The sequence below is a fragment of the Balaenoptera acutorostrata genome, chromosome 12, assembly GCF_949987535.1.
Source record: "Balaenoptera acutorostrata chromosome 12, mBalAcu1.1, whole genome shotgun sequence".
In the NCBI taxonomy this organism is placed as follows: domain Eukaryota; kingdom Metazoa; phylum Chordata; class Mammalia; order Artiodactyla; family Balaenopteridae; genus Balaenoptera; species Balaenoptera acutorostrata.
In genome coordinates this window covers 62,854,161-62,926,249 of record NC_080075.1, presented here as the reverse complement: position 1 = coordinate 62,926,249, position 72,089 = coordinate 62,854,161, and the positions used below count along the sequence as shown (strand labels likewise).

The window sequence follows — 72,089 nt, the reverse complement described above, 5'->3', positions numbered from 1 at the left end:
CTTCCAACAGAGGAATGGTGACAACCAGCAAAGAATAAGTATACTACAGTGAGATAGTTACATCCCTTGGCCCAGGTGCTGTGCGTGCTATTAATGCAAGCAAACTTGGCATTTACCTTCTTAACCAGTTTCCCTGTTGGCTCATATCAGAACCATGGAAGACAAGGAAAAATGTTTTCCTAAATAAAACTTAAACCTAGATCCTGCAAGGTTTAGCATCAGAAGGAGAAGTCAAAGAGGAAGGGATGGTTATCTAAGGAGCCCCAACTCCATCACTAAACTCTGGGTGCTCTCACTTCAGTTACCAAGTCAGTACTGCACTGGTACCCAGGGGCTACAGCCTTCTGTCCCAGCTCTAGTCTAAGAGTAGAACCACACCTTCCCTCGTCTGTTGGTTTTCCCTTGACTCTGCTAAGAACAAGTGGCATTGCCAGTAGGGGGGTTGGTTCCAACGTATCTAATTTGTCCCCAGACTTCACAGCACTAAACCCCAATTCACTCAGTATCTGAGAGACCTACACATTTGCCCAAGGGGTCTGAAACAAGGCTTCCCTAATCCCTCTTGGGTCGCTCATTTCTACACCATTCTCCAGCCCTGCCCCCATGAGTCCCCTCATTGGCAATCTTGACATCCTGTATCTCTATACAAAGTGAGATCACTGGCTCTGCAGCCCACCCAAGTGTGCCCTGCTCAGATCTCAGGATCAGATCTGAGAAATGTTCCTCCTCCTTAATAGAGTGACGTAATAAATGACTCCACCCTTCGGATAGGACCCTGCCTTTTCATGGAGAGGGGTGCCCTTAAGCACAATAACACGGTGTTCACAAAGTAAACTAGATGGCCAGTCTAGCCTTGGGCCAGGAAAGGCTCCATACACGTGGGCCTTCCCTGAAGTATCTCCGGGCAGGTCTGGATGAGGGGCCACCTTGGAGGGGCTGCCTTCCCTCTGTGGCACCCAGGACCTGCGTCAAGTAACAGGAGGTGCCAAGCAGCACGTGGCCTGCGGCCTGCGAGCTGAAGAGGACCCAGGAAAGAGCTTCCTTCAGGATGTGCTTAGCCCCAAGGCAGTGCAAACCATAGGAAAGGGAGCATGTGCCGTAGAGGGTTGCCTTCAGGTTCAGGTAGCCAATGAAGTCCTGGGAATTCACCTTGTGCAGGTAGAAAGTTACGCGGGTCTCACTGATCTTCTTGCCAGGCTAATGGAAGAGGGAGAATTGGTACCTAGGCCCCTGCTCTGATGGGGGCTGCACCTTCTGGAGCACTGTGCCCTCTGCCAGGGCCCTAAAGTACTCTTCTGCCTCTCCGGTTGTGTCATTTTCCTCCAGCGCCGGGGGGAAGGGCTGTGCTGCCGGTCAAGGAGGTGCTCAATTCTGCGGCCAGATGCCCTTCCACACAGTCTGGTCGGCATTGCTTAGTCCATAGGTCAGGGCTCTGGGGGTCATCACACTTGCTCTTCACAAGCCTAAAAGGACTGTTGTGAGGGAAAAAAATTGTAGGACATAATTCCAGCTTTAATACCCTTTCTGGAAAGAGGTGAGGATACAAAGAAATGAGCATGTGCCTATATGCAAAAATACATGAGTTTTAAGTGCTTGGAAATGTTTAAGGGCTCATTTTCAGAGTCCTTAGGCAAAACCACCCCCTCTTAAATGAATTCCCACTTCTCGAAGGCGGAGCAGGTTCTGAGGGGAGCCCTGCCTCCGGCTGAGCAGGCGGCTTGGAGGGAGGGCTCACCCAGTTTCCCTGGCCGGGCCCAGATCGCCCTCCGGAGGCCTGCTCCACTCAGACAAGAGTTAAAGGGCAGCCCATCTGCCCTGGGTTTGTAACTGCGAGGACTCGCTCACCCCTCCGCTTCGTCCCCCGGAGGACCGCGCGCCCCGCCCCGCGGAGGCGCCGCTGCCGGGCTTCTGGCCACCAGGTGGCGCCACGCGGCGGCCCGCGCGCCGCTCCAGCTGCGGGGGCGGGTCCGGGAACGGAGGACCCGGGGTAACTGGCCTCCTGAGCCAACCCGCCCGACCGCACCCCGGGAGCTGGGTCCCGCCAAACCCGCGCCTGGGGCCAAGGAGCACAGGCGGCTTCAGCAGAATTGCTGAACACTCTTGTAAAAAAATTTTCCAGCCCATCCACCACTCCCAAATCAATTTAAAAATTAAAAATAAATTGATACGGGAAGTTGCCGGCGAAAATGTACAGAACAGCTTGGATACAGGCAACAGCAGAGGTGCTGTTTAAGAAGGAGCGTGAGTTCTGGAGTCTTGACTGCGTTCAAATCCGCTTAACGACCTTGGGCACGTTATTTAACCTGCATATCACCTCATTGCCTCATCTGCAAATGCCGGTAATTTACACAGAGCTTACGTCATGGGGTTGTTGACAGGAATTAAACGAATTGATACACTACATACACGTGTGTGTATTTAATATATGTACAGATTAAATTATGTATACAAATTAAAATAACATGTATATCTATACATTACATAAAATACATAATTACATATGTACATAATATAGTTATATGCCAAGCACACAGCACTGATAATGTTAGCTATATTTTATATTTTAGTAAGCAATTTCTATGAATTATTTATTTATTTATTTATTATTTTAAAATTTTGTTTATTTATTATGTATTTTTGGCTGTGTTGGGTCTTCGTTGCTGAGTGCGGGCTTTCTGTAGTTACGGTGAGCAGGGGCTACTCTTCCTTGCGGTGCGCGGGCTTCTCATTGCAGTGGCTTCTCTTGTTGCGGAGCACGGGCTCTAGGCGCGCGGGCATCAGTAGCTGTGGCTCGAGGGCTCAGTAGTTGTGGCACGCGGGCTCTAGAGCGCAGGCTCAGTAGTTGTGGCGCACGGGCTTAGTTGCTCTGCGGCATGTGGGGTCTTCCCGGATCAGGGCTCGAACCCGTGTCCCCTGCATTGGCAGGCAGATTCTTAACCACTGAGCCACCAGAGAAGTCCCGAATTATTTATTTTTAAAAACATCTTTCATTCAAACAAGACAAAGTCATACTTTCGGGGTTTTTTGTTAACTTTTTATATGGAAATTTTCAAATGTTTACAACAGTAGAGAAAATAGTGTAATGAACCCCCATGGACCTATCACCTAGTTTCAATAATTATCAACACATGGCCAGTTCTGTTTCATCTGTACCCCACATCCTTTCCTCCAGTAAGTTGCAAATCCCAAATTTCATCTCATATCACTTCATTTGTAAATACTTGACTACTCACAGTACTTTTAAAACTCAACGTTTATTTAATATTGTCTCTGTGCACAATCTGTTGTAGTCATCAGTCCAGAGACTCCCCATAACACAAGAATTTTTTCCACACCAGCATTTGACACAGAAATTGGAACTGAATATTGAATCAGCAGCAGTTTCTTTGCTGGAAAAGTATTTCCTCTTCTCAAGAGATGTGTTCTCTCTACGGAAGGAACATTGCTTTCAGCCCCTGGCTCCCTCCCAGTGAGAATCCAAAGACTGCTCTGTGATCCATGGTGACCCACCCCAGGCTGAATTATCGCAGTCGGGGAAGGAGATTTCTCCTAATTAGTCAGATTCCTGCACTCAGAGCAGGATATGATCCATTTTAAGAAGGAAACCACTTTTCCAGATACTTGAAGATTTTAGGATATACACCCAATACTTCTGGGTGGCACGGGGTGGGGACCATTGGAACTACTGTCTCCTGGAGTGTTCTTTACACAATGCCAATGTCACTTTCACACTGAAGATTTAACCAAATTTTTCCCTTCAAGGCACCTTGGAACTGTGTTAACATTTTAAATTATTGACTTAAGGCACACGCACGTGCACACACACACACACACACACACACACTTTAATTAGTAGTTTAAACAGGCTAATTGGATTCCCTCACCGAATCAACAGTGTTATAAAAACCTTAGTGCTGGCAGGGGGCGGGGGGTTGTTTTTTGGTTTTGGCGTGCCACATGGCTTGTGGGATCTTGGGATCTTATTTCCCCAACCAGGGATCGAACCTGGGCCCTCGGCAGTGAAACCACAGAGTACTAACCACTGGACCGCCAGGAAATTCCCTCTAGTGCTGTGTTTTTATATTTATAAAGTAGGCATCTGTCTGCCTCTCATTCTCAAAACAGGAAAAAAATGTGACCATGTTAAATCAAGCAGGGAGACTGTCTAGACGTAGGGACATAATTCCCAATTCCTCCACTCCCTTTTAGCAAGCTGAATGAGTTATCATAATTACGCTTTTGACACTAGTGACCCCTTTTTCTGATCATTATTCTCCGGTCTCTGAGAGTCTTATAATGATCAGTTTCCAATGCCTACGGCCTCTGCACCTTGGGGATGAGACTCCTTAGGGATCAAGAGAGCTGAGCAGCAGTTGACTCTCTCCTGAGTCTGTCCTTCTATCAGGCTACCGGCATGCAAGGCAGAGACATGGAGGGCCAGAGAGGATGTCTTTTAGGGACCAGGACCCTCACACACTTCCAGGAGAGGGGCAAGGAGGTGACCATTATGTCCATGGCTGTCGGCCAATGAACTGAAGCCCGGATCAAGAACTCCTCACGATCATTTTCTAATTTTAAAATCCAAACTTTACAACCTTGATCCTTCCAGTAGATGTAATCATCCCCTTCTTCCCATTACCATGGTGATCTGGGTACATTCCCTATGCCTTTGCATTAGATTTTTTGATATACTTTCAGCCTCCCCACTAGATGACAAAGATCAGCTCAGTTATCTTTTAATTCCTCAGCGGCCAGCCTCGTAGAAAGTAGGTGCCCAATAAACATTAGTTAATTTGATGATTCAAAGCACAGGGGCAACTTGCTATTGACTTGACTTTCCTCTCTTGAACACCACCTGCAGCATGGTACATGTTGGATTTTTTTTTTTTAATGTCATTCAAAATCACCCTGGGTTTTGTTTGTTTTTAAATACAGATGCTCCAGATCCAAAAGTTCCTTGCTAAGGGAGGGATGTGCTAGCTTGAAGGTCTGCTGGGGTACTATCAACTATAAAATCCAGGAACTACCAGAGGTAGCGCTGGTGAGAAAAGAGTGGTTGCAAAATGTAGCTCTTGACATCTGTCATCTATTTTCTCCTCCTTGGAGTCAGTTGCCCTCGGGCCAAAGTGGAATGGCCTGCCTTGGTCACTCACGTACAGTAAAAGGCGGAAGAAAGCCAGAACTGACCTTCAGAGCTCAGCGGTGTCCTTCCGGTTAGAAGCAGCCCTTCTCTGTGTGATGGCAAAGCCCTGGCAACAATGCACGAGTGGAAGGTGTTGTAGCCCATGGAGTTAAGGGTTAAAAGTAGGCATCCCTCCGGTGACTGCTGCACTCTGAGGGGACCTGTTTCTCTTGCTGTCCCCACCAGCCCAGAGTTTGACTGCCTTTCTGGAAGTGTCCCTAACTATATCATTTCTTCTTCCACCCTAACCCACTAAGGCTTGCTGCATGGGACACGCTGTGTGGCATGCCCCCATCATTCATTTTCTCCAGCTGTGACCATTGCACTTCTTTTGAGAAGACTGCATACCCTCAGTAAGACGGTGTTAAAAAAGGGCTTAGGATAGGGTTTGGGCTTGTGTTCAGTGATTCTGGGGAGGGTTCAAGGAAGTGGGGCTCTGCTCTGGATTGGATGTTGTCAGGAAGCAGGAATGATCCTAGGATTGGTACCCTACTCCTTATGTAGAAGGCAGGAGGAACAAGGCAAGCCCACAGCTGTAACTGCTAAAGAAGACAAAGTTACTCATGTTACCCAGGATAGGGGAATGTTTGGTGGCCATTTTTGTGGTCTGGACAATTTCTTGGTTTTGATTACGGTCAGACATGATTCCAGAGGGGTCCTGTTTTTGTCTCGATCCATCAGGGTCACAGAGTGGTCTTCTCTGATACAGATGTTCAGTGAGACTGCTTGTGTTTAAGCAGAGTGCACCCCAGACTGGCCAACAGTGGTGGGCCGGCTGCCCTTCACTTTCTCACTCTCGCTCCACCCTCGATACGGCCAGTGTTATGGTTCACAGTGTGATGTCCCCGATCTCCATCCCTCCTTCCAGCCCCGTCTGGACCCTGGGCCTTTCCCTTCACTGAATTTCTGCCTTCCACACACAACTTAGCATTCATGGTGTGTGGGCCTGCCCCCGGAGGCGGATCCCACATAGAGGGCCCAGGCATTTCTGAGGAGTGGGACCAGCCTGGGAGGGCTGATGTGCTCGCAGAGCCCAGGCGGGCCCCCATGGTGACCACCCAGCAAAGGGTGATGGGGAAGGGGGAGGAAAGGCATTCCTTCTTCCCCAACAAAGGCGCTGCTGGGATTTCGGGAATCCGAGGGAACAGGGTGCCACCTTGCAGCTCTGGCAGAGGGCTGAGCATGGACAGCGCCCCCTCAGGGCAGGCATCTGCCTCGGAGCTGTGCTAAGGCCCCTTCCCAAATAGGAGAAGTCACCCGGTGAGTTTTAGTGCAGAGCTGGGGGTACCGCAGAGTGAAAGATGGAACCATACGAGCCAACATATGTCCACACACTGGTGAGGCCTGAGGAAACAAAGGTTATGCTTTTTGTTTGCTTGTTTTACAAAAGCACTTTTAAAAATTATAATACACACTTATTGTAACAATTTAAACAAACTGAATTACAGAAAGATAAAAAAATAAAAGTAATTCCCTCTTCCTCCTCTGTCCAACCCCACCCTCTTAAAGTAACTGGTGGCAGGATGTTGGTGTGTATCATTCCACACTTTTATTATACAAACACAGAATTGCCTATTTAGAGTCTCAGTTTTGCTTTTTTAAAAACATGATCATTCCCTTCATATTGTTCAATGCTTGCTTATTTTCACTTGACAATATGTCTCTACACCTTTCCAAGTCAATACATATAAATGTGATTCGTTCTATTTGATGATTACATAGTTTTCCATAGAATGGATGCACCATGATTTACTAAATCAGCCCATTATCAATTCTGGCTCATGGTTATGTCTTATCAGCTTTGTTTGACGATTGTTTCCCCTGTCTTATTTGAGTTGTAGTCTCCCAAATAACACAGAGCACATCTTAAATACAAATTTCCTTCCTAGAACCTAACACATCACTGCCTACACCCATCTCACATTTGACATGACATGAATATTTTTTTAATTTTGGAAATGCTCATAATGTCTTCTTCTGATTTGCTAAAAGAAAAACAGTTCTTAGGATGAGAGGCTCATATTTGGCACATTTACTGAGCAGGAGGAGATAATTTTTAATTTCCTAATCCCATATGGTACAATTTTTCTCCATATGTCAACCTCCCTCCCAACACGTGCCTCCTATTTTCCCATGGAAATATCCTTGTATCACTATAGAAAACATTTAACTTCTACTTGCATACCATAAAATTATTCACGTTTCAGAATGAGGCTGCCTAGTCCAACACCCTCATTTTAAAGATGAATGAAGTGAGGCTTGGAGGGATTAATAATTTGGCCAAAGTCACATACTTAGCAAAGTAGTTGGGGCTAGGAGTAGCCACTGGAGGGTTCTCTCCGCTGCAGGAGACAACCCTTCCAGGGCTTGCGGTGGTTGAGGCACAGCACATAGGCAATGGTATTTTTATATGTGGAGGATTTAAAGGTAGATCACTCATTTTTCTCAAAGACTTTTAGACAAATGACTGATTACTGCCACTTAACCACCCATCCCTCTGAAGAAAGAACCCTTTGCACCGGACCAGAGTCTATAACTTCTTTTGTCCTCAGGAGGTATGCTCTTGCTTCAGCTTGCAGTTTTCTCTGCATTCCAGTAGCTAATTGAGTGACGAACACACCTCTGTTCTTGCATTCCCCCTCGATCCTTGGCATTCCAGCATGTCCTGGCCTGCAATTGAAGCTGCTTACCATCTGGTTATGTAAAGGTGTGGCCAGAAAGGAAATCCTTGTCAGGAGTGGATCCAGATTCATAGGACCTAAAGCTTATAAAATTTTTGAAATCATCTTTAATAGAAAACAATACAAAATATCTTATGTTTGCTGTTTATACACAAACATATGAACACATCACTAGGCCTCCTCCCAGTGCCTTAGAAAGAACAAGGCCCTGGCAAGTGAGGGGTGCAGAAGCTTAATTTCTTAAAGCTTAGGGGTAAAATTGCCCCTGAGCCTTATATGAAGTAACGTAGGACATCTGGGGCACCCTTTTTTTTTTTTTTAATTAATTAATTTATTTATTTTTGGCTACATTGGGTCTTCATTGCTGTGCGCGGGCTTTCTCTAGTTGCGGCAAGCAGGGGCTACTCTTCGTTGCAGTGCACGGGCTTCTCATGGCGGTGGTTTCTCTTGTTGCGGAGCACAGGCTCTAGGCGCGCGGGCTTCAGTAGTTGTGTCTCGCAGGCTCTAGAGCGCAGGCTCAGTAGTTGTGGCGCACGGGCTTAGTTGCTCCACAGCATGTGGGATCTTCCCGGACCAGGGCTCGAACCCGTGTCCCCTGCATTGGCTGGCGGATTCTTTTTTTTTTTTTTTTTTTTTTTAATTTTATAGCTACTGTATTTATTTATTTATTTATTTTTGGCTGTGTTGGGTCTTCGGTTCGTGCGAGGGCTTTCTCCAGTTGCGGCAAGTGGGGGCCACTCTTCATCGCGGTGCGGGGACCGCTCTTCATCGCGGTGCGCGGGCCTTTCACTATCGCGGCCCCTCCCGTTGCGGGGCACAGGCTCCAGACGCGCAGGCTCAGCAGTTGTGGCTCACGGGCCCAGCTGCTCCGTGGCATGTGGGATCTTCCCAGACCAGGGCTCGAACCCGTGTCCCCTGCATTAGCAGGCAGATTCTCAACCACTGCGCCACCAGGGAAGCCCGGCTGGCGGATTCTTAACCACTGCACCACCAGGGAAGCCCGGGGCACCCTTTCTAATCCTTCACATGGGCCTGGACAGAGCTGCCCAGACCCCTCCAGGAGTAGTACTCACAGCAACCAGAAACCCCAGAGTTTTCAGGACAGTTTCAGTTTCAAATATTTTATCAGGCCATGTGTCAAAGGATGCATCTTGACTTTTCAAAAAATATAGGTGATAATGTTACAGGATGGAAGCATAAAAGACAAAGAAAACAAAGCGAAAAAAACCCCTCAAAAACCAGTGTCCCCCACCACCACCAATAAGTACAAATAGGGACAGAACTACCAATTGTTTCCTCTGGATGTTTTGTTTCCTGTCTCAGAATGGAAGGAATGAACCCAGGAAGGACACTAACAGCACACAGCCTCTGCAGCGCACAGAAGTTTCCACCTGCTAAGGAAAGAGCAGGAATCTTTCAGGAAATCATCTTCCCTTATTGGGTAAGCAATCATTATGTTGCCATGAAAATCTTGCCTTCTTAGACTTACGTTGGATAAGAAATAAAACATACCCAGAAAGGACAAGTTGAGTTCGAAAGGCTGGGGAATTTCCCTCTAGTTCCTGTGCTCAGCTTTTTATTCCACAGTAACCAGAACCGAGATTTCAGAACACAATATTGAAGCAGCTGTGCTGTGTAGGACTCCCATGCCAAAGACTCAGGAAACTGTTCCACAGACTTCTCAGAGGCTGTCAGGGAACAGATGTGCAGTGTAAAGCTGTTCACCAAGCATTTATGAATCATCTGCGCGGATCAGGAAAGAGGAGTTCATTTTGTTTTCCAGGGGACACCCTACATTTGAGAGACAGTGACACACATCGCGCACTTCCAGGGTCAGCCCAGTGCAATGCCTGCCTGTTCAGTAATAGTAACAGTGATCATAATAACAGTCATAACTACTGTTTATTGAGACTTACTATAAATGTATATGTATTACCTCATTTAATTCTCATAACTTTATCAATGTTCCTATTTTGCCTAAAAGAAAACAAACCTAGAGATGTTAAGAAACATACCCAGTGTCATACAGCTAATAAGTGCTAAAGCTGGTGCTCAAACCAGTTCTATCAGACTGCAGAGGCCATTCATTTAACCACTGTACTTTCCTGTCTCTTTTAATAGGCAACAGATAGATTGCTGAGTCATTAACTCAAGAAGGAAAAAAAAAGCAGAATTCAGTTAAATATATCCACAAAGATTAGCCAATCCCTGCTTAGTGTTGACATCAGCAGAAAAACTGCTTTAGGACAAGCTCCATTCTCTCACCGGTCCCAGCATCAGAATCACCTGGGCACTTGTGAAAAAGGCCAATTCCTGGGGCACCCTGGAGCTACTGAGTCAGAATCTCTGGGAATGGGGCCTCGGAAACTTCATTTTACACACCCAACACCCACCTACTCCCAGGCAACTCTACAGAACGATGAGGTTTGAGAACACCTGCTTCTAGGATGGCCATTCTCCTGGCTCACCTGCAAGAACCAATTTATATCTGTTGTCCTGGCATAAGTATCAATAGTGCCCCCTTTATTCTCCTAAGTGTTCCAGTTTAGACAATCAATTTGCATAAACAGTTGGCCCTCTGTATCCCTGGGTTCCACATTCATGGATTCAACCGACTGCAGATCAAAAATATTAGGGAAAAAAAATTCCAGAAAATTTCAAAAAGCAAAACTTGAATTTGCTGTGCTGGCAACAATATATTAATACATAGCATTTACATTGTATTTGCAACTATTTACATAGCATTTACACATTAGCTATTACAAGTAATCTAGAGACAATTTTTTAAATACTTATTTATTTTTGGCTGCATTGGGTCTTCGCTGCTGCACGCGGGCTTTCTCTAGTTGCAGCAAGTGGGGGCTACTGTTCGTTGCGGTGCACTGGCTTCTCATTGCGGTGGCTTCTTTTGCTGCGGAGCACAGGCTCTAGGCACTTGGGCTTCAGTAGTTGCGGCACGTGGGCTCAGTAGTTGTGGGTCGCGGGCTCTAGAGTGCAGGCGCGGTAGTTGTGGTGCACGGGCTTAGTTGCTCCGCGGCATGTGGGATCTTCCCGGACCAGGGATCGAACCTGCATTGGCAGGCAGATTCTTAACCACTGCACCACCAGGGAAGTCCCTAGAGACAATTTAAAGTATACAGAAGGAAGTGCATAGGTTACATGCAAACACTACATCACTTTATATGAGGGACTTGAGCATCCTTGGATTTTGGTATCCACAAGGGGTCCTGGAACCAATCCCTCTGGGATACCAAGAGATGACTATATATTTCTGTATTTTTTGTACCAAAGTCAGACCATATTATATATGCTATTTTATAACCTGGATTTTTATTTAATGATTACTACTGTTCCATATAAATAAAATTTAATCTTTTCTAATACCAATCCATATTCAGATTTCCTCAGTCATCCCTAAAATGCCCTATAAATCTGGCTTAAACAGTCCACACATTGCATCATAATAATTTTCTCTTCTGAAATAGTAACAGTTTCTCTCTTCATAACACTGATTTATTAAACAGACCAAGCCAGATGTGCTATGGTCTGTGCCACCTTTTGGATTTTTCTGGATACTTCTTTACAGTGTTGATTAGTTTCTCCTGTTTTCTGTATTGCTTATCAACTGGAGATTAAAGTTTGGTGGAGTAAAGTTTGGCTATACATCATAGGTAGTGTTGTTTACCTCATCTGTGTAGCACATCAGAAAACATGTAACATTTGGTTGACCTACCATTAGTGGTGCTAAGATCAGCCACTGGATGAAGGTGATCCTATGATGGGACAGTTACATTTTCTCCCCTGCAACTGGGAAGTAATCTGTATGGTATCGCTTCGGCTCTATATGAAAAGTTTCCCATCAACCTGATGCTTTCAACACCGTTGATAATTGTTGCCTGACTTTAAGGGTGTTGTAGAATGTTGATTTGCTATCAACCCTGCTACATTATTGGGAGATATTGTTTGGTAAAAAGAGATTTTTCCTCATCATCTGGGGCCATTTGGTTACCACAAAATTTTTTTTTTTCAAATTAAGGAGCTAGTTTAATAGCTGCCTGGGTGCAATTTCTTCTTTTATGTTTATTTATTTATTTACTTATTTGGCTGTGTTGGGTCTTAGTTGCAGCATGTGGGATCTTCGTTGCAGCATGAGGGATCTTTTTTTTTAGTTGTGGCATGCAAACTCTTAGTTGCGGCAAGTGGGATCTATTTCCCTGACCAGGGATCGAACCCGGGCCCCCTGCATTAGGAGGGCAGAGTCTTAGCCACTGGGCCACCAGGGAAGTCCCTTGGGTCTAATTTCAAGAGAGTGAGCATCTTCTAGAAAAGTCTAGAGGTTGGAGAACTGAACAATGCCAAAAAGTTTGGCCACACCATGCACAGACATGATTGGCAACCAGAAATATGCCACTGAAAACAGCAGCCACGATAAGTGTTGACCTAAGCTAATTACAGTTTTCACATCTGACCCTCAAGCCACAATCCTGTACTGCATTTCTTTGAGCTCAGACAATTCTTGAAGAGCACTTAGTGTATGATAGGACACACTCTGTTGCCTCTCAGAAACGAGCTTTCATTAACCAGAGGCAGAGCTGTTCTGGTTAATGGGCTCTCAACAAACAGGAGCACTGTACTATGTTATGGGACAATGGTTCTTTGTGTTCTGAGCTTGATATGTGATGAAGGGCTTTAAAAAGGGTTAGTATGTCTAAGGACACCGTGGCATGTTCAACAATATCTCTCATCCCACATGCTCTTCTCACACTGGGACTTTGACACTACTGCCAGTGAGAGGTGGAGTCTGTGTACCCTTCCCTTGAATCTGGTTGGTCTTGCGGCAGGGCAGAACTGACACTACATATGGACATACCACCATTTGTTTATTCATTCACTTGTGGATGGACATCTGGGGCTGTTTCCAATTTGGGGCTCTTATAAGTAAAGCTATTGATGCTATGAACATCTGTGTACAAGTCATCGTATGAACATATACTTTCTTTTCTCTAGGAGTGAATGGCTGGATCACACGACAGGTGCATGGTTTAACTTTTAGGAAACTGCTAAATTATTTTTGCAAAGTGTTGTACCATTTATGTTCCCACCAGAAATATATGATAGCTCCAGTTCCTCTATAAACCTCACCAACATTTAGTATGGTCAGACTTCTTAATTTTAGCCATTCTAATAGCTATGGAGTGGTATCTCACTGAAGTTTTAATTTCCATTACCCTATTGACTAATGATGTTAAGCATCTTTGTATGTGCTTATTGATCATTCATGTATCTTCTTTTTTTTTTTTTTTAATTTATTGATTGATTGATTGATTGCTATGTTGGTCTTCGTTTCTGTGCGAGGACTTTCTCTAGTTGTGGCGAGCGGGGGCCACTCTTCATTGCGATGCGCGGGCCTCTCACTATCGCGGCCTCTCTTGCTGCGGAGCACAGGCTCCAGACGCGCAGGCTCAGTAGTTGTGGCTCACGGGTCTAGTTGCCCCGCGGCATGTGGGATCTTCCCAGACCAGGGCTCGAACCCGCGTCCCCTGCATTGGCAGGCAGACTCTCAACCACTGCGCCACCAGGGAAGCCCCCATGTATCTTCTTTGATGAAACGTTTTAATAGGGTTGCTTTCTTATTGTTGATTTTTGAGAGTTCTTTATATTTTCCAGGTACAAGTCCTTTATCATATATACACATTACAAATATTTTCTCCTTGTCTTCTCATTCTCTAAGAGCAGAGGTTTTAATATGATGAAGTCCAATTTATGAGTTTGTTCTTTATAGACCATGCTTTTGGTGTCATAACTAAGAAATCTTTACCGAAATGAAGGTCGCAAAGATTTTTCTCCTATGTTTCTGTCTACAAGATTTATAGTTTTAGTTCTTACATTTAGGTCTTTGACTTATCTTGAATTAATTTTGTATATGGTACAAGATATGAAGTTACGGGGAGTTTTTTGTTTTGTTTTTTGGGGTTTTTGGCATAAGTATATCTAATTGTTCCAGCAACATTTGTTGAAAAGACTATCATTTTGCCACTGAATTATCTTTTCATCTTTGTCAGAAATCAGTCAGCAATGTGTGGATCTATTTCTACACTCTATTCTGTTCTACTGATCTACCTGTCTTACACCACCATCCACTGTGTTGCTTACTGTAGCTGTATCATAATATTTGAAACCAGGTCGTTTTAGTCCTCCAACTTTGTACTTCTTCTTCCAAGTTGTTTTGACTAGTCTGGGTCCTTCACAGTTCATGTGAATTTTTAGAATGAGGTTATTTAAAAAAAAAAAGCCTGCTGGGATTTTGATAGGGATTGCATTAAATCTATAGGTCAATTTTGGGAGAATTGACATTTAAACTGTATTCAGTCTTCTAACCCATGAACAAAATACACCTCTCAATTTATTTATCCTCTTCAATTTCTCTCAGCAACATTTCATAGTTTTCAGTGTACAGGTCTTGCACATCTTTTTTCCGGTTTATTCCCTAAACAGTTCATATTTTTTATGCTACTGTAAAGTGGTATTATAAATATTTTCAATTTCTGATTATTCATTGCTAGTGTTCATTGACTTTAATTTTGACTTTAATTTTTAAAATTTCTTAGAGCTCTTTATGGTTCTGTTCTTTTTTGTTGTTGTTTAAAAGCATTCCATACTTGTTTCACTCATGCAAAACTTTCTCATTTCCCTAAGAATGTAAAAGATTTTGTTTTTAATTTTCTTCTGCTCCTTAATAGTCTGTGTTCTCTGGACTTCGTTTTTTCTATTTGGGTCTCTGTCTTTCACGTTAAAGGACTATATTTTTGGCAGTCTATTCATGTTTAAGAGGGAGATACAAAAGAGCTGATTTTTAAAAAAATTTTAGGCATTTATTGGAAATTTGTACATGCCATATGGACTAGACTCCTTAAGCTGGTACAATGTTTCCACAAACTGTCTGCTATATAGAGAGGTCTGGCAGCCTCTGGACTGCCTGCAGCCTGACCACATTCTCTGCCATTGCCCATGAGGGATTGTTTAAGAGGGAGATACTAAAAAGCTCTGTATGCATGGGCAAGGATGGTTCACTAATAGCCATCTCTGTAGGGTAACTGCCCATTTCCCAAGAAACCCTAAACTGTCAGAAGCTGTGGTATTTTTGCCTTGGGCCAGACAGGTTCTCCAGAGAATTCTTCAATCTTTTGCCCAGAGAGCCTAGTTTGAAGAAGGAAAAGGAGGCAGGATAAGGACCAAGTGTAGGGAGTCTCATCCTTCCATATGTAGATTTTCTCTTAATTTTCATTTTCAGGATGGTGCCTCAACACTCATCCTCTCTGCCTTTGTTCCCAAGTCTGATGCTTCTCTGTAGATCTTCCTCGACTTGCAGTAAGGTTACATCCCAATAAACCCATTGTAAATTGAAAATACTGTAAGTCAAAAATGCACTTAATACACCTAACCTACCAAACATTATAGCTTAGCCTAGCCTACCTTAAACGTGCTCGGAACACTTACATTAGCCTACAGTCAGGCAAAATCATCTAACACAAAGCCTATTTTATAATAAAGTGTTGAATATCTCATGTAATTTACTGAATACATTCAATAAATAACTGTATTCAATACAGTTACTGAAAGTGAAAAACAGAATGTCTGTATGGGAACAGAATCACTGCAAGTGTTATCAGTTGTTTACCCTCTTGATGGAGTGGCTGACTGAGAGCTACTGCTCGCTGCCACTGCCCAGCATCAGGAGAGAGTATTGTAGGGTATATTTATAGCCTGGAAAAAGACCAAAATTCAGAATTTGAAGTACAGTTTCTACTGAGTGAGTTTTGCCTTTGCACCACTGTAAAGTTGAAAAATCGTTAAGTCAAACGATCATAAGTGGGGCTTCCCTGGTGGCACAGTGGTTAAGAATCCGCTTGCCAATGCAGGGGATACAGGTTCGAACCCTGGTCCAGGAAGATCCCACATGCCGCGGAGCAACTAAGCTCGTGCGCCACAACTACTGAGCCTGAGCTCTAGAGCCCGCGAGCCACAACTACTGAAGCCCATGCACCTAGAGCCCATGCTCCACAAGAAGAGAAGCCACTGCAATAAGAAGCCCGCGCACCGCAGTGAAGAGTAGCCCCCCGCTCCGCGGTGAAGAGTAGCCCCCCGCTCACCACAACTAGAGAAAGCCCACGTGCAGCAACGAAGACCCAACGCAGCCAAAAATAAAGAAATTTTAAATAAATAAATAAAAGCATGACAAATAAGATGAATGAGGGTAGCATACTCTGCCAGATATCTAAACAAAAGCACAGCACTGGCTCAGGAATAGATGACCAGTGGAACAGATTAGAGAATACAAAACCAGACACAAGCACTATGGGGATTTAGAATATGGTAAAGGTCACCACCTGGGTGGGATTATTCAGCAAATTCTGTTAAGACCATTAGTTATGCATACAGAAAAAATTTTAATTAGATCAGTATATTACATAGTACACAAAAATAAATTCTCAAGTAGACCAAAAAATCTAAATTAAAAAAAAAAAAGCCATTAAAGTGTAGGAAAATATTTGTAGAATCTTGGAATAGGTTTTGTCTTTCAAGATTCATAATCTATAAACCTTGTGATGCTTTTTACTCAAAAATATAAACACATATATAGATAGGTTAATAGACATATAAACAAAAAGAGTAAGATCCTGCAAGACTATGAGAGTGGGGAGGAGTAGGGATTAGAGTGGACTTCTGTCATCTATTTTATATTTTGGAGATGTTTGAATTTTGTCTGATAATCTTTGAAATCAGAAAAAAAAATAGCAAAAAAATCTATGTTATATACCTTGATGAAATACATCAGTACTCCCAGAAGATACTGGAATAGGACAAAGCTAGGTGTGTACAAAATGCATCAATTTCCAAAGTTTTAAAATTTTGTGACTCCGAGGCTCATCACTCTTATGCTTGATTCACTTTTAATTTGCTGATGACTTTCAAAATACGGCTTTCAGAATTGACCCAATATTCCCGAAATAGTCTGGCCAATCTAGAAAATAGTAAGACATGACCTGAGAACTAATGCTTCTCTATCCTTATTTTGTTAGTTTTGTTTTAGCCTCATCGTAGTGTGGTTTAATATTTAGACTATGGTTTCTGTTGGGAAATGAATGCAACAGTATTAGTTTTCTATTCCTGCCATAACAAATTACCATTAACTTAACTGCCACAGCAGTTAAGTGTGTGTGCTTTAGAACTCCTCATAGGTTGGAATCCTGGTTCTACCACTTAATGGCTGAGCTACCTTGGATAGGTTACCTTAAATTTCCCCATCTTTATAATAATGATACCTAACTCATCTGACTGTCATAAGAATTACATAACACGTATATTTAACAGGATGCCTAGCATAAATGCTCAATAAATATTAGCTATTATTATTAAATTTTAAACTTAAATGAGGAACCTTTTCTTATCACAGTTTAATTTCACCTTATTGTTTCCAACCCAGGGCCACAGCCTGTCAAGATAGTTTTTAATCTTGACTCTGTGGTCTTCAGTATTATAACTTCTTTTTAGATTTGTTATCTTCCCCTTGATAAGCATGCTTGCTTTTTCCTCCCAGACACAAAGTTAGGCAAGGTCAAGCTGTGGCTTTGGCACCAATGGAGACAGCACTCAACTGTGAAGATAATTTCATGTGGGAGACTGACTCTATGGGTGAGGTACTGAGAGGAAGGGGAAAGAAAATACAAAGGTTCCTGCCCTATGGAGTTCAAAGTCCAATGAACCCTTCACAAACAAAAGAAAAAAAAAATAGGGTCACTGTAACAGTACCCAACGCCCACTCTATGACAATTTAATTTTGAATGGATAAATGAGACACATAGATGTTAACTTCTCCATTTTATAGATTAATAAACAACCGAGGCTCAGGACATTTTTAAAGGACTTTCTCAGGCTCATATAGCTAATAAAGGACAGAGTGAGGCCATGAACCTAGGATGTCTGACTCCAAATCCTACACTCCTTCTGCCTCAGCACTCTTCCTTCTAAGGGTAAGGAAACAAAAACGGAAAACAGCCTCCTATGAACTGGAGTGATTACACAGCTGACATACAGTTCTGCTTGACGCATCTCAGAACCTGAGAAAAAGGACAACTAAATGATGGAAATTTGGGGCCTTTGGTGAAAGCAGAGCTACTTCATTAGAATAAACTAAACTAGGGAAAAAGAAAGAAAGGAAGAAAGGAAGGAAGGGAGGGAGGGAGGGAGGGAGGAAGGAAGGAAGGGAGGGAGAAAGAAAGAAAAGTGGAACTCTTCAGCCTAGAAATATTAACAGCTGAGAAAAAAAGAAAAATTCTATCAAATCCAGACAGACAGAACTAAAACTGACAGGTACTGTTTGCTATAACCTAGTTGGAACCTTTCAAAGTCCTGTAAAAGTACTTCACAGAGTAGAAAAGAAATGTAACAACCTCTGTACTTTCATGAAGTAGCCAGAAATATTCAGGCAGGCAGTCTTCATACCACTGAGTTTCTGGAAAATATTATAAATTGGTCATTAGGAATTAAACTGTTTTCGCATTGTTTCCCATTTCCCAGAAGAATGATGAAGAGTTTTGACCAAGGGAATATTTGTCAGATAAATCAGATATGGCCAACACAGTGTTAAAATCCAGCATTACGACTTCCAAACTCCCTATTCACTAAAAATAAAAGGGTCTATGTGCACCACATCCTGGTTGTATAAGAGATCTCCATTTATTATAAGATAGGTATACAAATATACATAATTTGTATATATCCAATATTAAAAGTAAAGTTCTATCATATACTTCTTTTAAACTAATAGTTAAATTTAACTTCGCCTGCCTCTAGAATTTAGGAGGGCTTTTATTGATCTGGACATGGATTGTTCAACACAAGGGAGGGGACGGGCCGATGGAGAAGGCAGCTTCCACCTCTCGCTCTGGTGTCATGAGCAGGTCACGGGAAAGATTTCCATGGGCAGCTTAGCTGTGTTTGAGGGTTCTCACCAGATTTCTGTCCCTGCCATACTCTTTGTTAGTTAGTATATCATCAGGGCTGCCTGCACTTATGGGGAAAGTGCCCCATGCTGCCCTTGGGTCTGTGCTAAACTCTTTCTCTCCCATTTAGAAGAGAAGCCAGATGTGAGCCAAGTCTTTTTTAAAACAAACAAACAAAAAAAAACTGTCCAGATAGGTTGAAATAATTTGAATCATCAACTTGATGGATCTTCTATTACCTGAGCTATAAAATTCATTTGTATTGCTGAAAAATTCTCAAAGGAGTAGCTGAACACAGATTTAAAATGGCAATGATTGAGTTGTGGCAGCCTGTATTTCCTTCCCAAGTGTCAATCCCATGACAGTGTAGAGGCCCTCTCAAATGGAAGTGCCCCATCTCTCCTGAAGATTTATAATGAGTATCACCAAAAGTGCTTTTTTATATGTATTTTTTCATTGTCAATAAGTAGGTCAGATATTATTGTTCTCATTTGACACAAAAGGAATCTAAGGTTTAAAAGTTCCTTTAAATGACTTGCTCAAGGTCACACAGCTTGTTAGTGGCACAGCTGGGATAAGTCAGTCCTTACAAGTTCTAACCCAGTGCTCTATTACACAATACTACCTTCAAAGTTATTAGGAATTATTTTTGACTCATCCAAAACAACCAGAATGTAGTAAGAGTTCTGTTTCCGTCCCTTCTTAATTCCAGTGTATTATCTTGGGATGTGTATAAACTGTGCCTTAATTGAAAAATACCACTCTTTCTTGCAGTTTATTCAGCCACCTGTCTGCCAGCACAGACATTTCTTTCAAGAAGCTTTGGGAGCTGGCAATATGTATACACAGTCAAAGCAGGAGTTTTGGTTGATATGGTATGACTCTAGTCCAGATAGACTATAATCCAGGTTCTCACAGTAAAGTCTCTCCCACTTAACGGAGCTGTTTTTTTAAATCAAAAAAACAATCCCTCTCACCTCTAGATAGCCAATGGCACAGTGAGATTTTCTTGTGACCACAAATGTCTAGATTTTTCTCAAAGCCACATAGAATTTTTTTTTTTTCCTTGAAGCTTAACTACCGTGCTCCTTTTCTCCAAGTCTCGAAAGTTAGGATCTGTGTACCCAGATATTTCTTCAAGCTCAGACAGGCTGATCTTTGAAGAGCAGTTTTCAAGATATCCAAACCTAACACCTAGGTGTGCCAACACAGTCACTCCCTGCCCGCCACCATGGCAACCCAACCCACATCCTGGGCCCATCCACCTTACCCGCAACCTAAGCGACAGGCGGCTGGTGGCATTTGGGAACCCATGGAATGGAACCCCTACTGTTAGCAACCGCCTCCTCAGCTAGCTTTATGTTGGGATGGGACATTCCTACCCTAATCCAAGCTACCTGACCTAAACCATTTTTAAGGTTCGTCACATAGGGGGTGAGGGAAAGGGAAATGGATTAAGGTAGTCAAAAGGTCAGGAAGGAAGTCAAACTTCCAGGTATAAGATACATAAGTACTAGGGGTATAATGTACAACATAACACTGCTGTACATTATATATGACAGTTAAGACAGTAAACCCTGAGTTCTCATCACAAGGAAAAAGGGTTTTTTTTACATCTTATTTTCTATCTATATGAGATGATTGATGTTCACTACACTTACTGTGGTAATCATTTCATGATGTCTGTAAGTCAAATCATTATGCTGTACACCTTAAACTTATATAGTGCTGCATGTCAATTGTATCCCAAAACTGGAAGAGAAAAAATGATAATTATGTGAAGTGACAGAGGTGTTAGCTAACACGATGGTGGTGATAATCATACTGCAATTTATAAATGTATCAAATCAACTCATTGTGTACCTTCTATACGTCAATTATAATTAAAAACTTTTTTTAAAAAGGATCATCACATGAGCATTCATGGTGCAAGATACTGGGTAGCCTAATCCTTTCCCTTATTCACTAAGACTGCTACAAAAGCAAAATCACTAGGGAATAAGAATAACTAACCTGATCAATTTAAGAAACCTATCTGAATAATTCAGGAAAAAATAAAACTGTTACTCAATAACAATTTTACCTATTGATCTTTTTTTTCTGAGGATGGGAATGGGGGGGGGGGGTTGCCCTGAGAACAGTTGGATAGAACTGCTCACTTGGTTCCCAAGTGAGGCTATAGGATGGGCCTCACTGTTGCCTGGATTTTCTGGTCAGGCTTACTAGATGGTTGGGACCGGATACTATATTTGGTAGTACATGGGGCTATGAATTAGCTTCCCTGTGCTGGCAGAGCAGCAGGATAGCAGCCAGGGCCTGCATGGCTTGTTGTTTGGGGACCTGAGTCAGGCAAGCGTGCACTGAATTCCCTGGTCAGGTGAGGCCACAAGTTTTGCCCTGCAGATGGGGAAAGCCATCGGCTGTGCTCTCTGTTCAAGTCCCACTGTATGTAGAGCTACTGGACGGGCTACACAGCTTCCCATATCCTCAGGTTAGGTTCCCTGGTCCGGCAGGTTGAAGGCTGTATTCAGCAATCACCAGGGCTATAAATTAGTTTCCCTGCCTGTGTGCAGTGGGAGAAGCAGCTCTAAAGCTAGTAAAGCTCTTTGTTTGTTGTCTTTTTTTTTTTTTAATTGAACTATAGTTGATGTACAGTGTTATGTCCCTACTGATTACAACAGCCCCTTTCCACAAGTGGTAACTGCTGGGTCAAAAAAGAATCAGAAAAAATATCACCGTTGAATAAAACTGTATTCTTTAGCAAACTATGTCATCTAACCTAAACTCTACATTGTATCAATGTGGAATTAGACTAGGAACCATCACTGTAATACAGGTCTCTCCTACCTCAGTCTCTGCCCTTTCCCTTATACACAATCACATGCTTACCTGCTGCTCACTGGAAGAGCGTCATGGCCCATGATACAGCTCTAGGTTACAGATCAATCCAGTATGTCACACCTGGTGGCGAGGAGGTTGAGGCTGAGGCTCCAAGATGTTATCCCTGTACGTTCTCTAGAATTTATAAACCACGTGGTCCTCAGTCACACGTGATGGAAATAACTCCCCAAAGCAGTCCCGCCTTCCTCAGAAACATAAATAAACTAAGGAAAATAACAGGTTTTACTGATTCGGAGACTAGTGTTTTGAGCAGAAACCGTAGGGAGCAAAGATTACACAGCAGGAAGGAGTACAAGAGGTGGTAGAACTATTTTAGTCTCTCTGGTCAAGGGTGGAAATTTCAGCAGATATCAGCACTTTGCTGATAGGTATCATGGCATATGAGGCCTTTGTAGGACAAGTCTGAATTTGTGCTAGCAACAGTACTGTGGATGTTACTTGTAACAGTCTAATAAGAAAAGCTCTACCATGATTGCGGTCATTGACATTTGCATCAGTCCTATCATTTTGTATTAGGCAGAAAAGTTCAGGTTTTATCATGTATCACACAAGGGCCTAAAACAAAACGCATTTTTTTTTTAATTTTATAGCTACTTTATTTATTTATTCATTTTTGGCTGTGTTGGGTCTTCGGTTCGTGCGAGGGCTTTCTCTAGTTGCGGCAAGCGGGGGCCACTCTTCATCGCGGTGCGGGGACCGCTCTTCATCGCAGTGCGCGGGCCTTTCACTATCGCGGCCCCTCCCGTTGCGGGGCACAGGCTCCAGACGCGCAGGCTCAGTAGTTGTGGCTCACGGGCCCAGTTGCTCTGCGGCATGTGGGATCTTCCCAGACCAGGACTCGAACCCGTGTCCCCTGCATTAGCAGGCAGACTCTCAACCACTGCGCCACCAGGGAAGCCCAACAAAACGCATTTGCATTCTCCTTTTGTAACCAAGCAGGACCATTCTGGAACAGACCACCCCAGCCCCCACCCCTCACCCCTCACCCCCCACCCGTCTTCTGCCTTTTTTTTTTTTTGGCTGAATTGCTTGCATCTTTGTTGCAGCAAGCGGGGCTACTCTCCGTTGCAGTGCGCGGGCTTCTCATTGCGGTGGCTTCTCTTGTTGCGGAGCACGGGCTCTAGGCACGCAAGCTTCAGTAGTTGTGGCTCGCGGGCTCCACAGCACAGGCTCAGTAGTTGTGGCGCACGGGCTTAGTTGCTCTGCGGCATGTGGGATCTTCCCAGACCAGGGATCGAACCCATGTCCCCTTGCCTTGGCAGGTGGATTCTTAATCTCTGCACCACTAGGGAAGTCCCCTGCCTGCCTCCTGTCTGCAGAAAAACTTTAGCCTCCTAGGCCTTTCCCAAGTTCCAAAGAATAAATTTAATCAGAGAAGTGAGAAAATGCAGAAATAAAGGAAAACAGTCAAGCAAGACAAAATAATATTAGTTTAGCCATTAAACAAAGTCAAGGACCTTTAGTTCCTCCTCAAGAGCTATAGATAATATTCTGAGCCATAACCTTTGAGCTCTTTTGCGGATAATGAAACCCTCACCAGGTGGAAAAAGTTACTGTATGCTGCCCACAAGCATGTAGACCCCAGATGGGTTGGAACCAGAAGGTTGATGATGTTGACCCCCGATTATCTCACCACCAACCAATCAGAAGAATGTCCATGAGCTGATCACACACCCTGCAACCCTCTCCCTCACCTTGTCTTTAGAAACCTTTGCCTGAAAGCCATTGTGGAGTTTCGGTCTTTTGAGCATTAGCTGCCTGGACTCCTTGCTTGGCACCCTGCAGTAAACACTGCACTTTCCTTCACCACAGTCTGGTGTCAGTAGATTGGCTTTAGAGTGTGCGGGCGAGTGGATTCAAATTTGGTTCGGTAACAATTTTAGATAAAAGGCTCCTAAAGCCCTCTGAAGAACTTACATATATTATATATAAATGTTTTTGTTTCTATGTATTGTTTTCTATGTAAATCAATCTCTTATTGAATTCCTCTTCAAGACTTTGAAGCAGCTATACATGTTAGCACACAGGTGAAAGTCTAAATAAAACTGGGTAGAGTGGGTAAAATAGTCTCTTAATCTTCAAGGAAATTTTAGACATATTCACGAATATGTCTTCCTGCAGGCTGAGACTCATTAAGTCAGGGTAGCTCAAAACATAGTAGAGTCCCAGCAGAACCTGAACTGTGCAGCCAGTGCATTACTTTGGCTTAGGAACACAGAGAAGTTCTAGTTTCTACTCATGGAATCATCCCCTCCCCGTCTCAAATCCTTTCCTAACTGCTCACTGTGCACATGACCCCAGTCTCTCCTCTGGCCCCAACTCCCCTGATAAACAGTCCAGGGTGACTGGAGAACAGAAGCTGTCAGCCACCACAGCAATATAACCATAAGCCAGACCGGGAATTACGTCCCCACACCCCTCTCTCAACATATCTAGCCAGCTTAAAGAGAAGCACTGTATTGGCCCTTGTTTGAATGGAAGGATTTCTGGGCCAGACTTTTTTTCATTGTAGTAAAATACACATAACATAATATTACCATTTTAACAATTTTAAAGTGTACAATTCTGTGGCACTTAGTACATTTACAATGTGGTTAACAATTACCACTATCTAGTTCCAGAACAGTTTCATCACCCCGGAAGGAACTCCTACACCCATTAGCAGTCACTCCCTATTCTCCCCACTCCCAGTCTCTGGTAACCACTAACCATTTACCAGAGCAATTAGTTTGGGTTAATACAGCTAATACTGTATGATCAAAGTAGCCTATGTTCACAGTGGTTTCCTTATGCTGTCTAAATTAGGGTGACTTTAGTTCTACCCTCCTCTGTGTATCATCTTTTCTCTTCCAGCTAGTTTCTCTCAAGAGAGCAAAATGGCTAGAGCAAAGCCAGGCTTACCTCACACATGCAAACCATGTCCCTTTGGGAGAGCATCTCCTCACCGACTCTACCACAAATCCTAGGCTTCACTGTTTTTGGATTAACCTAGATTCACTTCCTCAACCCAGAACAAGATTACTGTGGTGGTTTTTTTTAAGATTTTTTTTTTTATGTGGACCATTTTTAAAGTCTTTATTGAATTTGTTACCATATTGCTTCTGTTTCCTGTTTTAGTTTTTTGGCCCCGAAGCATGTGGGATCTTTGCTCCCCGACCAGGGATCGAACACGTACCCCGTGCATTGGAAGGCGAAGTCTTAACCACTGGACCGCCAGGGAAGTCCCCAGATTACTGTGCTTAAAGCAACGGTTCCCAACCTAGACAATCTGACACCTTTTTATTATGCTGAAATAAAATTCTTGGATAATACCTACCTAACTACCTACACACGCACACACACACCATTTAATGAAAAAACAAAACCAAACCCTAACTGTAATATAAGGGAGAAATAAAATTATAATAAAATGCATATTGTAATACATAAATGCTCAGGAATGGCTACCACAGAAGACAAAACGAGATGAATTTGACCACTACAGATGAAAACTGACCCTGATATGTTGCAATGTCAACTCAAATAGCACTTGGATGATGTAATTTTCCAAAGTGGTGAACAACTCTTGGAAATATTCCAAATAAAACAATCCTCTTTCCTTGATTTATTAGGTAGTTGCATTCCTAGAAAATTCAGTGTACTGTATACAAAAATATTTTGTGTTTACAAATATAAAAGAGAGTTACTTTCTAGGATAATATCTGACGGGATACTGGAAAATCATTGTAGGGCAAGGGACAATTTTTCCTGATCTCTGCCAATCAAATATTTATAGTATCCCCCATGCTGTGAAAAAGGACCCCTACAAACTGTCAAAATGTCCTCCAAGGGGGTGGTACCTTTGTTATTAAGAACCACTGGGCTAGAGGGACAAGACTCAGTCAGGCTCACTCAAACTTTGATTACTCTACATAACGGGGAAGGGCGGAGGTGCAGCAATACCTACCATTTCTAACTTCCTCATTCATAAATTAAACCTAAGAGAATTTCAAGTGTTCCCTCAGATAAGGGGCTTTATATTGAAGAAACTTTTTACTAGTAAAGCAAAATCCACTGTATTTGTTCAAGTTCAAAGCATGTTAAAATTGAGGTGGCAAGGAAAATGACAAGCTTACTAAAATAAAATAGATCATTTTAATTAACACTTGAATCCATTTGGTGGAAATGCTAGGTTTTAGGAAAAAGCAATGACATCACAGGTTAAACAGCCACTAGATTTAAAATCCCCACCAACTTTTTTTTGGCTTAAACAAGAATCATGTCTGCACACTCACTTACTTTTTGGTTGACACTGGAAATCATTATAGTAAAAAAAAAAAAAAAAAAAAAAAAACTGAATAAAACATGCTGAGAGACAGAACCTATGAACCCTACATTTTCATTTCATCAAATGGCATTGTTTTCTTAAGGCTTAACTCTATGAGCCCAACCAGCAGTACTATGAATAAGAAGGCTCTCTTTACATGGCCCCTCAAATGGACTGAAAGTCTCTTGAGCCAGACAGCCATATGGAGACAGGAAGGTTACTGTAAGTTACCTTTCGTACAAGGACCTTTGTCACCTGAACTTTTTAAGTAAAGCAAATCTTGTGCTTTAGATTCCTAACTATGGAAGAATGTTCTGCACTCAAAATTTCTTTATTCTAGAAAGAGAATATCACTGATAACTACTAAGAAGCATTTACCTAGCAACTTATCTATTCTTCCAGATAGCAATGTAAAGAAAACATGAAACATAACTGACCCCATTTAGTCATTCTTGTCCTCATCTCTCAGTTCAGTCCTAGAAAACATACTGTTTAGATAATCAAATCACTAAGCTGCTGCTAAGTCTCATGTCAGCTGCAACTGCAAATATTTTTTATTTGGTAGGGTAATACCCTCGGCAGGAAAGTAGGAATTTTAAAAGGCAGCTTATATTCCGTAAATCACTTCTGTAGATTTATTATCAAATATTTCATGGGATTTGGATATGGAATCGAATTTCAGTATTAAAAAAATAAATTCAAAACTACTATTTCTTTACAGCTATAAGACCTAATCTTTAATGTTCTCTTAAAATCAGAAAGATAACAAAGGGAAGAATGTTGCTGGTGTTGCCAAAGCAAACTCCATTACAGTGGTGATACCCTTGGGCTTCCCTGGTGGCCCAGTGGTTAAGAATCTGCCTGCCAGTGCAGGGGACACAGGTTCGAGCCGTGGTACGGGAAGATCCCACATGCCGCGGAGCAACTGAGCCTGTGCGCCACAACTACTGAGCCTGCACTCTAGAGCCCATGAGCCACAACTACTGAGCCTGCGCTCTAGAGCCCACGAGGCACAACTACTGAAGCCCACACGCCTAGAGCCCGTTGCTCTGCAACAAGAGAAGCCACCGCAATGAGAAGCCCGCACACCGCTCGCCGTAACTAGAGAAAGCCCATGCCCAGCAACAAAGACCCAATATGCAGCCGAAAAGTAAAATTAATTAATTAATTTTTTTTAAAAAGTGAAAGATTAAAAACAGTGGCGATACCCAAGTAAACTGTCAAAGACATTACTGACAGCAACAGAGTAGGACTGACACACCAGTGCATAAATCAGCAAGGCCCAACCTACCAACTCACTTACACCTGAAGAATTTACTTGTCACTTTGGTGGGGAGAAAGCATTAAGATAGAATTTATATCTAAAAGTCAATACTACTTAAAGCAAATATAAATTAAGTAAGCCCTGTCACCATCCACAGGTTTGTCTCCTAAAATTTTAGGCACAAAATAATCTATAACACTGACATCCACCTTAATTTTCAGAGAAGGGCAAGGGAAGGAGACAACTATTGCATAAACTCACAAGTTACCTTTTAAAATTAAGACATACCAATTTTGCAACAAATGTAGAAAAGTACTTATAGAAGAGGGAAAAAAGCTTCATTTATTGTAAAGTCAGGTAAACTTAGGTACACAGCCCAGTATCATACATTTATAGTTCATTCACAGGTTACCTTTGGCGTAACTTACTGGGTTCCATGATAAGGGTCTAAAATGCTTCTAGATTGAATTTAAGATTTTCTAGATCTAGAGGGCTAAAGGGACATTGGTCCACTGCTGTCAAAATTCAATGAGAAATAAATGTTAACGTGTGTGTTTAATTTCCATCTAAACTTTCTATTCAATAGCTCTTAAAATTTTTTTAAACCCCTGCATCATTTCTAAAGGATTAAGGCAAACTGCTTTTTTTTGAATTTTGTTAAAATTCAAAATAAAGCTTTTTCAAAAGATCTAAGTGAAACTTCTGTATACAAATTTGTTTAAAACTCTAAGGATCACAAAACTGCTATTGCCAACTATAGACTTCACAGTTACTCTAGGTAGATAAAACATATTCTCCCTTCTTTTAAAGATGAAAATAAAATAGCTAGATCAGTTTTCTATTACTAAAAAGCTGTGAACCTGATAACATGTGTGTTACAGTATAGTCTCTCAATACGATGCTTAGTCCTTATATCTTACTTGCCTAGGTATGCGTTATGTTGTTTTCCCAAAAAGGGCAAAAAAAAAAAAAAAAAAAAAAAGCAGATCCAGTGGGAGAAAGAATGTTTAATAAACGGTATTGAAACAAATAGCTATCTGTTTGGAATAAAAATAAAATTAGATCCTTATACCTTGTACCATGTAGAAAAATACATATATTACTGATGGATTTAAGAGTAAAAAATAAAAATGCAAGTACCCAAAATTCTACATACAATTTTAGGGAGTTCACAGACTCCCTAAAGCCCATCCGTGGACCTCAGATTACCTAGAAGAGGAACTGTTAATCATAACTTCTATTAAAATTTCAATGCCAAATACCAGGTGTGTTTTCAAGATCAAGTCACATGCAACAAATGAAGATGAACACATTAACTCATTGTTGTAACTTTATAAAATCTCCAAACTGTAACTAGAAACAGAGGCATGTCAATACAAATGGACAATGACCTAAAAAAAAAAATACCAGTTTAAATAAGTTTGAGTGCATATTGTACAAGTGTATCCATATGTCTGTTAGCCTTTCAGAAATATAAAATCAGCTAAATCTGTAGTACTTAAAATTTCATATATGCAATGTTATTCTCAAACTTGATTAAAATACTTAATAAATACAAGTTATGTTTAATACGAATAACTGCAACATACTTAAACATCTAAACATATAATTGGAATTCTATAATATTAAAATGCAATACTTTCACCTGCATTAATCTCATACACAATGGAAAAATACTTGCAGATAATTAGCATTAAGAATGCAAATATATTTTCACTGTGGAAGAAAAATAAGATTAGAAATCATATATTTGTGTAATCTACAAGAAAGCTGTAGATAGTCTACATTATGATATTCTATTTAAAATGAAAGCAATTCAATATTTAAGTTTACAACAAATTTACTCAAGGCAAAATATTTATTACAGAACAGGATATTGAATCAAAGTAAGCAAGGCAACATTAGATGAACCATTTTAGTTCTTTTTTAAAATGAAGTGTAGCTTTGAAGTTGTAATAAAGGTAAACGTAAATTCTAACATGCTCTTCTCTTCTTATAAATGGGATGATGTAGAAAAGCAAAGCTTCAATGTATAGGGATTGGAACCATCTGTAAAAATTAAAAAACAAAGTTAATAGTTCCCTTAAACTTTCATGATTACCTTGAGCTAGCAGAGTAAATTATTGGGTTGGCCAAAAAGTTCATTCGGGTTTTTCTGTAACATCTTACAGAAAAACCCGAATGAACTTTTTAACCGACCCAATATTTCACCTTTTTATAGTATTGGAAGAAGGAAAATTTTTATGTAAGGGAAGGGCAAGATTACTTTCGTTCATACCTACTAGCAGGTAAGCTCCATGAAGGCCGGAACTTTGTCCATTTTTACATTCCTATTGTTCTAAACATTATTTGACACATAGGAGGCTCCCGTAATTTTTTTTAGTGAATTAGTCATTACAGATAAATAGTATCAGGATCAGGCTTATCTAAGTCCATCAGCAAAACTACTTTGCAGAAAATATTACCAATGGTAATTACTCTATAAAAGTTAATTCAAATATAGCTTGGGAAATGGTATAAGACTGGAATGTATAAGAAGGTATCAATGAGCTGAAAAAGTTCCAGGAGAGCAAGTATTAAATCTCTGATCATCAACAGGGCACATGAATTTTAAAATTGCTAAAAAAAAAAAATAATAATAAGGTATAATCCACAAAAATACTTCCATTTTACACATTCCTCTTTAACTTTTCAGAACAGGCAGAAATAATTCTGGTATCTTAATGTACCAGAATTTTAGTATTAAAAGTTATCACTCCTTAAGGAAAAAAAAATTCCTATAAAAGAAAAAGCATATACATCAACAAATATTTGCAAGACATGCAGAGGATAAAAAAAGAAATAATTGTACCTGTTTCCAAGGAGTTTACAATTCATACACTATTTTGAATATATCTCAAATATGCATATAAAGTCTTTTAAAATTTTCCACCAAAAATTAAGCGTGACTCACTATTTAAAATTTACTTTTGTGACTAAAGGTGAAATGAAAAGAGGTATTCCTACTTATTTTTTAACTTTTTACTAAGAAAATTTTCAAACATAAAAAGAATATATGGATCAGTATAATAAACATCCACATAGCTTCAATAATTGTCAACATTTGGCAGTCTTACTTCATCCACCTACTCTCCACACACTCTTGAGGGGCTGGAATATTTTAAAGCAAATCCTAGATATGTTATTCCACCCATAAATCCTTCAGTGTGCATTCATTTCTTCCCCCTCCACAATCATTCATCATCACACCTAATAAAATTAATAATAATTTTTCTCCTATCATTTAGAAAAATAAAGTTTCAACGCTCTTTAGATGCAAGATCAAAGTAAATTACACAGCACAAACTTCAAAAGTTAAATACTTGAGTGTTCTTTGCACTGTAAAAAAGAGGCCATTTACCATTATAGAGAGAATAAACAAAGAGAGTGACAGTTTCATTTGACACAAATTAAAATAATGTGGAATACCATTTTTCATCTATCATATTGCTAAAATTGAAAGTCTGACAACACTCGGTGTTGGTAAGAGTGTTGGGCAGTTGGCACTTTCATATACCACAGGTGGTAAAGTTGTGTAACCTTTTTAAAGGGCAATCTAGCAACATTTACCAAAATATAAAACTTTATGCTCTCCACTATGAGGCAACTGCCCTACAAACACAAAACGTGCAACTATAAGGATGTTTACTGCACTAATAGAAAAACACAATTGGGAACAACCAGTGTTCATCAGTGGGGAAGTGGATAAATTGAATAAACTGTGGTACATCTCTACTAAAAATAGCTACTCTGTGGGGGAAAAAAAAACAGGGTAGCTTTGCACTTGCTGATAGAGAAACAGCTCCAAGATATATTAAGTGAAAACAGCAAGGTACACAATAGTATGTATAGAAGAACCATTTTGTGTAAGTTTTTAAAATGTAGATATATACATTGGGGAGGAGGAATAAAAGGAAAAAGACAGAAAGGTTAGAGGTTATAGAAAGCTTTAACTTTCATTTGTACCAGTATGTACTGCTTGAGTTTTTTAACCATATATATTTATCGCTTTCTTCTAAAAAGATCAACAGGAATTATGGAAGTCAGCCTCCAAGATGGCCCCAATGTTCCCTGCCTCCTACACCGGACCATGGTTGGTCAGTGTGACCACAAGATTACAGCATAAGTGATGGTATGTTACTTCCGGTATTAGGTTATGAAAGACACTGTGGCTTTTGTTTTGTTGGCCTTTTGCTTTCATCTTTCTTGAATCACTCATTTGGAAAGAAAAGAGCTACCATGAAATGGCCAATGTGGCTTACTGTCCCTACAAAGAACCACATGAGTGAGCGTGGAAGTGGATTTTCCAGCCCCCAGTCATAAGACTTGAAATGACCGCAGATTATAGCTGACGGCAGGCAGCCTCATGAGAGGCTGAACTACCAGCCAAAACTACCCAGCGAAACTGTACACAGATTACTGATCCTCAGAAACAGTAAGATAATAAATGTTTTGCTGTTTTAAGCTGCTAAATATTGCAAAAATTTGTTACACAGCAATAGGTAACTTATATAAGAATTATGAGGGCTGTGGGATTTATATGCCTTTTTAAAATTCGAACTTCTCTGTATTAAAAACAACCAATAAATATTACTTTTAAATTATCAACAATGTTTCTGATGGTAACTCCCATTGAATAATTATGACACGATTTTACTTACTTGGAACTCTTATCTGGTAGTGATTTAGTGCTGTGAGGGCTTCTACTGCATCAGTTTTGCATTCCCATTCTAACAGCCCAGAAAGTGTTTTGGCAGAAGCTAAAACAAAACAAAGAAACACAAATCCAGTTGTTATCTGCTTATCATCAAATTAACCAGGAAACTTAAAAAGAGAAAATGTGCACTTACGTTTTGCATCAAACACTTTATATTTGATGAATGTAAGAACTTCATGGTCATTACACAACTGTCAAAGAAATGTAAAACTCCATTAAAAATACAGCCAAAATAAGATTCCTACCCTTTTTTCCCCCCAGAAAGTAAACTTTGTGGTAGCATTTTAAGTTTTGAGTATGGCATGATTGAATTAAATCAAATATGTTTTTAGATTAACAAGGTGCATGAGAAAATCAATTAAAATAGTGATATCCTATAAACTATGTATATAATTTTAGTGTTGTACAATAAAAACAAGATTTGTAACTGAAATATATATTCTCAAAGCTGACCAGGGTTTATCGAGTACCTAAGGTAGGGAGTAGTGTTCCAGAAAAATCAATTCTTTTCTGAAGCATTTCCTACAGTTAGGGAAAAATGCACGGATACATAAAATTTTGTTATGGGTGAGATCTAAGGACATGGTAAAAGAACTTTCTGAATGCAGGTCTAAGGTTACCTCATTCTAATTCCAACTCTCAAAACGACTGAGCCACAAAACAACAAAGAGACCAGTGAAGGATGGAGGCCAGAAAAGTGTAATGGTCAAAGGATGTACTATATTAAGTACCAAATAAGTAACAATACCAATAATATCAAAAGCAGAAGATGAACAGAGCAAGACTTTAAAATGATGCTAAAACATGATATATTTTAAAATAGGAAATAGGAACATTCTACACAATTTGTATTCCAGTGCCTACCTTTGTGAAGGTCTCTTCTGTGACACACAATGGAACATTATAATAATGCAGCACACACGAGGGTGGCTGGATTATATTCTTAGATGCTTGGCCAGCACTTGTAAAGCGATTATTTTTGCTCATTGCAAAATCCTTGTAGCTACTTGTACCATCCTCCAGCTCAAATATTTGACTTGGAACAACTGAATGCTGTTTAGACACACTAAAGATCAGAAAGGAAAGAGGTACAGAACATACCTTTGTTAGATAAAAAGCAGCAAGTAGGCAGTCTCAAAACGTTAACATATAGGCCTATATCAACCTTAACAAAAAAGGCATATGTAGCAATTTACAGTTTCAATATTTACTAATATTTAAATTTAGTTTGAGTTATAATCACTCTTACAGTTTAGACATCACTGAGAAAGAAAAATCTATTGAATATATTTTTATATTAGAAAACTTTAATAAAAAAAACTTGCTCATTTTAGCATGTTATTTTATGACCATAAAACTAAAACTAGGTATAAGTAATATGGAAAATCTAAATTATACGACCCTAAGTGTCTAAAATGACATCACTATAGCTGCTAGTTTCAGATATTCTGAAATGGAAATTAATGTCTCTAATAAAAAGGATAAATATTTTTAAAATTTACCACTTAAGATAAATAATTACCAAACGTTAAGTCTTTTCCCAAATAATTTGACATTGTTAAGATGTGTGACAGCTCTTTCTACAGCATACTCATCACCCATTTCTACCAGTGCTGTGCCAGGAATGGTCTTCATAAATTTTACCTGTAAATACAAAATCCCAAAAAGGTGAACATTTAATTCCCTTTCACAGTAACAGAATTTCTAAAAGGTACTATAAGTGGTTGATGTCACATAAAGAAGATCACTTGGAATCTTAACTTTATTCTGCTCTGTTATTAGACATTCTTATGAAAATTCAATGAAGTGGGGCTTCCCTGGTGGCGCAGTGGTTAAGAATCCGCCTGGCAATGCAGGGGACACGGGCTCGAGCCCTGGTCTGGGAAGATCCCACATGCCGCGGAGCAACTAAGCCCGTGCGCCACAACTACTGAGTCTGCGCTCTAGAGCCCGCGAGCCACAACTACTGAAGCCCGTGAGCCTAGAGCCCGTGCTCCGCAACAAGAGAAGCCACCGCAATGAGAAGCCCACACACCACAACGAAGAGTAGTCCCCGCTCGCCGCAACTAGAGAAAGCCCGCGTGCAGCAACGAAGACCCAACGCAGCCAAAAATAAATAAATAAATTAATTAATTTAAAAAAAATTCAATGAAGTTTAAAAGCAAGACTACAATTCTATTGTACAGCACACACACTAAAGAAGAGCATAGGCTTGCCCTGACTCTGCTGTTTATTAATTGTGTGATTTGGGGCAATTTACTTCACTTCTTTGAGCCACAGACTTCCTTTTAAAATGGAGATAATGATAACATTTGGCAGGACTCATCAATATTTATTCATTCAATAAGTATTTATTAAGTGCCTAACATGTTCTAATAAACATACTGTGCTAAGTACTGGGGGTTTAATGGCAAACATAATAGACATAGTCTTTTTTTTTTTTTTTTTTTTATTTATTTATTTATTTATTTATTTTTGGCTGTGTTGGGTCTTCGTTTCTGTGCGAGGGCTTTCTCTAGTTGCGGCAAGCGGGGGCCACTCTTCATCGCGGTGCACGGGCCTCTCACTATCGCGGCCTCTCTTGTTGCAGAGCACAGGCTCCAGACGCGCAGGCTCAGTAGTTGTGGCTCACGGACCTAGTTGCTCCACGGCATGTGGGATCTTCCCAGACCAGGGCTCGAACCCATGTCCCCTGCATTGGCAGGCAGATTCTCAACCACTGCATCATCAGGGAAGCCCCATAGTCTTCTTAAAGCTTATATTCCAGTATGTAGGTCAGAAATTTTAAAGTAAATAATAATTACCAACTATTCAGAGTGCTGTTTATTGCTTTAAGCAGTAAACAAGATACTATATAATAACACAAGATGGCCTTGAGATAGCACTGCCAGTAAGAAGGCTTAGGCAAGGAAGGGGCAGTTTAAAAAATAGGAAATACTTCAAAAGTTTTCATGACATCTTTGACAGAGCCATACTTATCCTCTTATATTATTCCAATTTTAGTATATAATGCTGTGAGGGTTAGATGGAATAAAGTATGACTATCTTTCAGCATAGTGCCTACGCCTTGGAAAATCCCTAAATAGCTATTAAGTACCACTAACATTAATAACACATTGAACAGGACTTCCCTGGTGGCGCAGTGCTTAAGATTCTGCCTGCCAATGCAGGGGACACGGGCTCGAACCCTGGTCTAGGAAGATCCCACATGCTGCAGAGCAACTAAGCCCGTGTGCCACAACTACTGAGCCTGCGTTCTAGAGCCTGTGAGCCACAACTACTGAGCCCGTGCACCACAACTACCGAAGCCCACACGCCTAGAGCCCGTGCTCTGCAACAAGAGAAGCCACCGCAATGAGAAGCCCACACACCACACAGGAAGAGTAGACCCACTCACTGCAACTAGAGAAAGCCCGTGTGCAGCAACAAAGACCCAACGCAGCCAAAAATAAATAAAGACCTCTTTGAAAAAAATAATAAATAAAAAAATAAAACATCACAGATCTGGGGAAACCACAGAGTTATCTGGTGAAAATAAAGTTACAATTTTAAAGATCTTCAAAATGTGTGAAATTTAAATGTTTTGCTACATTTTGAGTGTAAGCCTCCAGACAGAAAGTTTTGGACACATTCTATCAAAGTGGATCAACTTCAAATACTGATTGAGGTTAAAGTATGTTGTTCCTCAGAAGATACTAGAACTCTAGTATTTGGGAGGCAAATATATGAATCTGGAACTCTCCTAAAATTCATAGCTATGGCCAAACTCTGAGACATGTTTATATATACCTAGCTCCAAGAAAGTAACTGCTTTTTCAAAATTCCACAGTTCAACATGTTAAATGTTAGAATATCTTTGAAATGATTAAAAAATATACAGGCTTTATACCTATAATATGCTAGTAATTGATTAAACTACTTGCTGTTTTGGACTTCTACTTATATTAGTAATTTAAAAAGTATTTTTAGTACCAACATCCTATTCTGATCACTTACCTACAAAAAACAATTTCTAGAATTCCTACCTAATGAATTTTTAGCTTATGTGGATAACTACTGAAAGAACTTGCAGTTCCTAAATATGAGAAGACACACATATTTGCAGCCTTTTCAGATTTTCCTACTACATATCCTAGCAAAAGAAGCTAATATAAAATGAAACTTAAAAATAATAATAATTTTTTTAAATGAAACTCACCTTTTCAATATTTCCATATAAGCAGAATAGGTTGAAGACTCTTGAACAATTCATTTTTAGTTGATGTAATCCACTAACCATTACAACTGAACCAGAGGGATTTCCTCCATGCATGTAAGAGGAAGATGCCTGCGGTAACGGATAGGCAACAAGCTCCGGTGTATCTCGAGAACCCATTCTGTAACGACTTGGTAAAGGTAATAATGGACCATGGGATCCTATTAAAAAAAACAAAACAAAACAAAACACAACTTTAGCAGACACACTTCACTGCACACAAAAACAAACTCTTAATATTAGCTAGGTTGATGTATATCCAACGAACACTCAAATATATGAGTATGAATATTCAAATATAACCTGTGGGAATTAACAAAAATCTGTATTTATTTGCACCAGATCCAATAAATTTGACCTGCACACACCTGCATATACCAGGCTTTAAGTCCTTATTTTTAAAAAACAGTAGTTTAACAAAAAAGTATACAAGATCAGGCTACAGATAGAGGAGGAATCAGTGTAAAACTTTGGGCCACTATATATAAATTATACTTCAAAATTAAAAAAAAAACTTCTGCCAACATCTTTTGGAAGATAATATAATAAAATCTACAGTGAAATCTAGTAAACTATATACAGATATAACAAAAAGAACATCTTTAGTTCCACTGAAAAGCTGTCCCCTTGAATATATTTTACTATTAATGTACTTGCAGGTTAGTATTTTATTCCCCTGATTATAATTTAGGAAACTAAAACCCTAGATTTAGTTAATAACCCCCACACACACATACTCAGAGGCGTCATTATTCAGCAACTTCCATTTTTTGAAACAACATCAAGAATCCAGAAGAAAAAAATGCTTGAGTGTCTGAAACTGCTGTCACAGAAACACAAACAAATCCATCTCTTATACTAAGAATCTTTATTAAGAATCAACTTGCTAACTCTAGAGTAGTTCAAAACAACTTTAATTTATCCTGTTTTCCCATCCATAATAGATTAGAAGTAACAGGAAAAACACAGCTAGGGTGAATGGAATAGACGGGAATGAGGGAGTCTGGAGAAACTGTGATACTAAAAGTCTGCACAGGGCACATTTACAGCAGCAAGAAGAGAGGTGTAAGAACTCAGAAGAAGCAACTAAGATGAGATACGTAACTCAAAAATATAAACCAACATCTTAGGCACTCCTGAGTCAGTGATTATAGAAGCATACTCTGGGGCTTCCCTGGTGGCGCAGTGGTTGAGAGTCTGCCTGCCAATGCAGGGGACACGGGTTCGCGCCCTGGTCTGGGAGGATCCCACATGCCGCGGAGCGACTGGGCCCGTGAGCCACAATTACTGAGCCTGTGCGTCTGGAGCCTGTGCTCTGCAACAAGAGAGGCCGCGATAGTGAGAGGCCCGCGCACCGCGATGAAGAATGGCCCCCACTTGCCGCAACTGGAGAAAGCCCTCGCACAGAAACGAAAACCCAACACAGCTATAAATAAATAAATAAATAAAATATTAAAAAAAAAAAAAAAGAAGCATATTCTGGGGCGCATGCAACAATTCTCCTGGTGTGCAAGAAACCAATCCAAAAACCCAAGTTCTTTCCTCATTTCTCAAGAAGTAAAGAATATGTAATGTTACTGGCTTTGATTTTTATGTTAGACTAAGGGACACTTGTCATCTACTAGGTGAGTTACTAAGAACTACTATATTTTGGTATCATAGCACATTATTACAGCTTATGTGGACTCCAAATCAATATTCTAATTATAGCTGCCATTCATAACAACAAAGCAACACTACCACCGAGCACACGCAAATATAGTGTAAATTCCTGCAATTTTATGGAGGCATACTTTATCAATACATCATCATCAGTGTTGCCTTAAATTGGTCATGGTTTTCAACTGTTCTTATTGCTGGTAATCTAGTTTATCAAGACAATCAATATAGCTCATGGTGAGTTACTTGTAATTATTATGTATTTTGGCCTCTAATTTAGACTATTATACATATACTGGGGTCAAATATCAATCATTCTTACCCTTATTGCAAAAATACACATGCATATTATACTCCACCCAGCCCTACCCCCACTACTACCATTTGTTAGTACAGTAATGACACTACACTATTATCAGTAAATTTTTTCACAGTAAGTGGAAAAATGTACAGTAGATGGGCAGTGGAAACTCACACTCTGCTTAAGTTGACCAAGGTCTAAAAACTCTTGCAATCTACTGCCATAGGTAACAATTAACTTCAGTGCAAAAGAATACCTGATGTTTGTAATTATGACACTGGGCCATCAGGATTAAATTATGTTACTTACACTATTCAAATTGTTACCTATATTAAGAAGATAAGAAAAAAAAGTCTCTTAAAAGCTTCCTATACTAAATAGCTCATGCAAAATGTTTTGGTGCTTCAGGTTTTAAAAAATTCACTTACATGGAAAAATGCTACGTAAACAGCATCTTGAACATTTTGAAGGCCTTTCCCATCTTTGATACTTTAAATATCTTTGGTCCAGGAACCATATCCAAAGATGCTAACAATTAATATAGAAATTCTTCTTGTGCTCAGAGCAAACAAATCTGTACATTATTTTTTGCCACTTTTCAAATATGAGGGCTTCTATCAGTTCATCTCACATGGCTGGGCTTACCAAATTAAAAGATCTAAAGAATTCTGAAAGCACAAATTTATACTGCTATAATAAACTATGTGAATAAATTTAATCTATTAAATAAACCTTTTCTATTCCTTCTTTCTCACATACCATCATAAAGGAAAAGCTACCTATGATACGACACTAAAATGCAAATAAACCTGTTTTGTTGAACTGCTGATCTGAAGGGACACAGCTGTGATTTGAAGCATTTGTAAAAAGGCTAATATCACAAGCACCCACTGTCACCTTTGCTTTTTCCCCAATTTCCTCATCTTACTTCTCTCCTCAATCAATCTTTATTTATCACTATCTCCTATATCCTATTCTGCTTACTTCCCTAGCAAAGTAGAACAGATTTTCCTTAGTTAAATGTTTCAATGGACATAGCTCAGAATGGACGCCCCTACACAACCCCACCATAACCATTCCTCCTCAGCAGGACTCTCCAGAACCTGAATGATCCCTATTTAACAAACGTCATTCCAAAGAATTTTGCACCTCTCTTTAAGTAAGCTTACATTTTAATATTTATACATACACACACACAAACACTCTAAATAAATAAGGGCATGAAACTGACAAAGAACTTCACAATAGGCTTTTAGAAAATATAAAGTTCTTCTAGGGCATATAACACATTCTTGCTTATGCAATTTTTCTTGTATTTTATTAAGTGAAGACAAACCTGAAAAGCCATACTGAGAAAACGGTCTGTGTCAACATTACTACAGTAGAGTTCTTTGTCCTTCATTTATATGCTCACAGATTTTTCTAACCCCCTTTAACAGAACATTTAACCAATTTCTGGCCTTAAGCTAACTGCCATGACACATTTTTATACTCTACAACTATACTACAAACTTTGATTAGCCATTCTTTTGAAATCCTCCATTATACAATGCACAGTAGATTCCTAATAACTTTCTTCATTGCAGGATCAGAAAACTACTCGTATGACCATATTTAATATTTAATCTGTTAAAGAAACAACTAAGAAAAATGATCAAGCAACACACGGAAACGACTGTAGTGAGATTTTCCTTCTATACCACACTTACTGTTTTGACATAACATAGAGATTGTTTCATAATCTCTTCTGCAATATAGACTACCACAGAAACTTGAACAAATACACATACACACAAAAACACATGCACAGGGGTAATAAATTCCTGGAGTTCAAATAAAGACACTAGGGAATAAGCTAAAACTCACAGCTAAGAATGGTCATCAAACATGTACACAATTTGAAAATATTTCAGACAACAGGAAACACTGGTGGCTTTTCCATAATAACTCCCAAGAGTACAACATAGCAATTTCTATTTTCTACCACTTCTAACAGTACCTCTAATTGTACTTCAACTTTAACCACAGAATAGGTGGGTCAATAACTACTGCTAAAAACTAAAAAAATATTTAAAAACACAGAACTTATAACTAGTTTAAACTTTTAGCAATAACAATTCTCAACTACTTAACAAAGACAACAGTCTGATACCGAACTTCTTCCTGGGGAAGATTATTATTCTAGCTTTCATAATCTTAATTTATCAACATAGCAAACATTAAAACTGAGAAGTTTTTAAAAAAGAATTAAATACAAATTTAACCAAAGCTGAAGTACCAACTGTAGAACTAAAAGAATTAAGGATCTAACCAAAAACATGTTTCCTTTCAACAAATACCCCATTCTCTCTGCCTCTTATTACTCTAAATTCCTCTTTACTCATAACTGCTAGAATGGAAGAAAATACACTTACTGAGCTATATACTTCTTTCTGGTCCTCTGACAGACTAGAGCCCCTTACTAATCAAAGCCAAAACAAAACAAAACAAAATATAATGGTAAAAAAGCTTTCAATCCCAAACAATAGCTCTCATTTATCTCAAAGATTATGTGATATAACAATAGCCTAAGAAAACAAAGGATTTGGGACAACTCCTTTGGAGTACATTTATAAGGGACTGATCCCATAAACCAAGTCAGGTGAGCAGGAAAAATAGAGACAAGAATTGTGCCATTCTTCATCAGAAATGCAAAAATTCTAATAGTTTGTCTATACTACCTTCCTTCTGCCTTGACAAACTTACCATAGCCATCATGTCTAAACGAAGAAGGGTGTTCTCCCAAAATGGCTTGTCTCTGGCGACCCTTTCCTCTATCTGACACAAAAGTAGAAACATGGTTTTAACAATTTTGACCCAAGTACTTAACAGAGTTCTCACATGGGAAACACCCATTCAAAACATCCATTACAATTCATAAGAGAAATGTGATTCCTGGTTAACGTTAAACATCCATTCATATCCAATTTAAATACAAACACCAAAAGTTTAAGAAAATAATTCTATCTAACAAATTCCACTTAACTTGAGAATATCTTTTTGGCAAATGCCAAATACAATCACACTTTCAAATTAAAGGAAAGAATGGATACTTTTCAGAAAGTGATGTACACAATGCTAGAGTTTGACACTGTACAGAAGTTTTTACCAATACATGTCTTTAAAACAAGCTTTAAGTGCAGTACTTTTGAAAGACAGTACCTGATGCATACTATTAGCTTCAACAGCAACACATTTTCAAAGTGGGCTTCTTTCAAGAAGTTCAGCATAAGCCAACAACAACCTGTATTACATGGTTTCACAATCAGTAAACACAGAGTATTTTGTATGTATATACACATATTTACAAACACCTACTGACTGGAGAGCTGGAAATTTTCACATCACTGGTCCATATTGTGTCATGGACTGGCCATTGTCTATAGACCTTAACACCAGGCAGAACTAGAAGCACTCCCCAAAGTTTAAATATGCCAAGTTAAAGCTAACCAAGGGGGCTACATTACTGGACGAGAGTACTACAATACTCCTAAAGGATAATTTTTATGCTAACTACATTTTTAGGGAAGGCATGCCAATTTTCCCAAATCTGAGACATCAATAAAAAAATTACTTCTAAGTTTCTAAAATAGCACATCCTATGTTAGTAAATTTTAAAAATCATTGTATAATACTTTGGGAAGTTCTGCTGATCAAATTTTGGTGTTCAGTAAGATTTTTTTAAAATGTATCTTAAGAGTCTGATCATTCTCATCTTTGAAAATTCAAAGAGAAAGGCTTTCTACATATCCTTAGTCACCTAAACAAATGAGGTTTATGGGAGATGAGAAATACTTTAATTTTCACTTCAGTCTACAGAAGTATTGTTTTAATTACCTATTCCAAGTTATCATAGCACTGAAAGGGACCTAGGAGGTCATCTAGTTCAACTTTTACTCAGTGTTAAATTCTCTTTACATCATCCCTGAGACCATCAGTTGGGACCATCTAGCCTCTGCTTACCCAACACTGGTAACAAGGTACTTACTACTTTCCCTTACATTTTCAGTTAGTTCTAAATCATGAGAAAATTAATTTCTATATTGTACAGAAATTTGTCCTCTACATATATTCTACTCCATTTAGGGCCTCACAGCCTTACTCATTACTTAGTCTTTCTCCAAGAACCCTTTCAAATGCTTAGGAGTTATTATGATCCTCCATTTCCCCAAAGTCATTTCTTCTCCAGTCTAAATATTCACAGTTCCTTCTTTCCATTACACGGCTTCCAGCATCATCATTTAAGTCTCACTCCTCTTCAATCAATCCAGTCTGCTATTCCATTCTGCTAACATTCCTCTGCTTAAGCATGCCACCAAATGCTAAATATAAGTCCTTATCTGATCTAAGAATCTTAAAGCAAAACCACCATAAAGTCTTCATGGCATAGTTTTACTGATATAGTTAACTGTGTGCTATAAAGGAAAGAGCACTGAATCGGGAATCATAAAATTTCAACTTAACCAGTAATTTGCTATATAATCATAGAAACAATCTTCATTCATGAAATGAAGAAGTTAGAGTAGATGATCTCCAAGGTATCTTTCAGCCAAACATTGTCATTACTTCTCTTTAATAATTTCTCTTCATAATATATTTCTCACAGTAATTTCTCTTCAATAATTCTCTTTATTGGAAGCATTTACTACCTAATATAAGGTCACATAAAGAAGGGTGAGGAAGAGTCAAACACTGAATATATCGGTCTATAAATAGTGGTGTGTAACCTTTCATGGATTCAGTCTGAAATCTGTTGGAAGCTGTGGACCTTTTCTCCCCCAAAAGATGCACACATACACAAGTGTTGCTTAACATTTCTGGAGGGATTCTCTGGAGTGTAGGCTATGAATTCTTTGCACTAAAATGTAATTTGAGTTGAAAAGAACTTTTTGAAATGAGGTTATATTTATAAAATCACTCTTTTTTTGGTAGAAAAAGTTACAATTCAGTATCAACTTGAGTGGAAGCTAAAGTCACTACAAAAACAAAAACATAAACTGCCATATGATATTTGCTATACAGACAAGTATCTATCTGTAAGGAATTAGAAAACAAGAATTCTTCTCCCTTGAAAGCATAAATAACTAAAACTCTGTTTTACCTCCTTTAATTATATTTCCCTATTTAAATATCTACCTTACACATTTCTAAACTTTCTGACTGTAATTCCTTGTATAAAAATCTAAGCTGGCTTTTGTAAAATTCAGACCTTTTAAAAGAATAAACACTATTACAATAAGAAGCATATCTATAAATATTTTAAGAGACATTAAGAGAAATGTAACCAAAACTCACTATTTCAAATGAGTTAAAAAAAAACAAAAAACTGAATATTCAGTAACTGTAACTCAACAGAAGTGAGAGATTTCTCATCAACCACTTGTTCTGTTGTTTGAGTACTAAGGCTTTGTCTTTCAATACTGTATTCAACTGTACCAAGACTCTGCCAAGCAGATTTCTGTGAGTAGTGAAAAATGTGGGGTCCAGCCAAAGCTGCATTACCAAACAAACCTGTTTGCAACCCCATGCATAAGGCAAGATGATTTCCTGAGAACTAAGAATTAAAGGGGCCAATCATCCAAAAGTCCTAAATATTCGAACATGCAAAGGATCACCGCATTGTCTCATTTTTTTCTTTTGGCAAGAGTACATGCACTATGGAGTCCCGACTGCCCAAGATATTTTGGATGCCATAAAAGTTTTTCCTAGTTTACTGACTTCTACAGACATACTCATCCTGATGAGTTTTTCCAACACGTGGTTCAGACACTGATATTGTAGTTGAGATGTAGCCAATACTGCAGCCCCCTTGTTTTTACAAGATCCACATTTTGATTCGTATATTCCAGAATTGCCACACAGTTAGTTGAACAATTTTATCAGTCAAATCTATGCTCATGAAATCTAGCATTTATAAGTTATAGGTGAAAATGCATCTCAAATGAAATGCTCCTATTTTCAGCTTTATCAAGTTTAAATATATTCTGCCTTGAACAGACATGGTACTTTCACCTACATTTGAAATGCCAAAATTTCTAGTTACACAAATTAACATGAGTGATAACCTTAAATTGTTACAAAAAGTGACAACTTATAAACAGCCACTTTACAAAAATCAAACCACACAGAAAATCGTCTTTTACATATAATGCACCTTTTCATTATTATGTTATTCTATTCAATGTCCACAATTGAGGGAAAAAAAAAAAAGGTAAACTTAAGTGCAGCAAGTATGCACCTTTCTAATCCTTTTATCTTTAATATCTGTGTGGATTGGTTGAGCATTATAATTCCCAAGACCTGTAGATAAACTGGCCCTGGTTATTTGTCAATTAACAATTTGAATCTAAGCTGCTAACAGTTACAGCAACGGGCATTAAGATTTACAACATTGTAGATAAAATCTAGTATCCGTCAGTGAAAAGTTTTAAATTCTACAACTGAAACCTTAAGGGAAATCAAACCAATATATACATACAACTTGAATAAATGGGCACAGTCTATCATGGTATTCATCCCATGCAAGTCTGAAGTACTGTTAAGTGTCCTCCTTTAAAAACTTGGGGTGATGGTGCATGCAGTATGCAGTCAAGGTGAATTGCAAGTCTGAGTTTTTCAGAGGGCTTTTTGCTGATGCCGATGTTGTGCGTGATGAAGTGTAGAGTCAGCCTGCTGGAGTCCTCTATCCTTCTTAATGCCTCGTCCAGCTTGGGGGAAAAGTCCTTTCCATAGAGAAGCAGTGTGCAAGTTTGCAGTTTGTAAGTAATATTCTGAATCAGTTTCCTCTCCTCCAAAGAGAGAGAGCTGCTTGGAGAAATGCAAGTCCTTGAACTGCGGGCGTGCCTGTATGTGTGGGCTCCTTGTTGAACTAAATATAAATAACTCAGTACATACCAGTAAGGGGCACTAATGTTCAAGGTTCTTTTCCAGCATTACAAGGTCTTTTGCAACAAAAGCTTCACCAACAAGGTTTTCATCATTGAACTAGCTCATCTCAGGAAAAAGGACTCTAACTGCATGTAAAAATTTGGCAGCAGATGTAAGTACATCTAAAATGCATAAAATACTTACCTCGTCTTCCCAAATACGGTTTAGTGTAGTCCCAACTGTCATTGTCATTCCTAATAACATTTAGACGAGTTGGCTGTTAAGATTAAAAAGAAAGTAAGTTCAAATTATATATCCAAAGCATATATATTTCTTTAGTGAAGTGTTGAAAAAAAAATATTTACCCTTGCGTATTCAATTTTTAGTGTGCAACATCCAGCATATATATCTGCTCCATTGAGTGCTGCTTTAGCTTTCTGGGCACAAAGGACTGATTCAAACATAAGCTCTATTAAGGAAATTTGGTTTAAGGTGTCCAAAATTTATCATTATTCACTCCATAAGAAATGGACTGGAAAAAATGAGAAATCACTTTCTCGCTTCTGAAAATGCTTTACCAAATAAAATTTCTAGATGAATTTTAGTAGGAGAATTTATTTTTAAGGTCAAGGGTACCAAAGAAAACGTAATACAACCAAAAGTACTTATAATACATAAATCCTTCTAGGTCATCAGAAGTACTTTATAACCCGGGGTTTTGGGGTGTGGGAGAGGGAGCATGGAGCATGGCCCCATTCCCTAGCAAAGGCCAGCTTGCTATCTTGAAACAGGAAATATTTTACTCTTAAACTAGGAAGAACAGGGCGGTCCAGTGGTTAGGACTCCACACGTTCACTGCCAAGGGTGCGGGATCAATCCCTGGTCAGGAAACTAAGATCCTGCAAGCTGCACAAGCTGCACAGCATGGCCAAAAATAAATAAATAAAGTAGGAAGAACATTACAAAGAATCAATATAATACAAAAGAAATACTTGATTTTTATATATTTCTGAGAAGGCTGAGTTTATAATCTTTATCTTTCATTTTACTGGTTTTAAAAAATTACTTAAGTTTCTAATTGTTAAAAAAAATCAAACCACAAAATTAGTAGGAAAAAAAAAAAGCAAAAACAACTTCCCAGAGTAAGCACCATTAAGAGTTTGCTGTAGGGCTTCCCTGGTGGCGCAGTGGTTAAGAATCCGCCTGTCCATGCAGGGGACACGGGTTCCAGCCCTGGTCCTGGAAGATCCCACATGCCGCGGAGCAACTAAGCCTGTGCGCCACAACTACTGAGCCTGCACTCTAGAGCCCGCGAGCCACAACTACTGAGCCTGAACTCTAGAGCCTGTGCTCCACAACAAGAGAAGCCACCGCAATGAGAAGCCCGTGCACCACAACTACTGAGCCTGAACTCTAGAGCCTGTGCTCCACAATAAGAGAAGTCACCGCAATGAGAAGCCCGTGCACCACAACGAAGAGTAGCCCCCCACTCGCCGCACCTAGAGAAAGCCCGTATGCAGCAACGAAAACCCAATGCAGCCAAAAATAAATAAATAAAATAAATAAATTTTTTAAAAATTAAAAAAAAAAGCGTTTGCTGTATATCCCAACCTTTTTCTATGCATACACATGTACACATAGGTTAGGTTTTTTTTTTTAATTATTATTTTTTAATGGGATTGTACTATATGTACTATTTTGCAACTTGCTCTTTTTACTCAATGTATAACAAATTTAACATAGGGAAGCAGGTCTTACATAAACCATGACCATTTAAAAGATTCAATGAAGAAAGGCAAGAAATGGTCTATTAACTCCAACGTTTTGATACTTCCAAGCTGTTTACTTTAAAGAGAGATTCAGAAAAGTCCATTTGGGAAAAATTTCAAAAAGGTACAAGTGAACATATTATCAAACAGTGTTATTTTTTCCTCATTAAAAAGGCAAAGCACACTGTAAAATGAAACACTGGACTATTTTATGGTAGCAAGTTATTTTATCAAAAACAGTAAAATTCTCTGTGGGTACTGCAGTTTCATTCTTTAAATGGAAGACAAATAGATATAGGGGACAGTGGGGAGAATAAACACCACTTGTCTAGAAATGATTAAGCAGGAAAAAATAAGATCTATATTACACAGTATTAATACACATCAATAAAAAATTTACAAATAAAGGATATTCAACCATTGCTTGTATCCCATTTCTCTTGAATATAACAATACGTTGCACTTTTCCAACAGGATTGCATACAGTATATAAAACATCCTATGAAGGAAGGAAAACAAAACTTCATCACATTTTATACTTAGAAAAATAATAAAGCTATACTCTATTTTGTTTTACTAAAAAAAAACTGTCAAGATGTCATTTCTATTAAGTACTAATTAAACTTTTAAAAACTGTTACACTTTAATAGATCTAAAGTTATTTCTTCACCTACACAATATACCCACATTAGAGAACTTCCAATGAAACATTTGAAAAACATTATTACTTATTTTTAATCTCCTAAATGAATCCTCAATTTTTATTTTCTTAACAGGTACCTAAAAGAATCTCTGACAATACACAATTAATAAACCAAAGCTGTAATCACTTTGTTTTTTCCCAAATGTGACTCTGAAATGTTTAATACTATAATCGCTTAAATCACAATAATAAATATTTATTAAAAAGTAGTAGTAGAACAACTCAGTATTTATTTTCAAGGACAATGGCTATAGATAAAAGACCCAGGGAAGATCATTTATATTGAGTTAAATTTCACCAAACAAGATGCCTGAATCATCTAAGAGAGAACCCTAAATACCCACTTAGGAACAATTCTTCAACTTTCAAAATTCTGAGTACCTACAATTACACAGCCACACCATTAGGTACTAAGGATACAGTAAACAAATCGGAGTACTTGTACTAGTTATATTCTTTTTCCCAAAACACCAAATACTGTAAATATATTAATACTGTTTATTAATAAGTCTATACATATTACAAAAGTAAATAGATACATAATGTCTAACTAAATTTAAATAGTGTCTTATGCTTTAAGTTTATGTCCAAATATCATATACCCTTACTAGAAGTCATACTAAATGAAGCTCCTCTTATTGTGATATTTTATTCATTACAAAAATCCTTATCACTATCAGAGTGTCCTTATCACTAGTTTATTATTAAACAGCATGTGATTATTATGAAGTAGAAAACTGAACTGGTTCAAGAACATGAATCCTTTTAAATTCTAATATCACTGTTTTAAAGAGTGAAGAAAGGAACTTTTAGGTAAATCAGAGAAGTTTTTAACAAGCTATCTCTAAACAGCTTATAATGATAAATGTACCTTACTGTACTATGGAATTCTGTCACTACCTAGAAGATGCTTTTAATACATGTGCTGGCATATTAGAGAGAGATTTCTTGGATCATTTCCACCAAGTCCGTCTAACGCTTTATTATCAGAAAGAGAGTTAACACTGATGTTAATAAAAAAATTTAATGTGCTTATTTAATTATGACAACAGTGCTTCTGACCTTTTTATAGCTTCAGTGCTCACCATGTCTTTGTTCATTAAACTTGATAGTCAAAATTAAAATTAATTTTAATAATTCTTTTTTAAAAATCCACTATTTTCAAATATCTATATGGCAGTGAAGAAAACTACAGATTAGTCACTCAAGACAAATTCCAAAATCACTTTTAACTTAGTTTGTCTTACTAAAATACATACCACCGTAATTGGATAAAGAGGATTCTGAATTGATAGCAGAAGAACTTTGTTGCCTCCTGATGGATCATCAGTATTTCCTGGCCGAGTGATCCTTTTGCTTGTAGAATAGTTGAAAAAAGCCTGCTGACCAGCTATGTACACGGGTTCATCTGCAGCAAACGTCACACATTCTTTGGCACTATCTATATTCTCAAATTCCACTAGAGCCTGCCGTTTAAATGGCATCATCATCACATAGCTGAAAGGGAGATTGGGAAAGAATAATATAGCAAGTTCAATTAACATTATTTTTCTCAATCAAGTAAAAGCAGACTTTAATAAAAAAGTCTCAAATCATACAGATTAGTAGTCTTCACTACCTGTATCCAAAATTAGTCAACTCTTAAATTATCCACATAAATTGTGGTACACCAGGTAGATGGTACATACTTGAAACCTCCTCCTCCTGTGATTGAAAGCTTTTAACTACCTCATGCCCTCCTCAAGCACAATTCTGTTACCAGTTGTTAATCATGCCATCCAGTTTATTCCTCAGGCTGCCACTTCCAAGCAGCATTAGAAAATACCTAGATACAGAAATCAGCAGAGAAACAAGAAGATCCTACTGTGTAGCACAGGGAACTATGTTCAACATACTGTGAAAAACCATAATGGAAAAGAATATGAAAAAGAATATATATGTATAACTGAGCCACTTTGCTGAACAGCAGAAATTAACACAACACTGTAAAGCAACTATACCTCAATAAAAAAAATTTTTTTAAAAGAAATCAACAGAGATAAAACTCAAGAGAAGGTTAGCAGATGGGTCCCCTCGACAACAGAAACTACCACCTCTATTGAATTTTGCAAATAAGTAAGTGCCACACTAAGAAATGACTACACCTCCATTTGTCTTACTAAAAACAGAGAACCAAAAGACAAAAAGAAGCAACTACAAACAGACCAAATTTCATACAATAATCTCCTCTAAAATTCTTAAATATTTTTAAATATTAAAGAATCCATAAAAAGATATTCACTAGAAAATGGTAATTGTGGACACTATGGCCAAGACAGTGAAGTATTTACTCTTCATTGTATACTCTTTGGGACGGGGAATATATTTTAATACATGAAATGAAAAATAAAGACATGAAGGAAGGGAGGTTAGCGAGAAATCAGAACACATGGATCAGAACAGGGAAACATGTCCTCTATTCACAGGAACAAGGACCTTAAAAATATTTTTAAATCCATGTGCTTTTTATAATAGCAGAAGGCCAGAGAAATAACATCGGGTCAGGTACTCAGAGACAGCACTGCTTCTCAATCAGGCGTCCAGGACCAACCACTAAACTTCAAAACCTAGCAAGTGTTTCTTAGTAAGAAACAGACCACTGTGTAGCCTGGCAAATTATGTAATTTCTTATGAATTTCAGCTTCCTCATTTATACAACTGGGAGGATTGTCGTCAAGATTACAGTTTCTGCACACGTATTGCTTGCCTTGCCTCACTCATCTTTACATCCTCAGAATCTAGAAACGGAGCCTGGCACATGACAGGTATTCAATCACCATTTGTTGGTCTATGAGGCTTATTAGCTCTCTCAACCCACATCATTCAAAATTAAAGAATAAAACACAGAAACAATAACGCCTGGGATTAGTTTATAAATGCAAGATATAAATTCCCAGAGAGAAACATTCGTTTTAGAAACGCAAACTCCTAGCTGAAGTTCTGAAGTCTTGTATACAAAAAAACAGAAAACCCTGGAATCAGGTCTACGCTAAAGAAATTAAGGAATAATAAATATTCTCCTCTCACAAATATGTTGTTTTATAGCTAAATGATATCACCAAGTAAATATGTTAATAATGCCCTTTGGCTCTTTGGAAACACAGAAAAATTATAAAGGCCCAAAAATATTTAAATTCTTTATTGGCCTATTAAAATAGACTCACCTGTTTGTAGTAAAAAGTGCTGTCAATAACTACTGTAAGAAGTAAGCTAGAAGCACAGAGCTAAAAGTTAAACAGGTTACCCAGGAAAAGTGGCATCATATGAAGATAGGGAAGGCAAAATTAGAATGTCACAAAGGCATTTTAGAATTCACTTAAATTGTTTGGCACATAATTTTTTTAAAAATTTTAAAAAGCATTAGTATGAGAAAGACTGGAAGACCAAAGAGAGTAAAAATAAACAAAAAGTCTAAGGAACATGGTAGGTAGGGTGGGTGCTTTCAACTTATAGCTTAAAACATGTTTACTAATTTTTAAATAAAAACAGGAGGAAGCAAGAGATTTACTACACAAATTAGGTCCCAAAAGTTTTATTTTAAAATTTAAACTGGTATAGCTAATCACTACCTAGCATCCTCTCCTTTAATGAGAGGGGAGAAGGGAGGAAAAGAGACTCAGTATATATTTCTAAATATTCTTTTGATTAAATAAAGACCAAAAAAATAGCAATTTTATTATCCTGACAGAACCATTCTCAAGATCTTGTTATAGTTTCTCCTGAACTTCTTTCCTATACATCTAGTTTTTAAGTATCAACTTACTATATATTGAACTTGGTGACTCATCTATTTAAGATGAGCAGCTTCTATACAGTCTTTATAATTCCCTCCCCCCCCAACACCACTAAATAAATCAACAAATAAAAAAATAGGGAAAGGTTCTATAAATGCAACATTTTGAAGCAAAACACCTACTCCTCATAGGAGGCTGTTCAAGGTTCTTTTAGCTTTAGTAGCTAAGATCAAGATCATTCCACACAACTGAAACTCCTATTATCATATTTATGCCAATTAAGCTCGTAATTATACACTAATTTGTTCCGATTATTTCATGACTTTTCCATCCACATAACTACCAATCTTGAGGACAGAACAATGTACTACACAAATTAACTAAATAAAATTCATATATGGAACACATTACCATGGACTAAGTATCGAACAGTATAGAGTCTAAAACTGGGACTTCCCTGGTGGTGCAGTGGATAAGGCTCCAAGCTCCCAATGCAGGGGGCCCGGGTTCCATTCCTGGTCAGGGAACTAGATCCCACATGTGTGCTGCAACTAAGAGTCCACGAGCTGCAACTAAGGAGCCTGCCTGCCACAACTAAGACCCAGCACAACCAAATAAATAAATAAATTTTTTTTTAAGTATATAAATATAATAATAAAAACGGACAGGCCACTCAGAAGTAATTCAAATTACTTACAAACTTAAACAAATAGTTCTATTTCTTTAATCCCTAACATTCAGGTCATGGTCATAATTAACATCAAAATATCAATATAGTTATTATTTCCCTAAAGTTTCCAACTGTATTTGCTCATCAACTTGTTTTCTGACATTGCTTTGGTATTTCTTGGCTCTAAGAAAATAAAACTTAAAAAACCCTAAATATATAAGAACAGAAGAAAGTAATAATTCAGAGATAACTATCTTTTTATAACTCCATGAGACAACGCACCACCTAGAAGGTCCTTATAGTGACTGGGTTAGACTAGTATCAACATGCAAGTCTAAATATAGTCTAAGCAGTCTGCTTCAATACTATGTAACTGTCCAGACAAACTTAACTTCCAATATCCACTCCAAATGACTAAGAAGTGATATAGTTATCTTAGTGATACTTCAAGAAATGGGCTTTTTTAATGCCCGTGTGGATTTCCAATTTGTACCTCCAAGGATCAACAATATGTTAACAGTGGTTTCTGAGGTACATAAGTTAAGGGTAACAAGTTTGCTAAGTCATCCATCTCTCAATGAGGTCACCAAAGAAATTAATTAAAAAGATCCCATGATGGAAGGTAACACAACCCCTACTCCTTTGAAGCAATGATTCCTCTGTTGGAACCTCTGATCACTCCCTCCCCAACTATTTATTCACCATCCTTTCAATACTCAAAACTCCACATAAATTTTTATAAAATTGAAGCAATCAAGCAATCTCAGCAAATATACTGAAATTTCTCTCCTATTTATATATTATGACTTAGTCTGTGTCTGATGCCTATAACAAAAACCCCAAACGTATTCATCAATGGAAAAAATAATAATAAAATAAACTCTAGATTATCCATACTAAGAAGAGAACAGCCAGGCATATTCCAAAAATAATCTACAAAATGCTTTAGAGTGTCTATTTTTGCAGCAGATTCACTTTTCTAATTATGTTTTCCATTTAAGTCAATATTCTTAAGTACACACCAGCTGTGGAAAAAGGAGGAGCCTGAGTGAATACAAAACACAAAAGGAAGACAAGCTAGGATAAAACACTGACCGCTCATGATCTGCATAAGAACTCACAGCAACATGCACCTAAGCAAATAATGCCTACCCTTAATCTACCCACTTTTCATTGCCAACTGATTCTTAAATAGTTCAAAACAAACAAAAAACAAAACAAAACAAAATCAGTATTTAAGTACCACTATTTGAAACTCTGAAGATGAAGGGCGTAATTAACTCAATGGTTTAAAAGCAGCGTTTAAGAAGGAATCATGGATTCATTTGAAAATCAGATGAAAGATGCAATAATCAATTTTACACACAACCTGGTTGAGGAGTGAGAGGGGATCATGGATCCACAAAAATTCATCCATGCATAATCCCAGAAAGCCTCAGAAGGCTTCAAAGATATACAGTCATAGGTAAACAATATATACTATGGTTAAACATCAAGGCTTATAGCAAGCAAGCAAAGTTTGTTCTACCATACTGTTTTCACAATCTGTATGAAGTCCTTATTGGCCTTACCATATTGTCCCAAATTTTTCCAGAGCCTCCACAAGGTCTGCTTCAACCACAGATTCACAGAGTCCTCGAACATGGACAACGGGTGAAACAGAAACTTTATGATGACTTCCACCTGCCTCCTAGCAAGATAAAATAATTTCTAGTTAAAAACTTTAGAAGTCTAAATAAATTGCATCTTTTAGTAAACCCATCTCTGCATTAAAAAGCAAACATTAAAAAAAAAAAAAAAATCCCAAACCAAATTGCAATTCACAAGTTAGCGAAAGGACCCGAGAGTAAAATCACTAATTAAATGTTTGGCATGAAAATTCTGATTTCTTAAAAGGGAGCATTCTCTCTCAATAAGAACTACAGATAAGTTATTTAATAACTCATTTCAACTTCAACTTATATAATATTGTACATCAACTATACTTCAATTAAAAAATAACTTATTTCAACTTCAAGGAAATCTCAGAAAAAACGTCAGCAGATACACAGAGCATGCTACAATTGGAAACATACTTTATATTCATAATTTCACTTCCATAAAAATCAAAATCTCAAGTAGACCAAATGAACAAAAAGTCCCAATTAAAATTTCTTCTTTAATATAAAGATTATATACTTTATTTTTCCTGGAATATCGATTAATATCATATTTTGTCCTTATTTAATTGGTTACCTAGTCCCACAATAATTTGAAGTTACTCAGTACACCTGACAACTTAAATTTATACAAGGTACCATCTTTGCTGATGAACAAGGAGTACTCAGAAATACAAGCCTTGGGAAATTCCCTGGCAGTCCAGTGGTTAGGACTTGGTGCTTTCACTGCCAGGGCCCGGGTTCAGTCCCTGATTGGGGAACTAAGATCCCACAAGCCGTGTGGCACAGCCCAAAAAAGAAGAAAAAAAAAACACAAGCCTTCCTGGGCTTCTGTGAAGTATTGTTATCTTTGAGTATGCCCAGCAAGAAGTTTTAAAACATATGGTCTTAAACTTTATTTTAAAAGGGACTATGTAGGAAAATTAGCTTGAAAATGAAAATAGCTCTCATTTACTTATTCAAGTTCTATTAAGACAAAGATCTGTATTTACAACTAGCCACTGGGCACCTCTCTTGCATCACTTCAGAAATGACCTCCATAAAAGATGAAATCTTGCCGTTTGTGACAACATGGATGGATCTAAAGGGTATTATGCAGAATCTAAAAAACAAAATAAACCAACAAGCAAAACAAAACCAAAACAAACTCACAGATACAGAGAACAAATGGGTGGTTGAGGGGGAGGGATGTGAAACAGGTGAAGGGGATTAAGAGGTACAAACCTCCAGTTACAAAATAAATAAGCCATGGGATGTAATATACAGCATAAGGAATATGGTCAATAATATAATAACTCTGTATGGGACTGATGGCTACTAGACTTATCATGGTGATCATTTCATAATGTATGCAAAGTCAAATCACTATGCAGTACACCTGAAGCTAACATATTATACATCAACTATATTGCAATTAAAAAGTAATTTCTAAAAGGAAAGAAATGAATTCCATGTACAATTCACACATATACCAAAAAAATCTATTAAAGGTTTTTTTCTCCTAATCTAAAAACACAAATGTTTTACCATTAAAACTTAAGAATCATTTTAAGAACATTAAATCCCTTTATGGCTATTTTTAAAGACTCACCAACTTTGCTTTATTATCATAAAGACTGTTAGAAAATACTGTAACAGTCTTGTGCCAAGCCAATAAAAAAATGTCAAATTATAAAAAAAGAACTAATTTAAGTATATAAAGTAACCATGAGACTATTCTTACACTCTTGTCAAATCCAGCAAATAAATTAAATCCTTTGCAAATACTAATTCAGTCCTTGGAATTTTATTTGAATTGCTTATGCTGAGTCTTTTCTATGGTTAAACAGATATTCATTACATGCCACTAAGTCTGAAATGAATCATTCTGATTGTACCCTATGTATACCAACACGTTATTAGCAACCTGTTAGCAACTTTAACAAATGCGACTGCCTCAGTGAAACTCAACAACCAAATGTACATTATCATCATTAAGCTCTTAATTACTGGATGACAATAAAGCAGGAAGAAAGCTCTAATACCTAAAAACCTAATTTAGAGAAAACATTTGAAGTATAAATAATAAGTTTTACTCTAAAAATAATTAGACAATAATAAACTACAAGAAATAAGACAGTCATATCCTTTGGTCCTTAGAAATGAGCTAGGAAAGGTAAAAATGTAAAAGAAAACTATATTGGCCTGGGCGCCTCAAAAAGTAAAAAACAGTGGAAGATTTCAGACTGAGAGTAAAGACAGTCAACAACCAAATGCAGTATGTGAGCTTTCATTTTATAATTGATAAAAACTGCTATAAAAAACATCTTAGGGAAAATTGGAGAAATTGAGTCATAAACAGGATATTATTGGGTTAGCCAAAAAGTTCGTTTGGGTTTTTCTGTAAGATGTTTTTGATTGTCTTAGGTACCATTATGATGGCAATGGCTATATGAAAAGAATATCCTTATTCTTAGGAAAACTGTGTTATTTAGGGATGAACTGTCATGATACCTGCAACTTACTTTCAAATAGTATAGAGAAAAAAAGTATGTATATAAATATATACACATATAGAGATAAAATCCCAAATGGCAAAATGTTAAAAACTGCTGAATCTAGGTGAAGGGCATATGTAATTAAATATATATTTTTTTTAATTTTTATTTATTTATTTATTTATTTATTTATTTATTTATGGCTGTGTTGGGTCTTCGTTTCTGTGCGAGGGCTTTCTCTAGTTGCGGCAAGCGGGGGCCACTCCTCATCGCGGTGCGCGGACCTCTCACTATCGCGGCCTCTCTTGTTGCGGAGCACAGGCTCCAGACGCGCAGGCTCAGTAATTGTGGCTCACGGGCCCAGCCGCTCCGCGGCATGTGGGATCTTCCCGGACCGGGGCATGAACCCTTGTCCCCTGCATTGGCAGGCAGACTCTCAACCACTGCGCCACCGGGGAAGCCCCAAATATTTTACATAATATAAAAAATTGGGAAATTATTGTATAATATATTTAAGACCTACGAAAAGGTATGAAGAATATAAAAATATTCATTAACTCACCACCCAGTTTAATAAATAAAACACTAGGAAGAGGGAGTTGAACACATCTCTTCTTCCTACCTCCCTTCCCAACACAGATAACCACTATCTTGAATACAGTGCTAAAAAATGAGTACTTTTCAAACTGGTCTTCTTACAAAGAAAAGGATTATAGGATCAATTTTTAAAATCTCTCAAAAGATCTGATTTTAACGTATTACTACTTAATTATATTTCTTAAATGAAACAGATCAAGATTTAAGTTATTCTTTAAAAGCTGAAAGATGTTAAATGCAATCAATATGGTACTTAGGGGAAGATATGATTATCTCAACCTCAAGGCTGAGAATATATCCCATACCCTCTGTATTTCCCTTATTCGCACTCAATGACTCTGCCTTTCATGAGTTTATCTACCTTGATATTTCTCTATCTCTAAATTATGTCCCCTTTTCTCGAACTTAAAATTTTCTCATTCTTTCTGTAGTTTATTTAAAAAATAAAAAAACCCTAGTGTTGTTTCCAAATATAAAACTGATATATTAAAGGTACCTTTTCAAACTATATTTTCACCACCCCTCTTTTTCCCCCCAAATACTAACATGTTTCTTTTTTTATAAATTTATTTATTTATTTTTAATTTAATTTTATTTATTTTTTTTACAGCAGGTTCTTATTAGTTAATCATTTTATACATATTACTGTATATATGTCAATCCCAATCTCCTAATTCATCACAACAATAAATTTATTTTATTTACATTTATTTTTGGCTGCGTTGGGTCTTCGTTGCTGCGTGCAGGCGAGCAGGGTCTACTCTTCATTGTGGTGCGCGGGCTTCTCATTGCGGTGGCTTCTCTTGTTGCCGAGCACGGGCTCTAGGTGCACGGGCTTCAGTAGTTGTGGCACATGGGCTCAGTAGTTGTGGCTCGTAGGCTCTAGAGCACAGGCTCCATAGGTGTGGCGCATGGGCTTAGTTGCTCCGCGGCATGTGGGATCTTCCTGGACCAGGGCTCGAACCCGTGTCCCCTGCATTGGCAGGCGGATTCTTTTTTTTTAAATATAAATTTATTTATTTATTTATTTTTGGCTGTGTTGGGTCTTCGTTGCTGCACGCGGGCTTTCTCTAGTTGCGGCGAGCGGGGGCTACTCTTCATTGCAGTGCACGGGCTTCTCATTGTGGTGGCTTCTCTTGTTCCGGAGCACAGGCTCTAGGCGCGCGGGCTTCAGTAGTTGTGGCATGCGGGCTCAGTAGTTGTGGCTTGTGGGCTCTAGAGCGCAGGCTCAGTAGTTGTGGCACACGGGCTTAATTGCTCCACGGCATGGGATCTTCCCGGGCCAGGGCTCAAACCTGTGTCTCTGGCATTGGCAGGCGGATTCTTGACCACTGTGCCACCAGGGAAGCCCCTAACATGTTTCTTAAATCAACATTTTATCTCTACCTATACTATATAGTGGTGATAAAAAATCTGAAATCATCTTCAGAGCTTCTTTTACTACCCTAAAATTACCTCCTTTAAGCATCATACTATGCATCTGAATCTTAAATTGGTGAATAAGTCAGTATTGTTTACTCCATCCATATATTAATACTTTGACCCTGTCTTCTAAAGCTTAAGGAGTTTTTTTTAATCCTTTCTCATATAGAAGCTCAAATTCTTTTTTTTTTTTAATTTTATAAATTTATTTATTTATTTATTTTTGGCTGCGTTGGGTCTTCATTGCTGCACGCAGGGTTTCTCTAGTTGAGTTGAGCAGGGGCTACTCTTCATTGCGGTGCGCAGGCTTCTCATTGCGGTGGCTTCTCTTGTTGCGGAGCACAGGCTCTAGGTGCACAGGCTTCAGTAGTTGTGGCATGCGGGCTCAGTAGTTGTGGCTTGTGGGCTCTAGAGCGCAGGCTCAGTAGCTGTGGCGCACTGGCTTAGCTGCTCCGCAGCATGTGGGATCTTCCCGGACCAGGGCTTGAACCCGTGTCCCCTGAATTGGCAGGCGGATTCTTAACCACTGTGTCACCAGGGAAGTCCGAGAAGCTCAAATTCTTTTCATTTCAAATGTTTTACTTATCTAGGCTCTCTCCTGGTCTATTTATATCTATTATTTATCAGATGAGAAACAATATTCCAAATAAGTACCTAGCAAATGGAGGCATACCTGCAATTTCCGTATACTTTTTTCTTTTTTAATTACTCAATCCCTTCTTTAGGTAAACTGGGTCAACTATAATGAAGACATTATTTGGTCCTCACTGCAAGCTACAGACCAGTTACAAACCCCCAGCCCCTCTTCAAAGGCTACCTCAAAGACAAACTCCAATAACATCAATCCTGAGTGCTAATTTTGACGACTGCAGACTGAAAACCAGACTTAACTAAAGAGAAGGGAAGCTCAGAATAGAATAGAATATAAATGAAGCTTCCATATGAGAGGAATGAGAAGGGCCCATTAAAATTCTCGATATAGTAAAACTGTAAACTCACAAAGGCAATGCACAATGTCCTCAGGCTTTTTGTTTTCCCAACATCTCCACGCATAACACGTGCTCAACAGCCATTGAACAGCCTTTATTGCCCTCCTATAAATATAGGATTAAAAAAAACCAACCTCAAATTCAGTAATTCATCCCCCAAAACCAAACGTGCACAGACCCACTGCAAGTGATTATCAGCCTCTCCTTGATCACCTCCAATGACAGGAAAACACACTACCCTGTGAGACAATCTACTATATTTTTAGAAAGTTCTTCATAACATGCATCCAAATCAGTCTCCCTGTAACTTCCTATACAAAATGGCCTTTGAAGTCAGACCAGCGTTTGAATCTTTGGACATTTACTGGCTCTGTGATCTTACACTACGCTACTTACTTAACCTTTCTGAACCTCAGTTTCACTTTTAAAAAAATAAAACAGGGCTGCTCTCGTGGCGCAGTGGTTAAGAATCCTCCTGCCAATGCAGGAAACACAGGTTCAAGCCCTGATGTGGGAAGATCCCACACACCGCAGAGCAACTAAGCCCATGCGCCACAACTACTGAGCCTGCGCTCTAGAGCACGCGAGCCACAACTACTGAGCCCGCGTGCCACGACTACTAAGCCCGTGTGCCTAGAGCCCGTGCTCCACAACGAGAGAAGCCACCGCAGTGAGAAGCCCACGCACTGCAATGAAGAGTAGCCCCTGCTCGCCGCAACCAGAGAAAGCCCGCACACAGCAATGAAGCCCCAACGCAGCCAAAAATAAAAAAATAAAATAAAAAATAATTAAAAAATAAAACAAAATCTTCATCACTTAAAATTACAACAAATAGGACAAATATAAAATGTCTAGCACAGTGCTACATGTTGTTATTAACAGGGTTCGGTAAACATTAATTGCCACCTTCTATCCTTATCTTCATTTCCTTCTACTACATAACCTTCCTATAATTTGAAATGATTTCTTAAATCACACTTAAGTTTACCCTTCAGGCTAAATATCCCCCAGAGTCTTCTGTCATTCCTCTTATTATATGATCTTGAGTGCCTTCTCTATTCTGGTAATCATTTTCTGGATACATTAGAATTTATCAGAGTACTACCAAGAAATGAGTACAGATTTCCAGATATTTAAGATTATCCCCCCTTTTACTTTGGATACATCACAGATACTTCACATAGATCAAGGACAAACTAGTTTTAAGGGACAGCTGCAAATAGTTTTTAACTCACACTATACTTAGAGTTAAGTAGTACATGGTTTTTCTTTTTTTTGTTTTGTTTTAATATTTATTTATTTATTCAGGCTGTACCAGGTCTTAGTTGTGGCATGCGAACTCTGAGTTGCAGCATGCATGTGGGATCTAGTTCCCGGACCAGGGATCGAACCCAGGCCCACTGCACTGGAAGCGCGGAGTCTTACCCACTGGACCACCAGCGAAGTCCCAGTTTTTCTTAAAATTAAACAATCACATCTCTTTACTTGATCTTTTTCTTAATAGAGCAGATCCAAAACACAGGAAACCCTTTAATTTCCTTATCCAAAGTTTTAAGGAACATTTGATCGCATAACAAAGATTGAAAATAACTTTGATTCAAATAACTTCTTAAAAAGTAATCTTTACTTTTTTTTGCTCATGTGGTAGAAATCCTTTGGTTTTGCCTGCCCAAAACTCCTTCCCCCTTCATCTGGCTGAACATAAAAACAAGCAAATGAACAAACAAAAACTCCTCAACCCCATATTATTCCACTAGTATTCTCAGTCACACAGTCGTAACTCCCCAACTTCAGAGGTAGTCCAGTGACTAGTTGGGGGTAGGGAGATATAAAAAATGGCTGATCAGAGGGGATAGCTATGGACTCTGAGGGAGAGACTGTTCTTCTTTATTTGCTAGCTAGCTATAAAAACGTAAGCCTAGCTTTATCACTACATAGAGGAAACAGAGCTGAAACATGGAAAGAGATAGAATCTAGTCCCTATGACATCATCTAAAACCTAAGATCCTGCCATGCCTAAAACTAATGCCACAACTTGGCATTCATAGTTATTCGGGCCAATAAATTCCCTACCCCTGCCCCCTTTTTGTTTTGTTTAAGCTCATCTGAGTTGGTGCTGTGGCTGCAACTGCAAGCTTTGAAAGTTGTATTCAATTTCACAGAGGGAAAATAAAGCACTAAATGATGTAGGATCACAGATTCTTAGATATGGAATTTTTTTTTAATTTTTATTATAGCCCATCACCAAGAACAGCACCTAGCACACGACAGGGCTCAAGTATTATTTTTTTAATGAGCTAAGAGATCACAGTGATCATCTAATCCAACCATCTCATGTGATAGGTAGCAAGTTGAGTTCCAAAGAGGTTAAGTCACAAAGCATGTTGGTAGCAGAGCCAAGACACCTGCTCTGGTTGGGCTTATGGCTCTATTAACAGCACTTTTCACTATATGTACTAACATGAAGAAATTGTCACTTGTTAAAATCAAAAGACAGTAAAACCTACTACTTTTCATTTACTTCCCAAAACTAAGCCTAAAATTCTCACTCTACTGCAGCAGCTTAGCTAAATAAGACACAGGACATTACCGTTACAGAAGCCTCAAGGCTCTGGCACTTACCTCTGAGGTGCACACCAGAGTGTAGTTACTACGCTCACTGTCACAGTCTCTAAAGTCTTCCTGTGGGACCTAAGGTAACAAAGTGACTTCATCCCATCTCCCATTCTATATTCATCCCAATAAGCCATCATAATAGTCCTATCATCTCTGTAATTCAGATCATTAAAGTTTAACAGTATATCTTAAGTTCAAACTAGGTTCTCTATATAATGCATATTCCTTTGTTTGGAAATCCTAGGATCCGTATTTTTTATCTTGGCATTTTGCCATCTTACAAGTCTATTTATTAAAAGTTGAGAAACTTAAATTTTCACCTCATCAGCAATCACTTTAACAATCTTTGATTTGCCTGTTTAGTCACTAGCAGAATAGAGTGAAAGAAAAACTTAAAAGTCTCTAAAATGCATTAGTACTCCATAAATTTTTATTGATACCAATCTCTATAAAAGCAGGCTTTTTTTTGTAAGTAAACTCCCAATTCAGTTCCTAAATCAGTTTTGCCAAGTGAAGTGCTAATATTCAGAAGTCAAGCTGCTTTCTTAAAAGTTAGCAGATACAGAAATTTACTATTAATATGATCTTGAAGATCATGCCTGTTAAATTTAAGAACACAATTTACTCCACAAGAGTAAAGTAATTGTATAATACATAGCATGAACCTCCATAATTAAGCTTTGTTCAAAATGCAGCCCAAAGAATTTGAAACACTCTGGGAGTTTTTGCTCTTCAAAGTTAGTACCAGAAGACACAAATTTGAAGAGTGTCTTACTTCTCATATCCAAACTACAAACTCATTTCTCTTTACACCTTAAAACATCATTCACAATGATCAATTCATCTTTAAATCAGGAGCATTTGTAGAAAGTTTTTCTTAAATACTCACATTCCTCTTTAAATCTAGTTATTATTAAATAACTCAAGGAAAATGAAAAGCCAAACAATGTAATTCATTGAAGTCTTACTGTACACTTTTACAAACTTCCAACTAGCATTGAAAGGATTACCTATCATTGTACCTGATCCGCATTTACTTAAACACTTTGTACAAAGGGACTGGGCTGAAGTTGAGTCAAACCCTTTTCCGTTAGATGAATTACCATATTTCTCGATGATGATGCACTAGACAGTAAACTTCTATTCAGGGCATTCCTGTCCTAGTAAAATTTTATTATGTACAGGTTTCCATAGCTGCAATGATTTCAATATAGTACCCAAAATTACATGAAGAAAAATGTTTAAAAACAGGAAAAATAATCCTTCATTAGATTTCACAGTACAATATTGGTTCTACTGTTAAATAAAGGCAATTCACCCTCTTCTAAGAAACAACAGCAATAAGATAAACAAAATTTGAATTTATAACTCAATCTGCATACATTAGTTCCTGCCTAGGTAATTTAAAAGCTGCATTACATTAATCACTGAACTACAACTTCAGGTATGGAAAACGTGAAGTTCAACTTTTACATTTTACATTGTAAGAGAACTCAGAACAGTAGTTAACTGACTTTCCCAAGGTCACATAGATTGTATGCTAGCTAAGACTCTTGACTCTCCCCAAGACCTGGTCCAGTGCTATTTCCACTGCTAGATACAATTCACTTGGGGTGTATTAATTATACATTATTTTCTTCCCAACATCCAAAATAATACTATTGGCTTAATATTTAATGTTTTCAAAAACAACTTTTGGGGGCTTCCCTGGTGGCGCAGTGGTTGAGAGTCTGCCTGCTAATGCAGGGGACACGGGTTCGCGCCCTGGCCTGGGAAGATCCCACATGCCGCGGAGCAACTAGGCCCGTGAGCCACAACTACTGAGCCTGCGCGTCTGGAGCCCATGCTCCGCAACAAGAGTGGCCGCGATAGTGAGTGGCCCCCGCTTGCCGCAACTAGAGGAAGCCCTCGCACAGAAACGAAGACCCAACGCAGCCAATAAATAAATAAATAAATAATTAAAGGTGCTAATAATTAAAAAAAAAAACAAACTTTTGTTAACTGGTTAAAGTATCTTTCCAAGACACTTAATGGAAGACATTTCATGCTACTGCACAAAAACTCGAGCAAGATTTTTGGCAAAAGAAATACACTGATCCAATGCATCTAAATATCAGTTATAACAGTTCAATATTCTAACTGTGTTTTCAATTTCCACAATGGAGTTAGCTTTGAACTGAAACTTCCTAAGAAAAAATGCACTTTCTTTATTCACACTTTCAAGTTACATTTTGAATATTCCAAATATTCAGGTACAGAAGTCGAAAGCAATATCTAGCCGTAAGAAAAGTATTTTGGGAATTCCCTGGGTCCAGTGGTTAGGACTCCGTGCTTCCACTGCAGGTGGGGGGGGGGGGGGGCACGGATTCGATCCCTGGTCAGGGAAATAAGATCTCGCATGCCGAGCAGTGCAGCCAAAAAAATAAATATTATAAATAAAAATAAAATTTCACTTAAAAAAATAAACTATTTTATTTAGAGGAAGAAGAAGCTCCTTTTTAAAATGTGTTGCAACATTATCGTATTTGTAAACTCTAACACCGGGGATTACTGACCAGAATTTTTTACATTAAAATGCAAACAAGAGCTAAAAGACTTCTAATTTGCCTCGTATTAAAGGTGAAAAACATTTTAATCTAATATTAGAATATACGTGCACTATTTCGTAAATTTCGGGTTAAGTTTGCTTTAAGAAAATAAATCACAATTAGAATGTGTTAAATGTTTAAGGAACATCCCAGTCATTAAGACAGCTTAAGCGCACCAAAAAGGGCAAAAACGTTTCCTTTGCTTTGTTTCCTTAGTTTCCATCCAGCTGAAACTGAGTTGCCACTTGCTGTGGATAAAACGATTTTCACATTCCTTCTGCCTCCATCTAAGCTTTTTGATGAGAGAAACAAGAATCCAGGAACGTGTGGTTTGATGCAGTCCTGAGTTCAGTTCTTTTTGTGGAACGAATTGAGAACACACTGCCCATGAAGAACTGAGGTGATTTTAAGATTTCGTTTTCCTTGTAAGTAGGCGTGTGCGAACACCTGCCAACGCATTTTATTTTTAACCGAAGAGCTAAACACTATACTGAGCAATCATCAGGAAACTGGGGAGCAAAGCATGCAAGCCAGGCCTGCCAAGAGTAAAAATTTTTAAATTAAACCTTCAGGAGAACTGGGCGGTGAGCCGCAGAGCATAATTTGTCACTTAGCGGCGGCTCTCCTCAGGACCCAGGCGAAGAGAGCCCTGGGCGGAACCAACGCCACCATCCTGTGATCGTGACCAGCGCGCGGATGCTGCGGGCAGGGGGCTGAAGGGAGCGGGTCGTCAGACGCCGGCCAGCCTCCCGAGGAGTGAAAACTAACAAAGGGCTAATCGTGCACCAGAGCCCCCCGGAGCGGAAGCAACGCCTCCCCGCCGCCCCCGCCCCGCGACCCTCCCCAAGTTCGGGCCAGCAGTGGACTCAATGCGGGGCCTGCGGCCAGGCCGGGACCGGATTCGCGATCGGGATGCTGGAAACAGGTAGGGCGAAGAATAAAAGCCCCAAAGAGAAGAGCCGGCGCTTCCCGACCCGGTCAGCGCAGCGAAAAGGGAAAACGAGGCGGGCGGGAGGCCCCGAGGCCGAGTCCCTGCCGCTGGGCCCTGCTTCCCGGGGAGCCGCCAGGCACGGCTGTCGGGGCGCCGCGCTTTGTTACCGGCTGTGAAAAGCTCCGGCCGCCGCCACTGCCGCCGCTATCGCCCCCGCCCCGGGGCGTCGCTTCCCGGCGGTTCTCGCCTTCCTCGGCCGAGTAGTCGATCTCCCCCTCCTCGGTCTTGAGGCGCTTGGCCTGGCTCTCGTACTCCCGATCCTCCTCGTACGTCTCCCTGGGGGAGGATGAGGAAGAGGACATGGCGGCGGCCGGAGGCACCGGCCGGCTAGCGGGTGGGGGTGGCGGCGGGGCGCGGGCCTCGGACGCCGCCGGCCAGTCCCCGTCGCGGGCAGCGCCTCTTTAGCGAAGGTCTGTGCGGCCCGGCTGTCCGCGTGGGCCGCGCGCCCAGAAGCCGGGTGGGTGCGGAGAGTGCGCGGGATAAGGAGGGAGCCCCGGGAGGAGGCTCCGGAGCGGCCGCTCCCCTTTATCACGGAGCCAACATTCAGCCTCTCCCTCCTCCTTCGTCTCCGCTCCCAGTCCCGGGGAGCAAATCTAAGGATGGGGACGCGATCGTGGCTTCCGGTCTTCCCTCCTCCCCTAATCCACTCCTCGCCGCCCAGGCCGAGCCTCCACCCCCATCTTCGCGGCCGCCGTGCAGGATCGAATCCAGCCGCAGCCCGCGGGAAGCGCCCCCCCCCAAGCCCCGGCCTCGCTCCCTATTGGCAGAGGGAAAAAGTCGACCAGGCTTCCAATTGGCTGCAAGGGCTGTTCGTCAAAAGCCGCCCAGGGTCCGGCCTCGCCCCTCTCCCTGCGCCTTCCGAACTCTCAGCTGGTTTGCTAGTCCTGACCACTCAACGCCCACCGCGCGCGGACCTGGAGCCGTTGCTATCCGACGGCCATTAGCACTGTTGGGCCAACTGGAGGTGAGGCGCGGAGTGAACCCCGGCGGACGAGGAGGCGTGTAGTGGGTCCAGGACTGAGCTGTTAACCGCCTTCCCGTTAATTTAAATGCTTTTATTACTTCTCTTCAAAAGAGAAAAATCCCTGCAGAGACATCTCGCAGCCCTGAAACTACAGGCGGTGAGGGGAGAAAAAGGATTAGAATCGTGAGAGTAGCCTTCTCCCTATGTTGTGCGCAAAATCTGATACAAGTGGATGGACTCTCTCCCCGCCCCTAAGTAGATATTCCAGAACACTCAACATTTCCTGAGGTGCAAGTGTGACGAAGACGCTCGTTTGATCGATCGGTTAGCACTCATGGGTCTTCACCCTTCTTTCCTGACAATTACGGGGGACTTGTGTCAAGTCCCAGCTCCCATTAAATGTGTTTTAAACCTTCCACATAAAGTTTCATCCTTCATGCCAACCCGTTCCTTTCTAGGCGATCTATTTATTTCACATCATTTATTCTTGAAAGATATGAAAGCCTATCAAAAGTGTTTGTCCTGGGCTTCCCTGGTGGCGCAGTGGTTGAGAATCCGCCTGCCAATGCAGGGGACACGGGTTCGAGCCCTGGTCTGGGAAGATCCCACATGCCGCGGAGCGGCTGGGCCCGTGAGCCACAATTGCTGAGCCTGCGCGTCTGGAGCCTGTGCTCCGCAACAAGAGAGGCCGCGATAGCGAGAGGCCCGCGCACCGCGATGAAGAGTGGCCCCTGCTTGCCACAACTGGAGAAAGCCCTCGCACAGAAACGAAGACCCAACACAGCCATAAATAAAAAATAAATTAAAAAAAAAAAAAAAAGTGTTTGTCCTTTGGACCACACACAGCTCGTTTCCTCTGTGGAGCCCTGAGGCCTCCGCGAGCTTCTAGTTACTGCTCTCTCTTTTTGCAACAGGGCCCTTTATACCCACCTATTAGGATGTTCTGTTTTCAAGACTAGAAGCGCTTGGAGACAGGAACTGTGCTCTTTTCATCTTTGCAAACCCAGTTCCTGTACAGTCCCGGGCGCAAGTTCCCTACTCAACAAGGCTGAACGAGTGGGCCTTGGGAAATAAAGGTCCGGTGTCAGAAGAGGAACTGGCAGATCTCACGCAACCTAACTGCCCTCTGTGACTCTAACCCTTGGAGGATTGCCTAGGATCAAGAGTCACTTAAGTGTTTCTAATGTCCTTGTCCCTCAGATGCGTCCCTAAGTGTGGCTCTTCCTTTCCTAATGGTGTGGATTTTTTCCCTCCCCCAGCCTATTCTCTCTTCTTTCCAAAGCTATTTCCTGCCCGCCAAAAAGCCATTTGTATTTATTGCTGACAGTGCTTTAACCTACGTTTGTTTTGTTACTTTTATAATTTACACTGCCTGTCGTTTCGGAATCCATTTGCAAGCTTCTTCACAACACCGTACAGCTATAATCAAATTCGTGTGCGCCTGCAGGTGTACACTGACAAAATAGAAGTAAAAAACAATTCGAATTTTATTTTTCTAAATTATGATAAAATGGAAGTAGAAGTATCAAAGAGGGAGCTGCAGAGCTGGGTGCAGATGAGGAAATGTTGGCAGATCACTGGGAACAATGAGCAGAGCTGAACGGCCTTGTACAAACTTCCCAAATATTTTGTGTGATAGTGAAAATATTTAAAATTCTCAAAGCCTGCATCCAACCTATGGATTATACCAGGTTAAAATGCAGCTGTCACACCAATCAATTGGTAGGAAACCCAGCCTTGCTGAACCTTGCTACTGTACTCAGCGTTTACTTCACTAAAAGTAGGTTAGAGTCAATATGTACTAGTATTAAACTTAATTCTTTTTTCGAACAGCTCAAATCAAATTGTTAATTTAAAAGACTAAGAAGTAAAACTCAGAAAGCATGTTTAAAACTCATCCATTAGTACATTAACTGTGAGTGACCTTTGAGCTTATTGCAGATGAATTGTTCAGTGACAGTAAGTTCTTCAATATGGAAAAGGCTAACTAGCTCATCACTAAAACATGAGAAGAGCTAAATAAGGAGGGCATAAATTATATTCTGCACGATTTAATTTAGGTGAGGTCAAGAAATTACACACTTCCCAGTTAACCAGAAATGCCTTTAAAACTCAGAAACAGCTCCTAAATGCGTGCAGATAATCACTTAGCTCAACCTGGAATCTCTTTTACACTACTGTACATACAGCCTCAGGCCTTTGGTAAATTGTCTGAATGCTTGATTGGATTGGCTGCTGTTGATTGGGGTAGGCAACAGCCATGAATTTCCATTGACCCAGCTTGAAGGGGACTTAGGGGTTATACTAGAGTGAGAGAGAGCTCCAGGGAAGGTCTAGGGAAACTGATAGTCAAGGTCCTTTATAATCTAGCCCCAAATTGCCCTTCAGTTTTAAATCTCATAGCTGACCTATGTAAAGTAATTTATAAGACATTGTGCTGGGCTATGAAGAGACTAGAAAACCATATGAGCTGGTTTCTGTCTTCTCTTTTTCTTTTTTTAAATTAATTTATTTATTTTTATTCTTGGCTGCGTTGGGTCTTGGTTGCTGCGCACGGGCTTTCTCTAGTTGCGGCAAGCGGGGCTACTTCTTAGTTGCTCCGCGGCATGAGGGATCTTCCCCGACCAAGGCTCGAACCCGTGTCCCCTGCCTTGACACGCGGATTCTTAACCACTGCACCACCAGGGAAGTCCGTGGTATGTGTCTTCTCAAAGCTTGCAATCAAGTTGAGGAAACAGGGCACACACCCAAGAGAGGCTACAAGGCACATCTAACATACATGTAATAACAGCCGCCACTTACAATGTGCCAGGCACTGCGCTAACCACTACAAGGGTCATGTCAATAAATTCTGACAAAAGCCCCCTAACAGAGGCATTATTATTGCTATGGCCGTTGTACAATTAAAGAAAGTCTAGGAGAAGTTAAGAGACCTGCCCTAGAGCCACAGTTAGTAAACTAGAGAGCCAGGACTGGCACCCAAGCATCCGATTCCAGAGCCAGTACTCTTCGTCAAGAAGAATGATGATTTAAGTATTGCATTGTTTACTGCCACGGACATACAGATCAAATTTAGAGTCATTTATCATGATCCTTATTCACTAATTCTACTAGGGCTTATACAGCTGTATCTCTGGGAAGGCATAAATAGGTTATAATTATCCGTTTCTTCGTTGGTATAATGAAATTCAATTAGCTTCCATAGGAAATTACGAATATAATACACTGTTTTCGTGTTCATTTTAAAATGTAATTTCTATAGACAAGGCCCAGAAATCAAAAGGAAATTCTCACCATTTTCTGATGGATGCATCGTTTGAACAACTAGAGATGCAAATTATAAGATATTCATACCCAAACTCAATTTCCAATATTGCTATTTCACTTAATATACAAAACTTTTGTTTCCTGCCTCACCTTCTGCAAAAATCAAATAAAACCTTCACCTTACTTGTGAGCAATATTTCCAAAGGATTGGAACCCTAGAGATGTATTTTAATTAAGACATGTTTAACGTGAAATCCAGCTTAGAACAAAGTCCATTCAGAGACGAATCAATTAGTTCCTATGAAAGTTTGTCAAATCCAGAGTATACTATTTGTGATGATACCACTTTCCTTGTTAGAGATCACCAAGAACGAGCACTATGGTGCTTTTACCCAAACTAGCCCCTTTAATTCACTCCACTTTTGGTTAGTTATGGTGAAAAGACACCAGCGTTCCAGGAGGATGCACCCTGCAGGAAGTGCCTCAAGCACTATTAGCTCACTGTGTAGTCAAGTGTAACCACAATGGTATTCTCTTTCAGATGCTGTTATCAGGCACGTCTGCTTTGGGGCTGGAGCTGCCACTGTGTTTGGCCTCTTCAAAAAAATAACAATTTGTGACAGATCTGCAAAAATAAATATATTGACCCTAGAAGGATATCTGGTATATGACCAGACAATGACAGGTAAAATTCATATTCTTGTTATCAGTTATAACCACTTACCTTTAGTCTTAGAAATAATATTTATTTTCACCTTTCTCTGTGACTCATATAAATTGGTAGTGTTTAGACATCTTTAAAAATAATTGTAATAAATAAAAAGAGTAAAATCATAGCATCTGTCCACTGTTTAGAGTAAATAGAATTTATCAAAGTAAATTCATCTTGCGTATGAAAATATAAGTAAAACAAAATTAACCGGTAGCTGCTCACATTTAACAAAAATGTATTAAGTGCTACAGATCACTCCCAATTATAAGTGATCAGTAGCATGTAATACCTTTTTGTTAAGTATGAGCTCTCAGTTCTTCTTTTCTTTTTAAATTTGAGTTAAAAAAATATCTTGGATATGGCCCACCCCACCCCATCAAGGAAGTTTCCATGGTAAGCAAGTCATTAATAACCTCATCCTTTCCTGATCGTTGATGTTGAGACCAGTATAAAAATGACAAGGAATGCTAACAATAACACATAAACTAGGGGTTTTATTTTTTATTTTTAAAATTAAAAAAAAATTTTTGGCCGTGCCATGTGGCATGTGGGACCTTATTTCCTGGACTAGGGATCGCACCCTTGCCCCCTGCAGTGGAACCTCAGAGTCTTAACCACTGGACTGCCAGGGAAGTCCCTAAACTAGGTTTTTTAGACCTCAGTTGTTTTTTTTCCCCACAATTATTATTATTATTTTTAACATCTTTATTGGAGTATAATTGCTTTACATTGTTGTATTAGTTTCTGCTGTATAACGAAGTGAATCAGCTGTACGTATACATATATCCCCATATCCCCTCCCTCTTGCATCTCCCTCCCACCCTCCCTATTCCACCCCTCTAGGTGGTCACAAAGCACCAAGCTGATCTCCCTGTGCTATGTGGCTGCTTCCCACTAGCTATCTATTTTACATTTGGTAGTGTATATATATCAATGCCACTCTCTCACTTCTTCCCAGCTTATCCTTCCCCCTTCCCGTGTCCTCAGGTCCATTCTCTACGTTTGTGTCTTTATTCCTGTCCTGCCCCTAGGTTCTACAGAACCATTTTTTTTTTTTAGATTCCGTATATATGTGTTAGCATACGGTATATGTTTTTCTCTTTCTGACTTACTTCACTCTGTATGTGAGACTCTAGGTCCATCCACCTCACGACAAATAACTCAATTTCATTTCTTTTTATGACTGAGTAATATCCCATTGTATATATGTACCACGTCTTCTTTATCCACTCATCTGTCGATGGATACTTAGGTTACTTCCATGTCCTGGCTATTGTAAATAGTGCTACAGTGAACATTGTGGTACATGACTCTTTTTGAATTATGGTTTTCTCAGGGGATATGCCCAGTAGTGGGATTACTGGGTCGTATGGTAGTTCTATTTTTAGTTTTTTAAGGAACCTCCATACTGTTCTCCATAGTGGCGGTATCAGTTTACATTCCCACCAACAGTGCAAGAGGGTTCCCTTTTCTGCACACCCTCTCCAGCATTTATTGTTTGTAGATTTTTTGATGATGGCCATTCTGACTGGTGCGAGATGATACCTCATTGTAGTTTTGATTTGCATTTCTCTAATGATTAGTGATGTTGAGCATCCTTTCATGTGTTTGTTGGCCATCTGTATGTCTTCTTTGGAGAAATGTCTATTTAGGTCTTCTGCCCATTTTTGGATTGGGTT

General features: G+C 39.3%; 1 protein-coding gene across 3 annotated transcripts; it reads right to left on the bottom strand.

Annotated features, from left to right (window-relative positions):
- Positions 1-27,661: 27,661 nt before the first annotated feature.
- On the bottom strand, positions 27,662-66,058 carry HNRNPLL (heterogeneous nuclear ribonucleoprotein L like). Of its 3 annotated transcripts, XM_057558215.1 has the most exons (14): positions 65,575-65,707; positions 54,780-54,889; positions 53,701-53,819; positions 48,946-49,183; positions 47,397-47,482; positions 45,580-45,676; positions 45,419-45,491; positions 41,054-41,125; positions 36,292-36,509; positions 33,616-33,737; positions 32,958-33,159; positions 32,227-32,284; positions 32,038-32,136; positions 27,662-29,386 (listed from the first exon to the last, which is right to left on the bottom strand). In XM_057558215.1, the coding sequence occupies exons 4-14, from the start codon at positions 49,174-49,176 to the stop codon at positions 29,331-29,333; spliced, it is 1,314 nt and encodes a 437-aa protein (XP_057414198.1). In that variant the 5' UTR covers positions 49,177-49,183; positions 53,701-53,819; positions 54,780-54,889; positions 65,575-65,707; the 3' UTR covers positions 27,662-29,330. The 3 variants fall into 3 exon arrangements, with proteins under 3 accessions (XP_057414198.1, XP_007167201.1, XP_057414197.1); XM_007167139.3 differs by lacking the exon at positions 54,780-54,889 and having other exon boundaries at positions 65,575-66,055; XM_057558214.1 differs by lacking the exons at positions 41,054-41,125; positions 54,780-54,889 and having other exon boundaries at positions 65,575-66,058.
- Between the last annotated feature and the right edge of the window lie 6,031 nt (positions 66,059-72,089).

Coding starts and splice junctions, on each gene's coding strand:
- HNRNPLL (XM_007167139.3), bottom strand. CDS start 65,769: ATGTCCTCTTCCTCATCCTCCCCCAGGGAGACGTACGAGGAGGATCGG. Junction 47,483..48,945: donor CTCTTTATCCAATTACGGTG/GTATGTATTTTA, acceptor CTTCCTTCATAG/GATGTTTTATATACTGTATG. Junction 45,492..45,579: donor TAAAAATTGAATACGCAAGG/GTAAATATTTTT, acceptor TAATCTTAACAG/CCAACTCGTCTAAATGTTAT.